This window comes from Oncorhynchus mykiss, chromosome 16, assembly GCF_057628025.1.
Source record: "Oncorhynchus mykiss isolate SJ-2025 chromosome 16, ASM5762802v1, whole genome shotgun sequence".
Lineage (NCBI taxonomy): Eukaryota > Metazoa > Chordata > Actinopteri > Salmoniformes > Salmonidae > Oncorhynchus > Oncorhynchus mykiss.
In genome coordinates, this window is record NC_143037.1 from 10,201,283 (window position 1) to 10,273,371 (window position 72,089).

Genomic DNA, 72,089 nt, shown 5'->3' on the forward strand with positions numbered 1-72,089 from the left:
AAATCTGACTTTAGTGAGTTCAAGACAACTGGGAACTGACATCATCATGATTCAACCTTGTTTTTTTTCTCGAGGTCCCACTTGAAGCACAATAAATCCAGAGAATGCCAGACTTTGATGATAAAGTATGTTGACAAAATTTTCCCATGAAGGACCGCCGTGCCACCTTCCTGTTCAGGTGAGTACAGCACCACAAGGTGAGTCCAAAAATGTATTGTATGCTGCTGCATACATTATGTAATATGCCAGGGAGATATGTCTACTGTAGTTAAGAAAGTAATACTAACTGTTGTGTAGTAAGCTATTAGTAGCCCATGTGCCTCACCCTAATAATTTGGTCTATTTTCACCTTTTAATTTCACCTACCTGTTTTTGAGAAAAGTAATCATTGAATATTGTAAGAGCTTTTATTGTCTGCTTATATGCAGACCCCTTTATTTATCTTATGGTTCTGACTTGGTGTACAGGGGGAATAATGTAAGAACGGCCCATGTTCTGAATTCTGGAGCTGTACATTTCAAAAGTGCTGAACAAATAGTTATATTGGCTATGTCTGTCCTAGATCGCTCATTAATGTCTTAATCTAAATTACAGATTGCCTCTTATCCACTTGTCTTCCCTTTATGCCATAGTTTGTACATCTCAATTGACAGTAGAAACCACATTCTTTTAAACAAGTCAGCCATTTCATCTATGCTTTTTTAAAGGCAGTAAATGAGGCCGAATTAACTGTTTCGCTGCCAGACAAGGCTCCGCTGATAGCCAGGTGTAGCAGTGGAAAGGTGTTAGGGCTGTTTTTGGGACTCTGCTGTTGGGACAGCTTTATGTAGGCCCTAACAGTTTGTGGGCACCGTTTGTCAATGTTATAGTGCAATTAGTGTATTGTTTAGTGTTGTGTTGTGGCTTTGCTGGCATGCATCCCACTTTTTATTTTCATTTTGCCCCACCAAGATTTACATGCTAAAATCGCCACTGAAACCTCATGATTTAGCCATCACTGCCCAATCATCCTACAGTCCGGTCAAAAATTGTCACCCTTGAGCAAAAAATACTGTAAAATAAATAACACAAGTATTGAGCTATATTGTATGCCATTTTTTTTAAACAGATTTTATACTACTACAATTGCTCAGAGAAAGAGATTTTGTTTGTGCACTTTACCCAGCATCAGGACATTTTTTGCCTCAGTTACCTCTGCCAGGAAGCTGAAACTTGCCTGTAAGTGGATCTTCCAGCAAGACAATAACCCCAAACACACATAAAAATCAACAAAGAAATGGTTAATTAATTGGCCACAAAACCAAAAGTCTCCAGACTTGAAACCCTTTGAAAACCTGTGGTTTGAGTTGAAGAGCAGATGAAGAATATCAAGGATCTGGAAAGATTCTGTATGGATGAATGGTCTCAGATCCCTCCCAATGTGTTCTCCAACTCATAAAACATTTAAGAAAAAGGCTCAGTTGCATTATTCTCGAAAGGTGAGGTATTGAAAACGGGTGCAAATAATTTTGACACTTTTCTATTACAGAATAAATATTACTTGTTAAACAAAATCTATCTGAGCAATTGCATTAGTATAACAAAATATAATTCCCACTTTTTTTTTGCATACAATATAGCTCAGTATTTGTTATTTAATACAGTGTTTTTTGCTCATCTTTATCGAGGGTGGCAATAATTTTGGACCTGACTGTACACGTGCAACAGCGTGCGCTGTATGTACAATATATTTATTTCGTTGTTTTTTCTGTTTTTCCTTCTTGAGGACAATTTGAACATTTGATTGGTGATTGGTTATTTTAGGCCACAGCTCTTCCCCCAAAGCATGACCAACCGAGCACCTCGGCTGTGATTGGCTGAAATCACCAGTATTCGGGATTCTTAACCAACCAGTCAAATAGCATTGAGTTTGCCTTGATATAACATTACTTACGTCCGTCCATGCGTCGAGTTGGAACGGGGAAGATTTTTTTGAAGAGCGGTCAAAGGACGAGAGAAGGTGTTTTTGTAAGTGTCAACGATAACTAACACTAGTTTTGATTGCTTTTAATGTATTTGACATTGATGATCATGTTTGACATATCGAATGCTGCTAGACAATGTCACTGCGACTCCGTTTGCACCAAATTACTTGAGACCTCATTCTGAGTGAGTTAGCTAGTATCGGTACACTGCCCGATGTCCATCAGATGCATATGCGGTTTGCCGGGTGTTTAGTCCGCATTTGCCGTACATGTATTTCGCTTTTCAACTAGAAATCTTTTATCTAGTTGGAGTCTGTACCTCCGTTTACCACCGCACCATAAAGCAACGCACGAGTTGAAAATATTGAACGCATGTGGTACACAGAACGCATCGCAGCCTAGTGCGGCACTCCAAACGTAGCGTTACGGGCTTCTCCATTGCAATGAATGACTAACGCCTGAAAGGAAATAATTATTTGCATCCGCATGTAACTTGAGCATATGTCTCAATGGAAATGTAAAGAATGTTTGCTTATTTTGAACGTCCTCGTTGAAAACCAGGTTCTCTACGCTAGCATCTCAGTTTGTGGTCTCCGGAGCTAAATGTTTTACACGACGCAGTACATTTTGAGTACTACGTATTAATTGCTGCAGCGGTACCTAGTCCCGATTGTGGCGATGCTTTCAATTGCCTGTACAGCATAGTCACGCACATTTTTACTTAGACAATGTGTGTTTAGTTTTAAGTCTGAATACAATTTATATTTGAACATACTCTGCCGATTGTCGGTGAGGTTGGACCCACTTCAATATGCGGGTCTCTGTGTGGTAATCAGGTCATGAGCAAACATTTTAAAGCACGTGCACAATTTGGACAGGTGAGGTGAGGCATGTAGCATGCATACTGAACTATGTCTTGCAGGTGTTTTGCATGGTATTGCCCATGTCAGGTGAAAGACATTTCAACATCAGTACTGGCGCTCTAAAATGCTGGGTAGATAATGCTTTCCTGTGGCTATTGTCTCAGATTTCGACCAGCTGAAGGACCAACCCGCAGAGAGCCAGTAGAGTAAGTACAAATGTAATTGTATTCAACATTCTGTCTTGTAAGTGCTTTGTTTGACTATATACCAATTACCACCAGTCTTATTTTTATTAGGCAAGCTAGCTTCCTGCATGCAGCAGGGTCACTGACATTCAGCCAAATTCCAAACAATAGTCCAGCTCAGCATGAGTGTATGATCAAACTTAGTCCTTTCCACAGTTGCAAGCAGGTATCTACAGTCTCTAGATGGTGCCAAATACTTCATTTTTGCTGTAAAATGAGCCACTTGCTGATAACCTCTCTTACCTGTCTGTCAATTCTCCTGGTTGGTGAACTCAAAAGAGACATTGTTTGGGTTGCCAAGATGGACGTGGGGAACCTGGGGATCTCTCAGTCCCAGGTGTTTCTCAACTACAGCCCGCGGGCCATCCTGTCACAGTGAGACGACACACACGCCTCAGTCTGCATGGTGTGACCGCTGCCTCAGGCCTGAGTGGGCCGTATACACCACACTGTTGGGTTACGTATGCCCCAAAACCGAGTTGACTCCAAATCCTTTCAGTTCTACTCTATAGTCTCCTCTCCAGTCCTGTCCTATTCCAGCATAAGCAGCAAACGCATTAACATAAATGTACTTGGACCAGTTACGAAGTTTAGAAAGATGCACGTATTTATCTGTATAGTGTTTCGGGTCTCATGTGGTCTACTTCTAATGGCAGGAATTGAGCTGGGCCCAACTGTGGTGTTTGTTGCACAGCTATCAGCACGTCTAGGTTCTGTCTGCAGCCGCCACTCTGGGCTGAGGCAAAAGGCAGTATGTTCTCTGCCCTATGGCTGAACAGTGCTTTGTGTGTGTGTTTGTGCTCAGTGGCTAATCACATAGGTTACTATTGTGTGTGTTGGTTTGATCTGAAGGAATGCAGTAGCCTACATCAGACATCAGATTAGTGGGGCGATTGCTTCATGTTCCTATCTCCACGGTATATATGTTGAGGGAAATGGTGTTGTTCCCTCTTGCTTTGGAATAACTATTTTTATTTGGCCAATTTCAATGGTAAGTATAATTTAGCCAACTGGTTTGTACACTCACATTTTCACTGCATGGCTTCTATGGAGCTTTCAGGATGTGCAGTTTCCAACAGCAAGTGTGTCGTGTGGGAATGGGTGCCACTGTCAGGAGGCCATTAAACACGTGCTTTTCAGGTGGAATCCGATGTCTGTCTAGGTCATCTGAATTATGACGTGTTCTACTTGTCTAAGTGGTGTCTGACGTAACATGCTTTGTGTAGGTGGAGTCTCTCCCTGGGCACGCGGCGTGTGATGGAGGCAGTGCGGGAGGGCCCTAAGAGCACCCTGAGCTCTGGTAAAGTTGTGGCTCTGGCAGCGGGGCTGTCTGTAGGAGCGACGGTGGGATACATCGTCTACCGGCAAATCAAAAGCCCCAGCCGTGAGTCTCGCATCTCGTTGGTACTCGATAACCATCTTTTACACTATTGGTTATGGAGTGGTGTCTTCGTTTTATTTTATAGCTCCGCTGGCTAACACCGAGGAGTCCAGGATGTCAGTACCTCTGGAGGTTTACAGGACTATTACCAAGTACCAAGCCTCCTTCCTGGACCTGGTCAGTGACCTACCAGCCCGCCTGGCCCGATTGTCTTACTATTTCATCATGTTGTCAGGCTCTGTGTGGAGGGTCTCTTCTCACCTGTCCCTCTTTCTCCCTCCATCCAGGTGATGCAGAAGTCCGGTGCCCACGTGAGGGTGCTCTCTGAGTCTTCGCAGGCAGGCGAGGGGGAGCAAAGTTCCCAGAATTCCGTGTGTTTCCTGCTGCAGGGCTCACCTCAGCAGGTGCTGCTCGCCAGGTGTTCCCTGGAGAACCTGGCCGCAGACTGTGAGACCACCACTGATGTCATGGAGGTACCCCAGACTGCCTTCGGACGCATCATAGGTAAAGAGGGTGTTCTACATGTCTGTAAAGAAACTGCCGTGTCTAGGTTAACCTTTCTGATCTCCCCATCCCGGATCTGGGATCGTGTATACAGACTCAAGCTCATTACCATAACGCAACTAACGTTAACTATTCATGAAAATCGCAAATGAAATAAATATGCTAGCTCTCAAGCTTAGCCTTTTGTTAACAACACTGTCATCTCAGATTTTCAAAATATGCTTCTCAACCATTGCAAAACAAGCATTTGTGTAACAGTATTGATGGCTAACGTAGCATTTAGCGTATCATTTAGCATTCAGCTGGCAACATTTACACAAAAACAGAAAAGCATTCAAATAAAATCATTTACCTTTGAAGAACTTCAGATGTTTTCAATGAGGAGACTCTCAGATAGCAAATGTTCAGTTTTTCCTGAAAGATTATTTGTTTAGGACAAATCGCTTAGTTTTCTGCGTCACGTTTAGCTATGAAAAAACCCCTGTATCCAGGATTGTGTAAATCTATCAGCAAGCTCATTACCATAACGCAATGTTAACTATTCATGAAAATCGCAAATGAAATGAATTAAATATGCCATCTCTCAAGCTTAGCCTTTTGTAAACAACACTGTCATCTCAGATTTTCAAAATATGCTTCTCAACCATAGGAAAACAATAATTTGTGTAAAAGTAGCTAGCTAGCGTAGCATTTAGCGTTAGCATCCAGCACGCAACATTTCAACAAAAACATAAAAGCCTTCAAATAAAATCATTTACCTTTGAAGAACTTCAGATGTTTTCAATGAGGAGACTCTCAGTTAGATAGCAGATGCTCAGTTTTTCCAAAAATATTCTTTGTGTATTAGAAATAGCTCCGTTTTGTACATCACATTTGGCTACCAAAAAAAACGGAAAATTCAGTCCTCAAAACGCGAACTTTTTTCCAAATTAACTCGATAATATCGACTGAAAACAACAAACGTTGTTTAGAATCAATCCTCAAGGTGTTTTTCACATATCTCTTCGATGATATATCGTTCGTGGAAGCATGGTTTCCCCTCTCAATCAAATGGAAAAATACTTGCACATGGCTTTGCGCACCAGTTTCGACGCAGGACACCAGGCGGACACTTGGAAAATGTAGTCTCTTATGGTCAATCTTCCAATGATATGCCTACAAATACGTCACAATGCTGCCGACATCTTGGGGAAACGGCAGAAGGTCTAAGCTTATTCCTGTCGCATTCACAGCCATATAAGGAGACATTAGAAAACAGAGCTTCAGAAATTCTGCTCATTTCCTGTTTGATGTATCATCTTGGTTTCGCCTGTAGAATGAGTTCTGGGGCACTTACAGACAATCTTTGCAGATTCTGAAACTTCAGAGTGTTTTCTTTCCAAAACTGTGAATATGAATATGCATAGTCGAGCATCTTTTCGTGACAAAATATCGTGCTTAAAACGGGAACGTTTTTTATCCAAAAATGAAATAGCGCCCCTAGAGATGCAACTGGTTAAGGGGCTAGGGTGCAGTATTTTCACTTTTGGATGAAAGACGTGCCCAGAGTAAACGTCCTACTCTTTCCCATTTGGGAATATATGCATAGTATTATTACTGTATAGGAAACACTCTGAATTTTCTAAAACTGTTTGAATTATGTCTGTGAGTATAACAGAACTCATGGCAGACAAAAACCTGAAGAAATCCAAACAGGAAGTGAGAACTCAATAGAAAACAGTGCCATAGGATGTCCATGTTAGATATGGATGAGCATGCACTTTCCTAGGGCTTCCACAAGATGTCACCGTCTTTAGATTCTGGTTGTATGATTCTACTATGAAGGAGGGGCTCATAATAGCTCTTTTGGTGGGTGGTCTGGTAGAAAGCCTCAGTCTCGTTGTGCGCGGTCACGAGAGTGTACTTGCGTTTCTTCAGTGATTTAATGTTTAAAACATCCTAAATATGGATTGCATACATCATTTGACTTGTTTCTACGACCTGTAACGGAACTTTTTGAGTTTGTCTGGAGGAATTGCTTGTGCTTTGAGGATTGAATGCTGGGCTGAACAAGCTAACAACAAGTGGCTAAATTAAGGGCTTTATGGAACAAATCAGTAATTTGTTGTCGAACTGGGATTCCTGGAACTGCCTTCTGATGAAGATATTCAAAGGTAAGTGAATATTCATAGTTTTTTTTTCTTTTTTTTTTTTTTCTTGCAACTTCTGTTGATGCCAAAATGGCGCCTATTTCTTTAGGTTCTGAGCGCCGTTCTCAGATTATTCTTTTTCTGGAAAGTTTAAAAAAAAATCTGACACAGCGGTTGCATAGAGGATACATTTATCTTTAATTCTGTGAATAACACTTGCATCTTTTATCAATGTTTATTGTGAGTATTTCTGCAAAATCACCGGATGTTTTGGAATCAAAACATTTCTGCACGTAACGCGCCATTGTAAACTGAGATTTTTATATATATATATATATATATATATATATATGCACATTATCGAACAAAACACACAATACATGTATAACATGATGTCCTATGAGTGTCATCTGATGGAGATAATCAAAGGTTAGTGATTCATTTTATCTATATTTATGCTTTTGTGACTGAAATATCGCTCAGTGTTTTTGAATTTGGAGGGCATCTAACATAAATATATGTTGAGTTTTCGCTGTAAAACATTTTAAAAAATCAGATACGATGGGTGGATTAACAAGATGTTTATCTTACATTAACAAGTCCAATACAGCAAATGAATGTAAGTTAAATATTTCAAAATAATATTTTTATCAGCTGAATGGGAGGGTGTGTTCCCTTCAGGGAACTCCTTGTGCCCCCCCCCCTAGCCCCAACAGGTTATTAATAGACTTGTTCCAGTTCTCACCGTTTCATAGATAGAAATCGTATGAATGATTGAATTATATTGCTGTGTGCTTCAGGTCGTGGAGGGGAGTCTCTGAAGCTCATCACCAGGACAACAGGAGCAAGAGTCCTATGTCCCAGGGAGAGGGGGCGGGGCCTAGAGAAGGGCATGGTGTCTGTCACAGGGACGAGACTGGAGGTCAGACGGGCCAAGGTAAGGGCAAGAATGTTTACGTTCTGCAGTGTTATAACCAGCTATGTACCTAACACTTAAACAATGTCATGTCAATTATTCTTATAGGAGCTCATCCTAGAGAAGGTATTTGAGGATGAGGCTGTGAGGAGGAGGATTACCCAGTCCTCGGCCCTGCGCCAGAAACGAAGACCCTTCGAGCCCCAGGGTCAAAGGTCTGAGGTAAACAAAGGTCCAACGCGTCACTTTTCTGGAGTGCAGAAGTCCTGCTATAGTAGTCATGTAGTGACCCATACGCCCTGATGCTCTAACACCTTCCTTTAATGGTTAACCTATATAGGGGTGTATTGGAGCATCTGGCTGTATGCACTCTACTCTGTTGCTACAAAGTTCAGAGGTCACTGAGATCAAACCCACACAGGAACTGAAGCTGGAGGAGGCTCCACAATCTCTCTGGATGGAGGAAGGGGGGCTGGTCCATGCTAACGGTGTCCAGGCCGCAGTGGGAGCTCTTGCCCAGGCTAGAGGAGAGACCGTACAGCTGGCTACAGAGGCACGAGAGGAGGACGATCTTCTGACGCCTGACTCCCTATCAGATGTTTCTAAATTTGAAAGTAAGTTTTGATGTTCTGATTTTTGGGATAGTTGTAGCCGTTTTGAAATTGGCTGTAGAATACTGAGATGGGTACAGGTGCTCTCCCATTGACTCTGCTAATTTCCTTAATCATTGACTACGGAATGAGATTTCCTATTCTCTGCAGCACAGACTATGTAATGGTGTGCATGTTCATATTTTCTCTCATCCAGTTCCCAGCCCAGACCTGAGCTTCCAGCCAGATGAGCACCTGGAGGTGTATGTATCGGCGTCAGAGAACCCCCACCACTTCTGGATCCAGATCCTGGGGGTCCGCTCCCTCCAGCTGGACAAACTTACTGGCGAGATGAGCCGCTTCTACAGCAACGGCACCCTGCAGGTCAGTCATTGCTTGTGTTCTTTAGACACCAAACAACAGGTGAAAACGGACTGAAACAGGAAGGGACTGTTTTGTCTTGTCCATTAAGACATGCACATTTGTTTCCCATTGCCTGTCTTTATGAACACAACTGTCTAGATTCCACCTACAAAAAAACATTGAAATAGTCTGTTCTAAACAGCATTCTACATTGCAGAGATGTTTTTTTTACACTTTCTATAGGATCGTCTGTTGTGTTGAGACTTGTGTTACTCTTCCAGGAGCAGCGAGTGGAGACCATCGTGGTGGGGGACATCGTGGCAGCGCCGTACCGGGACTACGGCACCTGGAACAGGGCGAGGGTCCTGGGGGTGATGGGCTCTGGCCTGGTGGACCTCTACTATGTTGACTTCGGCGACAATGGAGAACTACCCAGGGATAGTCTCCGAAGTATGAGGTGAGGGGTCAGAAAGAGCTGGACGATAGTCTAGCATTCCTCATTGTATTAATAAATAATAGATGAAAGCTTTCTCTAGTGGCTCTTTGGCTAATGTTCTGTTTTGTCTTCTCTCATGCCCCTTCTAGAAGTGACTTTCTCAGCCTACCATTCCAGGCCATCGAGTGCAGCCTAGCTGGAGTCAACCCTGCAGGTGAGGTGTGGAGCGACCAAGCCCTGGATGACTTTGAGCGCCTGACGTATGTTGCAGAGTGGAGACCCCTGCTGGCCAAACTGTGCAGCTACACCCACTCTGAGGTCTCCTCTTGGCCAAGTGTACAGCTCTACGACAACAGCGAGGGCAAGGTCCGTAATGGACTAAGATGGAAAATGGCTGTCAACTATCACTCATTCACTCACACTTTCTCTCCCCATCAGGCTCTTATAGCCCTGTCATACTTTTTTCTTCCCCCTACGATTGTCAACATTTGAACTTCCTGGTCTGGTGGTCTCTCTGTCAGGCTGTAGATCTAGGAGAGGAGATGGTGAGTCTGGGCCATGCTGTACCTAGCCAGGATAATGGGAACGGGGGTGGCGACAGGGACGACCCTGGAACACTACAGAGGATGCTGGTAAGAACACCAGGCAGAGGAGAGGGACCATCAATTAGAGATGAAGATTTCAAGTACAGAACTATATGACTTAACTGTGTTCCTTTTAGGATGATGTGACTGGAGCCACGTCAGAGCTAAGCCTGTCCTGCATCAGCTTATCAGGTGGGTATACACTGAGGGTTCCATTCAGTAGGTCAATCAACAAAAACATTTAAATGGATTATGTTCTACCTGAGCGAGTGAAATAACTCATGTTCCTTTTCAATGCATTCATTTGCTTTGTTGAACATGACAGGGGCTGTTGCGGGGACTGTATTTGGCGGTCGCGAGTCATGAAGGCAGTCAAATTCCACATGTTATTATTCTCTAAGCTCTGCTGCTGGTCATTAGCAAGTTTGGTAGGCTACTAAGTGCATGGTACTCAGCGCGCCATTGTCCCTCTAATCACTGACATCAATGCAAATGTATTTGCAAATCTAATCAAACACTTGTTGCTCAACAGTTCTATAGGCTATGCAATTGAGGGAGAAACGGTGATGGCCGCTAATAGAAAGAGGAGGATCCCATCAGCTTTCTACAGACTAGACTTACTATTTATTTCTCAAATTTCCTAATGTTAAGCACATTGCTTCTCTTTACAACTGGAGCATAGCCTACCTGGCAGGCATGAAAATGATCCACGGGGAAAGTGTCCTCCATTTGCTTTTTAAGTGCGTAGATATAGTTGAAGTCGAAGTTTACGTACTCTAAGGTTGGAGTCATTAACTCGTTTTTCAACCACTCCACAAATTTCCTGTTAACTGTAGTTTTGACAAGTCGGTTAGGACATCTACTTTGTGCATGACACAAGTCATTTTCACATGACGGAGCGCCGCAGAGGGGGATTCCGCCAGGAAATTCGAGGCATTTGCAAGTGCTTGTCAAATTGTGAATGAGAGACTATTGGAGTGTGTGCGGCCTGCGCAAAAAAAACAAAGCGGAGCTCATGCCTTTTCAATTGACTTTTTTCAAATCATTAGTCTCATCGTAAGGCTGCATGAATTAAAACAGCCCAACGTTTGTATGAAGTTACATTAATAACTCTAAATTAAGCGTATAGGAGTACCTATTTCTTTGTTAGCCGCATGTGCAAACCCTCAATTTGCAGCCAATATTTATATTTTATTCAGCTTTGTTTAATTGTATTCTTCATACTATAAAATAATGCCACGGAATTCTAAGCAAATCTTGTCTGGTAAATGAACTAGTGTAGGCCACAGCCATTTGGCATGGCCACATCAGGACCTAACATAAGGACAACTCGGAGTATGTTAATCTGTTCTTCTGAAATAGACTACATTTTCTTCATTATGTTTCTTTAGACCTGTCTAAAATCAATAATGGATGTATAGGCTATATTACATGGATTTATTAGTTTTTAAAGTGGGTTGTAGGTTGTGTGGAAGCCAGGAGATGCTAAATGTTTGTTAATTACCTTGAGGCCGGTAGTTATTTGCTTGACAATCACCGGCTGATGCAATTTCGTGACAGCCACAGCCCTAAACACGGCCCTAGAAAATCAAATCGTTGTCCCCAGGTGTTTTCTCTTTTCGCAGTGTGATTTGGCGGCACATGTCTTAAGTTACAGGTCATCAGAATGACGAGTGGGTGTTAAAGCTGGCCACACTGTCATTCTCAGGCTCTCTGAGCCCTCTGGAGCTGCAGCGGGCTGATGTTGATGACAGCCCCTCTGGGTTTGGCTTTGGGCTGACCCACTCCACCCCGGCCCAGCAAGCCCTGGTGGACCTGGTTTCCCACATCCTGGAGTCCCCCAGCCCCTCTGAACACCCCCTCTCCCCAGACCACCAGGTCCCGGACGAGCGCTGTCACACACTCAACCGAACCACCAACCTCTACAGCTTCTCAGTGCCCCAGCTGCAACTCACACACACACTTCCTATGTCCTCCTGTACCTCTTCGTCTACTTCCTCGTCGCCTCTGGAGGTCGTGACCTCTGTGTTGGGTTCGGTCATGCTGAGTGACAACGTCTTCCTGGAGGGCTCCAGTTATGACGGGGATGAGGAATGTGGCGTAACTTCGTCTTCCGGAGAAGTGGAGACAACTGGGGGAAACTCAACTTGGTGGTCGACTAGAGGTGACAGTCTGGAGGAGGAAGTGGATGAGGAGCAGAACAGTGAGGGGGCCATCGACATCGGTTCCACTCCTACCTTCCCCACACAGAGGCACTCGTGGCTGGAAGAGGGCAGGCATGGGGGTGGTGAAGATAGCACTGAAAGTCCTAGTGTGGTTGTAGTTGGCAGCAGCAGTAGTAGTTTCAGTAGCAGTGGGAGTGATATTATCTATATGGGGTCAGTGGCGCCTGCTAGGGAGACGGGTCAGGCTGTGTCCTGCCCTAATGTTGATGGTGGCAACCCACAGAGGAAGAGGAAAGCAACAAGATTACCGTTCCACCTCTCTGAGGAGGCAATGGACATGAATGCCCTGGAAAGCCAAGCTGGAATTGATGAGAAGACTGAGGAACAGAGAAACCGACTGGACGAACACGAGATGGAGGAAGTGAAGAGTCCACTTGGGAAGGAGGCAGGATCTGAACACAGGAACGAACCTTCAGCGGGATTCCATTCACCAGAGGAGGTTGGGACGGAGAGTGGAAGATTGGGTATTGCAGAGTGGCCACCGCATCAGAGGAGTGGTCTGCGAACCGCCGAGCAATTCAACAAGGAGCCCAACTGCACTGAAGCAAATGACAGGAGAGCGAGCCCTCAGGAATTATGACCTATGAAGGAGTCTATCCCAAACAGAGGTAAAGCTGAATTTCAGAGGGACTCCACTTTTCACAACTAGGGTTGATTTGTCACATGGCTATTGTGTGTCTTTGGGCCTGCGTCACTCCTCTGAATCACCAAGGCACTTCCTGTCGTTCATCAGGGGTCGCGTGGAACACTGTCTGGACAATTCACTGAGATGTGGTGGTGAATTAAATGTGAAACCAGAATGACGATGCTTATTTATTACTTTACCTAATGTGTTTTTTATATTCTTGTTTCAGAAGTGGCCTCAATCTCAGGAAGCGTTGATGATGTTCTAGAGGACGAGTTCGTCTGAGACCAAAGACAGACATGTCAAGTTCCGTATACCCTTCCCTGGTTTTTGTAATGTTTTTGTTAAATATGCACTGATGTAATGTATCTAATTTAATGATGAATGGATACAAATTCAAAGGATTGACTTTGTGTTAACATGTATTTTTATTGGACGTGTGTAGTGGGATGTGTTGTACTAAAATTGGCCTGTTAATTTTTTCCTCTCACCTTTCTTTCAGCACTGACCATCCACTCTCTGCATCAACTCCATGTTATGAAGTGGACACCTTCCCTCACCCCCACGCCACCAACCCCCTCGCCATCTTCACGAAGCCTTACTTGACTCATGCTGAATCCCAAATGAACCATTAGCCCCATACTCCTTGGCATTTTCTGTTTTATCTGAAACAATTGGATAATTTTTTTCGAAACCTCAGCGGGCAAATTTAGCCACTTACCATGTGGCCTGAACCGATCTGATCACTACTGATCTGCAGGAATGGTTAGCATCTGCAGACTGTGCAGCAGTTCTCCCAGCCAATTTCATTGAACTGTGGTCTTTCCTCGATACGGGTTGATTTGGGTTATTCCTTTATGCCTTTCATGCAGTTGTGCTTTGTGCTGCTATGTGTTTATTGTTTAAGTTGCTGAGAGGAGATGGAGGAAAAAGAAGTTGAATGCCAGTATTGTTTAAGATAAAGCACTGTGATAGGAGTCATTCGAGCCCTATATTAGGTGATTGTGGCTGTTAGAACAAAATCAATCTGTAAATTAAAATGTAAGCCTCTGTACTATTGTGCGTTAGTTTTATGTTGTGAAAATAAAGATTACACTTAAATATGTTAAATGTCAGAATGCTTTTCTGATTTGATTTCAAAGTATAGCTGTGCCTCGTCTGTTCCACTCTACAAATGCCTTTTACAGTATATTGACTACGAACCTTTTGGCAGGTCACTTGCTCTTTTACAATCGAAAATTGTGATATTAGGAAATTACATTTAATGAAAGTAGGGTGGACTATTTACACAATTGTTTTGTTTCTGTGTGTTGTCGTTCAGCACTGACCAATCACAGCAAAGTGGGTTCTGAACGCGCATGCTCATTTGATACGTTGTATTTTTGTTGATACTATCCTGCTTGAGTTCCTTTCGGGGTTCTGAGTTTAGCTTTTTCAAGCTATTAAACCCCCTACTTTGGGGGGTTTACTATTCTAATTGAGCCAATAAAATACTGTAACTATATGAAGGGCTGATGGAGAATACAAGGGATTTGGTGAGTTCATTTTCCCGATGTGGTCCGTCCGTATCCGATTTGTTGTGTAGCAAGCTTGCTAACTTTAGCCTTAGCTAGCGCCTCCCTTTCGTTATCGGATTGTAGTAACAGCTGATTGAATTCCCTAAACTACAAAATAGCAATATCAAACAGCCCTTATTTTATTGGAAAGTGAATATGTGAACACTTTATTCTGTTTTTACATGCTAAATGGCTACTAATTTAATTTATTGCAAGCGGTGTCTTGTAACTGACGCTAGGTCAGCTAGCCAAGTAACGCTAGAACTGGAATAACAGGTTTGCTAGCTAAGGCCCAGCCCATGTCTCTCACATTCATTCCGCAAAGTCCGTTTTAACAATATTAGCTAGCTACGTGTTAACGATAACATAAATAGCTAGCTAGCCAGTAACGTTAGTGTGATTAAGACGAGGGAGAAAGGATCGTTTAGGAGGTGTTTCTTCAGACAGCTAAGTTAGCAAGCTAGCGTTAGCTACCAGCTACTATTATATGCAGAGGTGGTAAATAAATGAACACTCTTAGGCGGCTTTGTGATTATATAGCAAGGAAACTGGTATTGTATTCTATATATACGTAAGACTCAGTTATTGCTCAGTTACATTTTGTTATCCGATGCTAGTAACTGTATTGGTATGGATGTTTCTCATCTCATCTGTAGCCATGTACATATGCGTAGCCATGGTAGTTATGTCTGCTACATATCAGCGTGGCTGTTGTATCACATTGTTTACCGTACACCGTTTCCAAGTATACCAATCTTCTTTTAGGACTAATATGCCATAATAAAACATGTTATTTGTGAGTATTCACTTGTTGAAAGAAAAACAAGTGTCAATAAATGATATATCCCCCTCACTGTACAATCGGTGTCAGTAGGGCGTCATGCGTTCCCTCTCTCTGCTCCTTCCAGGCTGAACGCACCCCGCGTTCGGAGCGTAAGCGCCAGGACTCGTTTGGGATGTTTGACCGGTACGACAGCTGCAGTGAGGAGAGCACCAGTAGCTCCAGCTCAGATGACAGTGAGGACGAGGTGCCCTCCATCCCCGCCAGCCTGCCAATCATCAAAAACAATGGACAGGTCTACACCTATCCCGACGGCAAGACCGGCATGGGTCAGTACAGGGAAATATTGATATAGAATCCATAAATATAAATCAGTTAAGAATCCTATGGGTCAGTCAGTGTCTCTGGGGTGATTGCACAAAACCGGTTGAGCGAGTGAATTAAGTGGCTGCCTGTGAATGACATAGATCCCGGCCTGCTACTGTCATAGTTATCCTGTCATTTCATACAATATAGTTGAGAAAAATAACTGATGAAAGAAGACTACATTGCTTTGAATTAATTGGAATTTTCTGCTTTATTCTGAGTTTCCAGGAAATGTTTATGTGTTGCCTTGTTTTCCAGCCACGTGTGAGATGTGTGGGATGGTCGGAGTGCGAGACGCCTTCTACTCCAAGACTAAACGCTTCTGCAGCGTCTCCTGCTCTAGAAGTTACTCCTCCAACTCTAAAAAAGCCAGCATCTTGGCTCGACTCCAGGTAACCTTATAATCCCATACTATGTTCTGTATGTTATTTGTTGTAGCCAGATAGTAGTATTAGAACAACATCTTCTATTTCCTTTGGAAATGCAAGAGAACATAACCAGTAGAAAGTGTGGGCATATTTTGTTTCTTCAATCTAATCTCACTGTTAAATGTTTTGTGCTTTTTACTAAAGGGTAAACCACCTACGAAAAAGGCCAAGGTGTTACAGAAACAGCCTCTCATGGCGAAGTTGGCAGCTTACGCCCAGTACCAAGCAAGTCAACAACAACAGAACCAGGCTAAATCAAAAGCAGGCGAGTCCACCTGTAGTTCAGTTGGTAGAGCATGGCGCTTCAAAGCCAGGATACTGGGACCGTCTATATGTAAAATGTATGCATGCATGACTAAGTCGCTTTGGTTAAAAGCTTCTGCTAAATGGCATATATTATAGTCAGAACACACAATCTCTCATATTGTTGTTATGCAAAAGAATGGCCTTGAATGGAAGATGGTTTTAGTCACAAGAACACACATTCTCTGTCCTGACCCAGTATAGTGAAGTTAATGTTGACCTTGTTCCTCCTCCCCTACAGTGGTTCCTGTTGAAGGCTTTGACTGGGGACGGTACATCTGTAGCAATAACTTGGTTGGAGCACCAGTCAGCTGCTTCAAGCACGTACGTTTAAACAACAGCTAGGCGTTCAAATGGTCCTGTATTGAAGTCTATTGCAGATGCTAAGGTTCTATGTCTGTAAATCTACCTGGTTTTGATCAACACAAGTGTACCTTGTGGGATATATTATGAACTTATGTAACATTTCGTTATTTCTCGGTGTCTCAGGTCCCTATGGGTACGTGCTGGGGAGACCTAGCTGAAGGAGTGATGGTCGAGGTGCTCAACTCCGATACTAACCTCTCTACTAAAGTCTACTGGATAGCAGGGATCGTCAAACTGTCAGGTAAGAACACATCTAACCACTTGAAGGATTTTTATCCGTGTAACAAAACAATTCTTAACATTTTCAAAGTATTGTTGTTGTTTTTTTTGTTGCCATAATGAGCAGACTGTTGTTAATATTTCTTTGAATAAGGCACAGTAATGGGGTTGTAAAGAAAGGCTCTTACTGTTTCTGTTCTCTTTCCCAGGGTTCAAGGCTCTGCTGCGGTACGAGGGTTTTGACAACGACACCAGCAGGGACTTCTGGTGTAACCTCTGTGTTCCAGAGATTCACCACGTCGGGTGGTGTGCATCCAGCGGGAAACCGCTCGTACCTCCCAAATGTAAACATCATTCCATAATCATGGTCATAGTAATACGCTTTCTTTTTTAACAGGCCTTTTTAACATATCTTTTTAACATGCTTTTAACAGGCCTTTTTAACATATCTTTTTAACATGCTTTTAACAGGCCTTTTTAACAGGCCTTTTTACAGGCCTTTTAAACAGGCCTTGATCTTAACAGAAGATGGAAAACAGATTGATAGACTGATGATGGATTATGTTTCTGGTTTCTCTCTCAGCGATACAGCTAAAGTACTCTAACTGGAAAGCTTTCCTTGTGAAGCGTCTCACTGGAGCCAAAACGCTACCACCAGACTTTGCCACCAAGGTAAGATTTCATCATATTGAGCTGCAAGATGTAAACACTGGTAAGGACGATGGCTTAAACTCTCCCTAGTTCTCTAAAAGCACCCACTCTTAGCGCTTCCTTTCATTCCCCCCTCTCTACCCAGGTCCACGAGAACATGCAGTTCCCCTTTAAGAAGCTGATGCGTGTGGAGGTGGTGGATAAGACTCACCTGTGCCGGACACGGGTGGCCCTGGTGGAGCAGGTGATTGGGGGACGGCTGAGGCTCATCTACGAGGAGGGCTCTGACGACTTCTGGTGTCACATGTACTCCCCGCTCATACACGCCATCGGATGGTCCCGGAGCATCGGGCACCGCTTCAAACGATCCGGTCAGTCAAGTTAGTTGGTTTTGGTTAAGTTGGTTGGTTTTGGTCAAGTTAGTTGGTTTTGGTTAAGTTAGTTGGTAGTTAATTTGTTAGTGAGTTAGGCCTAGGTAGGTAGTTAGTCCAATGTGTTTGTTTTCGGACTCTGCTGACAATGTTTGTTTCCCAGATGTGTCAAAGAAAATCGATGGTCAAATGGATGCCCCCGCCCAGCTGTTTGCCAAGGTAATGTAAATACACCACATGTTTACAATGCCCCAAGGCTTTGTGCCTCTGTGGTTTGTATTGATTATTTTCCAATGTACGGATCCAGAATGATGAATGAATCTGTGATATCTCCTCAGGTGAAAGACGTGGACCAGAATGGTGAATGGTTCAGGGACAGGATGAAACTAGAGGCCATCGACCCTCTAAACCTCTCAGCTATAAGTGTAGCCACTGTAAGAAAGGTAACTGTCTCACTTCTCCGCTTTCTGTGTAGCCACTGTAATAAAGGCATGGCAACAGTTTGGGTCGTTTCCATGGTAGAATTCAAGGGTCATGCTACTCTGCTGTTGGCTCCCCTGGATTGGGGTTTCCCTCTACTTACTTTCAGTCCCCGGTCACCTGTTAAGGTTTTGAGTTGTATACATCTTAGATTGATGTTTGCTGTCTGTTTCAGGTGTTGGCAGACGGGTACCTCATGATCGGCGTTGACGGGTCGGAGGTGACGGACGGCTCAGACTGGTTCTGCTACCACTCCACCTCTCCCTCCATCTTCCCTGCCGGCTTCTGTGAAATCAACAACATCGAACTCACACACCCTAGAGGTACACTTCTTACCCCAACTTTCTTTTCCTTCTTTTACAGACTGCAACATTCCCTCACTCAGGTATTATTATTTTTTTAACCGTTGTTTATTTAATTAAGGATAGTCTCATTGAGATAGTCTCTTTGTCCCAGTTGTTGAAGGTAGCTCTTGTTCCTCTTCCTTTTTGGCCTCTCTGGTCAAGGGTTATGTGTTAACCCAGCCTTACCACTGACTCTGCCCCACAGGGTACACTAAACTGCCATTTAAATGGTTTGACTACCTCAGAGAAACAAGTTCAATAGCCGCTCCTGTGAAGCTCTTTAACAAGGTAGGACTGATTCCTGACATCGTGGCTGTGTTGTTTTGTTGGTTAGCGCAGTCCTGTGGTTCTGTCTTTTTATGATCACATGAAAATAATACTTGAAATAAAAACGACTACAAGCAGGCATTACCAACAAGGCAAATAATTTATCTATTTTTCGCTTACCTACGTGTTTGATGTAATACATTTTTCAAAAATTGTTATGGAAAAAACACTGTATTGACCACAAACATAAAAATGTCTCTCGTCTTTGCCTCCGTCATCTTGTTGCCCCTGCCCAGGATGTTCCAAACCACGGCTTCCGTCAGGGTATGAAGCTGGAGGCCGTGGACCTGATGGAGCCCAGGTTGGTGTGTGTTGCCACTGTGACTCGGATCGTCCACCGCCTGTTGCGCATCCACTTTGACGGCTGGGAGGACGAGTACGACCAATGGGTGGACTGTCAGTCGTCTGACCTCTACCCCGTGGGCTGGTGTCAGCTGACCGGCTACCAGCTACAGCCCCCCGCCGCACAGAGTGAGATCAAATACCACAGTTCTACCCAAATATAACACACCAACATGTAACACACCAACATGCAACACTTAACACACCAACGTGTAACACACCAACATGTAACACACCAACATGTAACACACCAACATGTAACACTTAACACACCAACATGTAACACTTAACACACCAACATGTAACACACCAACATGTAACACACCAACATGTAACACACCAACATGTAACACACTAACATGTAACACACCAACATGTAACACACCAACATGTAACACTTAACACACCAACCTGTAACACACCAACATGTAACACTTAACACACCAACCTGTAACACACTAACATGTAACACACCAACATGTAACACTTAACACACCAACATGTAACACACTAACATGTAACACACTAACACACCAACACTTAACACACCAACCTGTAACACACCAACATGTAACACACTAACAAGTAACACACCACCATGTAACACACTAACACACCGACATGTAACACACCACCATGTAACACATTAACACACCAACATGTAACACACTAACACACCGACATGTAACACACCAACATGTAACATACTAACACACCAACATGTAACACACTAACACACCAACATGTAACACACTAACACACCAACATGTAACACACTAACATGTAACACACCAACATGTAACACACTAACATGTAACACACTAACACAAACGTGTAACACACTAACACACCAACATGTAACACACTAACACACCAACATGTAACACACTAACACACCAACATGTAACACACTAACACACCAACATGTAACAAACCAACATGTAACACACCAACATGTAACACACTAACATGTAACACACCAACATGTAACACACTAACATGTAACACACTAACATGTAACACACTAACACACCAACACTTAACACACCAACACTTAACACACCAACATGTAACACACTAACAAGTAACACACCACCATGTAACACACTAACACACCAACATGTAACACACCACCATGTAACACATTAACACACCAACATGTAACACACTAACACACCGACATGTAACACACCAACATGTAACATACTAACACACCAACATGTAACACACTAACACACCAACATGTAACACACTAACACACCAACATGTAACACACTAACATGTAACACACCAACATGTAACACACTAACATGTAACACACTAACACGAACGTGTAACACACTAACACACCAACATGTAACACACTAACACACCAACATGTAACACACTAACACACCAACATGTAACACACTAACACACCAACATGTAACACACCAACATGTAACACACTAACATGTAACACACTAACACAAACGTGTAACACACTAACACACCAACATGTAACACAATAACACACCAACATGTAACACACTAACACACCAACATGTAACACACTAACACACCAACATGTAACAAACCAACATGTAACACACCAACATGTAACACACCAACATGTAACACACCAACATGTAACACACTAACATGTAACACACCAACATGTAACACACTAACATGTAACACACCAACATGTAACACACTAACACACCAACATGTAACACACTAACACACTAACATGTAACACACTAACACACCAACATGTAACACACTAACACACCAACATGTAACACACTAACACACTAACATGTAACACACTAACATGTGACACACCAACATGTAACACACTAACACACCAACATGTAACACACTAACACACTAACATGTAACACACTAACACACCAACATGTAACACACTAACACACTAACATGTAACACACTAACACACCAACATGTAACACACTAACACACCAACATGTAACACACTAACACACTAACATGTAACACACTAACATGTAACACACTTAACACACCACCATGTAACACACTAACACACTAACATGTAACACACTAACACACCAACATGTAACGCACTAACACACCAACATGTAACACACTCACCATCCAACATGTAACACACTAACACACCAACATGTAACACACTAACACACTAACATGTAACACACTAACACACCACCATGTAACACACTAACACACTAACATGTAACACACTAACACACCAACATGTAACGCACTAACACACCAACATGTAACACACTAACACATCAACATGTAACACACCAACATGTAACACACTAACATGTAACACACTAACATGTAACACACTGACATGTAACACATTAACATGTAACACACCAACATGTAACACACTAACACACCAACATGTAACACACTAACACAGCAACATGTAACACACCGACATGTAACACACCAACATGTAACACACTAACATGTAACACACTAACACATCAAACATGTAACACACTAACACACCAACTTGTAACACACCAACTTGTAACACACCAACATGTAACACACCAACATGTAACACACCAACATGTAACACACTAACATGTAACACACTAACACATCAAACATGTAACACACTAACACACCAACTTGTAACACACCAACATGTAACACACCAACATGTAACACACCAACATGTAACACACTAACATGGAACACACTAACTAACATGTAACCCACTAACACACCGACATGTAACACACTACCATGTAACACACTACCATGTAACACACTAACATGTAACACACTAACACACCAACATGTAACACACTAACACACCAACTTGTAACACACTACCATGTAACACACTAACATACCAACATGTAACACACCAACATGTAACACACCAACATGTAACACACTAACACATCATGTAACACACTAACACTTAATGTAACACACTAACACACCAACATGTAACACACTAACACGTAACACACCACTATGTAACACATTAACACACCAACATGTAACACACTAACACACCAACATGTAACACACTAACACACCAACATGTAACACACTAACACACCAACATGTAACACACTAACACACCAACATGTAACACACCAACATGTAACACACTAACACACCAACATGTAACACACTAACACACCAACATGTAACACACCAACATGTAACACACTAACACACCAACATGTAACACACCAACATGTAACACACTAACACACCAACTTGTAACACACTACCATGTAACACACTAACACACCAACATGTAACACACCAACATGTAACACACCAACATGTAACACACCAACATGTAACACACTAACACACCGACATGTAACACACTACCATGTAACACACTACCATGTAACACACTAACACACCAACATGTAACACACCTACATGTAACACACTAACATGTAACACACTAACACACCGACATGTAACACACCAACATGTAACACACCAACATGTAACACACTAACACACCAACATGTAACACACCAACATGTAACACACTAACACATCATGTAACACACTAACACACCAACATGTAACACACCAACATGTAACACACTAACACACCAACATGTAACACACCAACATGTAACACACCAACATGTAACACACTAACACACCAACATGTAACACACCAACATGTAACACACTAACACATCATGTAACACACTAACACACCAACATGTAACACACCAACATGTAACACACTAACACATCAACATGTAACACACCAACATGTAACACACTAACATGTAACACACTAACATGTAACACACTGACATGTAACACATTAACATGTAACACACCAACATGTAACACACTAACACACCAACATGTAACACACTAACACAGCAACATGTAACACACCGACATGTAACACACCAACATGTAACACACTAACATGTAACACACTAACACATCAAACATGTAACACACTAACACACCAACTTGTAACACACCAACTTGTAACACACCAACATGTAACACACCAACATGTAACACACCAACATGTAACACACTAACATGTAACACACTAACACATCAAACATGTAACACACTAACACACCAACTTGTAACACACCAACTTGTAACACACCAACATGTAACACACCAACATGTAACAAACCAACATGTAACACACTAACATGGAACACACTAACTAACATGTAACCCACTAACACACCGACATGTAACACACTACCATGTAACACACTACCATGTAACACACTAACATGTAACACACTAACACACCAACATGTAACACACTAACACACCAACTTGTAACACACTACCATGTAACACACTAACATACCAACATGTAACACACCAACATGTAACACACCAACATGTAACACACTAACACATCATGTAACACACTAACACTTAATGTAACACACTAACACACCAACATGTAACACACTAACACGTAACACACCACTATGTAACACATTAACACACCAACATGTAACACACTAACACACCAACATGTAACACACTAACACACCAACATGTAACACACTAACACACCAACATGTAACACACTAACACACCAACATGTAACACACCAACATGTAACACACTAACACACCAACATGTAACACACTAACACACCAACATGTAACACACTAACACACCAACATGTAACACACCAACATGTAACACACTAACACACCAACATGTAACACACCAACATGTAACACACTAACACACCAACTTGTAACACACTACCATGTAACACACTAACACACCAACATGTAACACACCAACATGTAACACACCAACATGTAACACACCAACATGTAACACACTAACACACCGACATGTAACACACTACCATGTAACACACTACCATGTAACACACTAACACACCAACATGTAACACACCTACATGTAACACACTAACATGTAACACACTAACACACCGACATGTAACACACCAACATGTAACACACCAACATGTAACACACTAACACACCAACATGTAACACACCAACATGTAACACACTAACACATCATGTAACACACTAACACACCAACATGTAACACACCAACATGTAACACACTAACACACCAACATGTAACACACCAACATGTAACACAGGAACATGTAACACACCATGTAACACATAAACCAAACAACTACCACTTAGGCTCTCATTGATGGATTGGATTAAGTTCCAGCTAATACGTGACCAATTACCTGATGACATGCGATTGGAGTCCCAAACTAACAGGCAGAAACATTAGTGTAAAACAATAGGCCAGTGTTTATTTGCTCCTCCATTTTCTGTCATTTCAGTGGCCAGAGAAATCCCAGCAGCTGTACCTAAGCACAAGAAGAAAGCCCAACAATACAAAGGACAAAAGAAAAGTGAGTTCTCTTCTCTTTCATCATCACTCGCTTCCCTCTTCCCCTGGTCCACACCAGTGGAGGCTGGTGGGAGGATCTATAGAAGGATGGGCTCATTGTAATAATGGCTGGAATGGATTCAGTGGAATGGAGTCAAACATGGTTTCCGTGTGTTTGATACTGTTCCACTGATTCCATTCCAGCCATTGCAATGACTCTGTCCTCCCAAAGTGCCTCCCACCAGCCTCCACTGTTCCACACTCTGGTGGCGGGAAATCTATCTAGCTTAGAATTTCTGTTAATGTTTAGTTTTTTCTTTCTTGTCTGTTCTTTGGGATCTGATTGGCTGATTGGTTGGCAGTCCCATGACAGGAAGCTGCGGTACTCTGGGCGAGTGCCAAAAAGGTGGCGAGGGTGTTGTAACACTGGGTGTGATGGTCCAAACCACAGAGATAAAAAATAAGACTTATCTTTCTGTCTGTGCCATTATGGTGTCCGTGCCAACATAGGCAGTGCCATTGGGGCTCTCTCCATTTTAAAGTAGTGAATGTTATTCTGTTGTGTTTGAAAAAGCATAAAGATAATATTGTTGATTTATCGTCCCCTGCTGTGTTGGAGTCTTCTTGTGTGTTATTCATTTGTGGCCAATAAATGGCAGTGATATAGCTTAAAGCCATTTTCAAACCAATTTGAGGCAATTCTCTGACCTTTGGCTGATCACTCCCAACCCATAGGAATCCCCACCCAGTTGGCCACTGGTGGAAGGCCTCGATGGCAATGTCCATGCTGAAACTGGTTCTATCCATCTAGAGCCATCTGTCTACCTCTATGTTCCAAGCACAGCTTGTTCCACGTCTTAGGAAGTGGTTTAGCAGGGCTATGTGTAGACATGTGGTCACACACCACGCTAGCTGGTTTACTTGAGTCTGGCTTACCTTGGGTGTATTCAGAACATGTTTTAGAACATTTCACAGCAGCATACCACCCTGCATACCACTGCTGGCTTGCTTCTGAAGCTAAGCAGGATTGGTCCTGGTCAGTCCCTGGATGGGAGACCAGGTGCTGCTGGAAGTGGTGTTGGAGGGCCAGTAGGAGGCACTCTTTCCTCTGGTCTAAAAAATATCCCAATACCCCAGAGCAGTGATTGGGGACACTGCCCTGTGTAGGGTGCTGTCTTTCAGATGGGACGTTAAACGAGTGTCCTGACTCTCTGAGGTCATTAAAGATCCCATGGCACTTGTCGTAAGAGTAGGGGTGTTAACCCCGGTGTCTTGGCTAAATTCCCAATCTGGCCCTCAAACCATCACGGTCACCTAATAATCCCCAGTTTACAATTGGCTTATTCATCCCCATCCTCTCCCCTGTAACTATTCCCCAGGTCGTTGCTGCAAATGAGAACGTGTTCTCAGTCAACTTACCTGGCAAAATAACGGATAAATAAATCAGAACCGTCTTCTGAACCGTTTGAAACATGATTGGTGTATTTGAAATACTGTATTTAAACAGAATAAAATAACTTGAACATGTACAGTTGAAGGCAGAAGTTTACATACACTTAGGTTGGAGTCATTAAAACTTGTTTTTCAACCACTCCACAAATGTATTGTTAACAAACTATAGTTTTGGCAAGTCAGTTAGGACATCTACTGTGTACATGACTCAAGTCATTTTCCCAACAATTGTTTACAGATAGATTATTTCACTTATAATTCACTGTATCACAATTCCAGTGTTTCAGAAGTTTGCAAACACTAAGTTGACTGTGCCTTTAAACAGCTTGGAACATTCCAGAAAATAATGGCATGGCTTTAGAAGCTTCTGATAGGCTATTTGACATCATTTGAATCAATTGGAGGTGTACCTGTGGATGTATTTCAAGGCCTACCTTCAAACTCAGTGCCTCTTTGCTTGACATCATGGGAAAATCAAAAGAAATCAGCCAAGACCTCAGAAAATAAATTGTACAAGTCTGGTTCATCCTTGGGAGCAATTTCCAAACGCCTGAAGATGCCACGTTCATCTGTATAAAAATTAGTACGCAAGTATAAACACCATGGTACCACGCAGCCGTCATACCGCTCAGGAAGGAGATGCAATCTGTTTCCTAGAGATGAACGTCCTTTGGTGTGAAAAGTGCAAGTCAATCCCAGAACAACAACAAAGGACCATGTGAAGATGCTGGAGGAAACAGGTACAAAAGTATCTATATCCACAGTAAAACGAGTCCTATATCGACATAACCTGAAAGGCCGCTCAGCAAGGAAGAAGCCACTGCTCCAACACCGCCATGAAAATAAACGAAGTTTGTACTTTTTGGAGAAATGTTCTCTGATCTGAAGAAACAAAAATAGAACTTTTGGCCATAATGACCATCGTTATGTTTGGAGGAAAAACGGGGAGGCTTACAAGCCGAAGACCACCATCCCAATTGTGAAGCACGGGGGTGGCAGCATCATGTTGTGGGGGTGCTTTGCTGCAGGAGGGACTGGTGCACTTCAACAAAATAGATGACATCATGAGGATGGAAAATTATGTGGATATATTGAAGCAACATCTCAAGACACCAGTCAGGAAGTTAAAGCTTGGTCGCAAATGGGTCTTCCAAATGGACAATGACCCCAAGCATACTTCCAAAGTTGTACTTCCAAAACTGAAAAAGCGTGTGCGAGCAAGAAGGCCTACAAACCTGACTCAGTTACACCAGCTCTGTCAGAAAAAATGGGCCAAAATTCACCCAACTTATTGTGTGAAGCTTGTGGACGGCTATCCGAAGCGTTTGACCCAAGTTAAACAATGTAAAGGCAATGCTACCAAATACTAATTGAGTGTATGTAAACTTCTGTCCCACTGGGAATGTGATGAAACAAATAAAAGCTGAAATAAATAATTCTCTACTATTATTCTGACATTTCACATTCTTAAAATAAAGTGGTGATCCTACCTGACCTAAGACAGGGAATTTTTACTAGGATTAAATGTCAGGAATTGTGAAAAACTGATTTTAAATGTATTTGGCTAAGGTGTATGTAAACTTCTGACTTCAACTGTACATGCTATATAATTTATTACATCATGTGATTATCTAGGCCATTTACCTTTCTTTATATACACACACACACAATAGGATCTGTAATTAATTAGTTAATAAGTTAGCATTTATTTTATTATTCAAAATACATATAAAGTAACCCTATGCCACTGAACATTCAAATCTACACTGTTGGGAGCGGTAGCAACCTGAAAGCACCCTTAGTAGCTTACCTGAGTCTAACTTGGTGTCTAGAGCGGAAGGTTCCGGTTGGTCGTCGGCTCTTCAGTCAGGCAGGCAGGAGGAGGAGCCTATCAGGGGAGGACGAAGAGCAGAGTCCGCCCCCTTACTCCAACCAGGGCCCCACTCTGGCCCCCCGGTCCCGCACCCACCACCACTACCACCACCACCATCACACCCACAAACCAGGTAACACTGCCAAGAAATAACCACTGAGACCTCCACACAGACAGAGGGTGCTAACAGGGGTCAGTCCTCAGCCACTGTAGGTGCTGACCCTGCAGGGCGATCGCTGTGTGTTGGATACACCTGCATGAAAGCAAGTTCTATTCACTTGTTTCTGTGTCATGTTATTGAAGTGAAAGTACTAATGTGAGAAATGGCAATTTCTCCTCTCACCTCGTGATGCAATTCCTCCTTTGGTCGTCTTTCCTTCCCGTTCTCTGCTGCCAATGACTGGAACGAACTGCAAAAATCACTGAAGCTGGAGACTGCCTCTTCTCCCTCACTAGCTTTGTGCACCAGCTGTCAGAGCAGCTCACAGATCACTGCACCTGTACATAGCTCATCTGTAAACAGCCCATCTATCTACATACCTCATCACCATACTGTATTTATCTTGCTCCTTTGCACCCCAGTATCTCTACTTGCACATTCATCTTCTGCACATCTACCATTCCAGTGTTTAATTGCTATATTGTAATTACTTCACCACCATGGCCTATTTATTTCCTTATCTTACCTCATTTGCACTCACTGTCTATAGACTTTTTGTTTTCTTTTGTTCTACTGTATTATTGACTGTTGTTTGTATTGCACTGCTTTGCTTTATCTTGGCCAGGTCGCAGTTGCAAATTATAACTGGTTCTCAACTGGCCTACCTGGTTAAATAAAGGTGAAAAATAAATAAATAAACTAGGTGAGCAGGACGTCTGCAGGATGGAGGAAAAGTGGTGATATAATATACTTTAGAAGTCTGGTTTCATTACAGGAACTACAGGCTCAGATGGAGGGCTAGGTATTAACAAGGATAGCTGTTCCTGTGCTGAAAAGTGTTTTGTGACTAAAAATGGTTGTTTACCCCCTAAGATATGTGTGTATATATATATATATATATATATTTAAATGGTTGTTTAGCTATTTTCTTCTGTCTTGGTATGCTGTACAGGTTTTCGACTATTTTTTTTTAAATTATTTTTTTAAAATGATGTAACCCTCTATTTTGCTAACTCTCTCTCCCTCTCTCTCTCTCTCCCTCACTCTAGAGTCTCTGTTATGTCTTAAGGAGGAACAGGCTGAGGTGGATGAGTTCACCTTCTCCCATGGCGTCTCAGACCAGGAGAGCATCGGCTCTGGCAGCTACTACATCAAACAGGAGCCCTGTTGACAGGGGGGACAGGGGACCGGGGCTAAGCCTGGGAGGGTAGGGCGATCTGGACAATAGAAACCCCTGAAATCCAACATCCAGAGAGACACTGCCTACAACCCCCCAACTTAAGACAAGACACATCCCTAAACCAAGACAAGAGCAACAGGGCAGGGAGAGCTCTAAAAAACCTTGTCCAGAAAAGATGGCCCTCTAACACTGCAATCAGGGGAGAATACTGCTGGGGGACTTGGTAACCAAAAACACTAAATGACTACATGCCCTGAAACCCAAACCCTTACCCCACAAAATCAAGACAGGGAGCTACTTAGGTCTCCCCAAAACCATCCAGGGGAGAAGAACACTTCTGAGCAGCTACAACATCAAACCCTGGAGCCCTGATGGACAGTCACTCATTCAGTGAGACTGACATACCATATAAACAACGGGTAACTGGACACTTCCTAAAGCCACTGGCCGGGAAGAGGGCTAAGATACCTGGACAACCTGATCAGAATCCCACATCCCTGAATGATTGGATATGACCGTGGCTTTCTGTCTTCCTCCATAAATGCATCTAGGCAGGGGGCCTTGGAGCTCTGGATGCCCACTACAGAAGTCTGTTCTCTGGGTACTCTGTCTCTCCCACCACCCTGCCGTTGGCCGGGCAGGACCTCTGACACAACTCGGGGACACACACACAGACACCTGCACTAACTGTGACAGATATATAGGTCTTTGGTTTATTTCTTTCAGGTAAGAGAGCTAAGGAAGGAGGGATTTTATTTCACGCGTCTTGAAAGCGAGGAAAGGAGGGGGAGGGAAAAAGCTGTATAAAACAGGAATCTTTTTTCCAACAATTTTGCCAGGTGGACTTGCTTTGATTTGCTAATAGTACTTGAAGTTTTGTTAAAGTTTCTGTTTTTGTTAGTTTTTGTACTTTTTAAATTGGAGGGTTGTTATTTTGTCTTAAATGCTGATTTGTTATCAACAGCTCTTTGGGGGAGTGGCGTGGATATTATAGTAAGGATACATATTCATAGACGAGACCTATTCAATATAGAACTATATAGATATTAAGGAAAGTGATTTGGCCTGAGTGGGTTTTGAAACCTTGTGATAGGACTAGATGGGGGTTGTGCCCCAATAGGTTAACTGACATACTACTTAGTATTGTCTATGCATACTATGTAGTATGCTAGTGTGTGTAATGGGATACACTAGATAAACACAGTCACAGATTGCACTACAGGAGCAAACAGCCAGTCTCTTTGGCTTGTTGGAACCATCCTTACCTCTAGCATGGCAGCAGCTTTAGAATAGAAAGACCAGACTTCTCTAGTGTTTGCGTCTGTTTTTTTTTAAACTAGGAAAACAACTCCAGAAACAAAGCTAAACCACATTAGATACTCGTTATTACACTCAACCATTATGTCTTATTCCTTGTCATAACCTATTTTCTTCTAAGAAAACAAGTGTAAACTCTTCATAAATCTGTCCCTTAAAAGAGAGAGAATTTCTATCAACCGAGGAAAGTATAATCCTAAAATGATGTCAATCAGAAATAAAACATTGTAGGCTACATGTCAAGAACGACATCGAGGTATGCAAAACCGCTTGATTCGGGATTCCCCCCTCTTGTTTATGGCTAATTCTTTATTTCAGAGCCAAATGGATGTGTACTGGTTAAGTATTCAACCGAGTCACTGGATAACAACGTTGTCGGTGTTAATGTCTCCGTTTATTAAACATGGCTTTGTTGATAGCCTTTTGTAAGTGTACGTTCACAAAACCAATGGGATCTGATTGGAGTAGGCTATAGCAGGAGAAAACCTTTCCCATTGGCTTCTTTATTCACCAATTAGACCGCATATATTTTTTGCTAGATTCCTGATTGGTTGGAGATCCTCCCGACTTCCTGAATCTGCTTGTGCATTGTAGCTGGTAGTTAGTGGTGACAATTGTATCTTGACTTCCTCTCTTCCCTCGCAGTGATATGTTATATTGTTGTACTACCTCCTGATGAGCTTGGCAGTCAAATAGAGACATCATAACGTGTCTCTAATCTGAGATGCAGGTTTGGGCAACTTGATATACCATATGCAAATGAAAAATAATGATATCCTCATATGTCTGACCAGACACCGAACACAGATATTTGTAACAGCACATTTTGAGGTAGTCCTCGAAATGGAATAATATGCAATAATGTTTTCTGTATTTTGCTATGTCAGATCGCTGAATTACAACACCCTGAAGTGATATTAAGGTACATGCAATATATTATACTTGCTTCAATTGACCTACATTCTATTGCATAACTATGTGAACTATGGTCTATAAACAGAATATAATAGATGTTATTTGAACCCACTATGTATACATAGAATAGTACAGAAAAGTTGTTTGAGCTCAGTTATTGTTGCAGTGGATGGGAAATGACCTACAATCTCTCTTTCTATACCAGTAAGGTTGACAATTAACTTCTCAGGAAATGTTTGCATTTTTCTCTAAGGTGTTTTCTTGGCTGCAAGGGTCAAGCAAAGTGCATTACAGTCAAAATTAAACAGAATGACATTTTGCATAAAGTTATTCAAAGGAAAGTCTTAATGGAATAACTTGCTTTACAAATGAATGTCTCTTCTTGCCCATGTCAATGTTGATTTCTCCCCTGTTTTTTGATATGGTTTCTTGTATTATGATTGTTCTGTTGATTTGGTGAGGTATTTTACATAAACCCTTCATGTCCTAATGATTTACAATACATTGAGAACCCCTTGATCAGTGTTCAGTTTGACGACATGCTTTGTGTAGCTAGGTTTTTACCCTCAATTATTGTTTCCATGTGTAGTTCCTTTTCCAACGGATGTACGATCAATATTTTCTACCGTTTCCTGTCTCTGGGTTTTTAGATTGTATATAACCTTAATTAATATTAACAACTCAATGTCCAGCAGAGTAATTAAATGTAGTGTGTCACTATCCTCTTATGTGAACAAGGTTTGGAGTTCAGGATTTGTTTTTTTTTGTTAACTTCAAGTAATCAGATCTGTCACAGACTATGACGAACTAGATGAGAATGAAGAAAGCGTGAAACGATTGTGGTAATCTTAACCAATTAACTGATCAAATTAAGTATCTTAGAAAAACAAAAAGACACAACTGTTTATAGACTAACTTTGCTGCTACCTTCCAAATAACCCAAATAATTCCTAATGCACAATCACATTTTGGAGAGAGAGGTTTCTTTTTCAGTGATACAATGACTCTTTATTCTTAGAAATGGATGTAGGAATGTCACCGAGATGCCCAATCCAAAATCAACACCTCTGAATCCCTCCTAAGAGACCTGAAATAACAGGATGCCATTTATAGGCTCACACCTACTTGTTCAGGTGTACAAGGGGAGATTCAGGAAGTGTGTGGAGCGAGGGGCTGATTTGGGACCGGATCAATTGAGTTAGTGCATGCAAAATTGTACGGTCTTTCTGTGGACCAACACTGAGCTTGGTTTGCTGTTATGGTCTTTAGTCGTGCTACCTACCGCTCACTCTAAAATCGACCCCTAGCCACTAATCCTATGTATCCTATAGATCCGAAAGGATTGGATAGGTATGAGAAAGATGGTACAAGCTCCATTTTGCCCTTTTGATAGGCTTAGTGGCATTTTGAGGCATATTGCTTACACCTACCTATCCAAACCTTTCGGATCTTAAATGTGTAGTGGAAGTAGGGGGCGGGGAGTCAATCTAGAATGAGGTGTCTGTTTGTTCTTTGAATACTAACACGGGTCTCTTTTTGTATGTGACAACCCCACTATATTCAACCCTTATATATCATGGTGCTATATATATATTTGATAAAGTGATTTAGTTATTTTATTGGGGAAATAATTCTCATTAACTGTAATTATGAATGGAGGGGGCTTAAGTTATGTTTTGGTGTTTTATTTTGGATACAAATAACTAAATGATTTGTTAAAAAAAATAATTATAGTATTGAAATTATAAACACTGACCCTTGTGGTAGAAATTTGGTTGCAATGTGGTTTGTACATCTCTATCTAGATACATGAGGTTCTTTATTCTGGTCATTTTGTGCTGTGATCGAGGTTTGATAGACAATACCTTGAATTTGTAAATAAACCAAATGTTTGGGGACATAATATTGGTTGTATTATTTTTGTGTCTTTTGTTTCCGCATGGCTGTGAAAAGGTGTCTGTTAACCATTTTTGTAAGAAACATTTTTTTACGCTGATTAAAATGATACTTATAAATTACCATATTTGTCAATGCCTAAAAAAAATTTTCTTCTCTCTTTGTAGTTCTATAGGTTACTTCACCTCAATGCTGTTTCAACCAGAGGAGGCTGGTGGGAGGAACTATAGTAATGGAATAAACGGAACGGTATCAAACACATGAAAACCACGTTTGACTCTGTTCCATGCATTCCATTTCAGCCATTATTACGATGAGCCTGTCCTCCTATAGCTCCTCACACCAGCCTCCTTTGGTTTAAAACACCACAGGAAATGAAAGATGTGGTCAAAAAGTCGTATGGAGGTAATATGGTGTTCCATTATGAGTGGTGGATAAAGTTCTTAATTCTCGTTCTTAAGTAAAAGCAAAGATACCTTAATAGAAAATGACTCAAGGATAAGTGAAAGTTACCCAGTAAAATACTAGAGTAAAAGTCAAAGTATTTGGGTTTTAAATATACTTAAGTATCAAAAGTATGAATAACTTAAAATTCCTTATATTAAGCAAACCAGTTTATTTATGGAGATCCAGGGACACACTCCAACACTCAGACATAATTTAAAAACAAAGCATACAGTGCCTTGCGAAAGTATTCGGCCCCCTTGAACTTTGCGACCTTTTGCCACATTTCAGGCTTCAAACATAAAGATATAAAACTGTATTTTTTTGTGAAGAATCAACAACAAGTGGGACACAATCATGAAGTGGAACGACATTTATTGGATATTTCAAACTTTTTTAACAAATCAAAAACTGAAAAATTGGGCGTGCAAAATGATTCAGCCCCCTTAAGTTAATACTTTGTAGCGCCACCTTTTGCTGCGATTACAGCTGTAAGTCGCTTGGGGTATGTCTCTATCAGTTTTGCACATCGAGAGACTGACATTTTTTCCCATTCCTCCTTGCAAAACAGCTCGAGCTCAGTGAGGTTGGATGGAGAGCATTTGTGAACAGCAGTTTTCAGTTCTTTCCACAGATTCTCGATTGGATTCAGGTCTGGACTTTGACTTGGCCATTCTAACACCTGGATATGTTTATTTTTGAACCATTCCATTGTAGATTTTGCTTTATGTTTTGGATCATTGTCTTGTAGGAAGACAAATCTCCGTCCCAGTCTCAGGTCTTTTGCAGACTCCATCAGGTTTTCTTCCAGAATGGTCCTGTATTTGGCTCCATCCATCTTCCCATCAATTTTAACCATCTTCCCTGTCCCTGCTGAAGAAAAGCAGGCCCAAACCACGATGCTGCCACCACCATGTTTGACAGTGGGGATGGTGTGTTCAGCTGTGTTGCTTTTACGCCAAACATAACATTTTGCATTGTTGCCAAAAAGTTCAATTTTGGTTTCATCTGACCACAGCACCTTCTTCCACATGTTTGGTGTGTCTCCCAGGTGGCTTGTGGCAAACTTTAAACAACACTTTGTATGGATATCTTTAAGAAATGTCTTTCTTCTTGCCACTCTTCCATAAAGGCCAGATTTGTGCAATATACGACTGATTGATGTCCTATGGACAGAGTCTCCCACCTCAGCTGTAGATCTCTGCAGTTCATCCAGAGTGATCATGGGCCTCTTGGCTGCATCTCTGATCAGTCTTCTCCTTGTATGAGCTGAAAGTTTAGAGGGACGGCCAGGTCTTGGTAGATTTGCAGTGGCCTGATACTCCTTCCATTTCAATATTATCGCTTGCACAGTGCTCCTTGGGATGTTTAAAGCTTGGGAAATCTTTTTGTATCCAAATCCGGCTTTAAACTTCTTCACAACAGTATCTCGGACCTGTCTGGTGTGTTCCTTGTTCTTCATGATGCTCTTTGCGCTTTTAACGGACCTCTGAGACTATCACAGTGCAGGTGCATTTATACGGAGACTTGATTACACACAGGTGGATTGTATTTATCATCATTAGTCATTTAGGTCAACATTGGATCATTCAGAGATCCTCACTGAACTTCTGGAGAGAGTTTGCTGCACTGAAAGTAAAGGGGCTGAATAATTTTGCACGCCCAATTTTTCAGTTTTTGATTTGTTAAAAAAGTTTGAAATATCCAATAAATGTCGTTCCACTTCATGATTGTGTCCCACTTGTTGTTGATTCTTCACAAAAAAATACAGTTTTATATCTTTATGTTTGAAGCCTGAAATGTGGCAAAAGGTCGCAAAGTTCAAGGGGGCCGAATACTTTCGCAAGGCACTGTATGTGTTTAGTGAGTGTGCCAGATCAGAGACAGTAGGGATGACCAGAGATGTTCTCATTTCCTGTCCTGCTAAGCATTCAAAATGTACCGTGTAAGGAAAATGTAGTAAAAAGTACATAATTCTTTAGGAATGTAGTGAAATAAAAGTTGTCTAAAATATAAACACTAAAGTACAGATACCAAAAAAAACATCTTAAGTAGTACTTTAAAGTATTTTTACTTAAGTACTTTACACCACTGTCCATTATGAAGCACACACTTTTTAAACCACAGCTTCGCCTCAAATCATTATAAATCCATCAGAAATGGACACATGCATCAACTTGTTTGAGTCGGTTCAACAGAACGCCGAGAAGGCCATTGATGAGTCCCCTGCCGATAAGATAAGACAAAATGGTGTTTTGGACTTGTGGGCAACGTCCTGGAGATGAGAGCCAGACCTGAGGATTGGAGCTCCGAGGTCACTGTAGCCTGTAGTGGACACCCAGTGAGTCTCTGGAGACCCCTGCAATGAGACGGACTACAGAGATCTGCCAGATGATAAGACCCTGCTGGGCTCAGGTGTTTTCACGATAGGCATCTCAGGTCACACCTTCCCAATGACACCAGCACTATTCTTAGCATATTCTGTTCTCTGTGTGAGTGCACGTGCGTGATGCTGCCAACCTTAGTGTCATCCCAGGTCCCAACCGCTCCTCTACCATTAGGTTGACCGTTAGCTCAACTGAGCAAAGCAGCAGATCTACAGTTAATCCCAATCTGAGATTATGGAGCCGGCTAATCCCTCTTAATGTTGGCAGTGACGAGGCCTGCCTGTTAATGTTTGAAATGTCAATCTGGTCACAGCACCGAGGCACACAAGACAGGGGTGCACTATTAAACTGTCTATGTTCAAAGAAAGGTTTATGCTCATGATGTAACGTACAATAACATCTATAGAAAATGATGTGTTATAATCAACAACAAGGAAAAATAAGGGGTTGTGATTTTTTTTATTGGAAAGCTGAACAAATGACAATAAAAAACATTTCCACTATGACAACTGTACGTCCGGAGGAATGAATGGAATCAGCGATGGACCAATTACAGATGGGTACAGAAGATGAACACGAAGTGGTGTGGTCCTCAGTGGCCAGGAAGAGATTTATATTCCCACTTTCTAATGCTGATGGTTATGGTTTATGGATGGTAAACTGATCCTAGACCTGTGCCTGTGGGCAACTTGTAGCCTTCAGCTCCTCAGTAGAGCCAGCTGCTGGAGCAGCTAGTGTAACTGCACAGCTCCTCAGGTTTGAACCACAGGTTGATCTCTTTGTTAGCACTCTCTACGGAGTCACTGCCATGGATGATGTTCCTGAAACAATAAGGAAAGAACGATTATTATAATTTAATGACATAAGGAAATATATTTATATTTAGGGACTATGGATAGAGTTTGAAAGTACTGTAGTTGTCAAAGCGATGTAAATAGTGCCTGATGGCTGATAATGCAGGAGAGCTTGTTCTGAAGGCAGCGCTGCAGTGGTCACTAGCTGGCACTAGCTGGCACAGCCACAAAGTCATACAAATCTGGTTTTTAAACCTAACCATAACCCCAGGCACAGGTCTAGGATCAGTGCCCTAAAAGTTCAAGGACCCTTGGACTAAAAACCTCCCTCTGCAACTGGATCCTGGACTTCCTATCGGGATGCCCCAAGGTGGTAAGGGTAGGTAACAACATCAGCCACACTAATCCTCAAAACTGGAGCCCCTCAGGGGTCCGTGCTCATTCCCCTCCAGCGCTCCCTGTTCACCCATGACTGCATCCCCAAGCACGATTCCAACACCATTATCAAGTTTGCCGACAACACAGCCTGATCACCGACAATGATGAGACAGCCTATAGGGAGGTCGTCAGATACCTGGCAGTGTGGTGCCAAGATAACATCCTCTCCCTCAACATGATCAAGACAAAGGAGAAGATTGTGGACTACAGGAAAAGGAGGACCATTCTCATCAATGGGGCTGTAGTGGAGCAGGTTGAGAGCTTCAAGTTCCTTGGTGTCCACATCAACAAACTATCATGGTCCAAACACACCAAGACAGTAGTGAAGAGGGCACAACAACACCTTTACCCCCTCAGGAGACTGAAGAGATTTGGCATGGGTCCTCAGATCCTCAAAAGGTTCTAAAGCTGCAACATCGAGAGCATTCTGAACGGTTGCATCACCGCCTGGTATGGAAACTGCTCGGCCTCCGACCGCAAGGTACTACAGAGGGTAGTGCGTATGGCCCAGTACATCACTGGGCCAAGCTTCCTGTCATCCAGGACCTCTATATCAGGCGGTGTTAGAGGAAGGCCCTAAAAATTGTCAAAGACTCCAGCCACCCTAGTCATAGACTGTTCTCTCTGCTACCGCACTGCAAATGGTACCGGAGCGCCAAGTCTAAGTCCAAAAGACTCCTTAACAGCTTCTACCCCAAAGCTATAAGACTCATGAACAGTTCATCAAATGGCCACCCAGACTAGTTGCTTTGTCCACACCCCCCATTTTTACACTGCTGCTACACTGTTTATTATCCATGCATAGTCACTTTCTCTACCTACATGTACATACTACCTTAATTACCTCGAATAAACAAAGCCCCCGCACATGGACTCTGTACCGGTACCCCCTGTATATAGCCTCCACATGGACTCTGTACCGGTAACCCCTGTATATAGCCTCCACATGGACTCTGTACCGGTAACCCCTGTATATAGCCTCCACATTGACTCTGTACCGGTACCCCCTGTATATAGCCTCCACATGGACTCTGTACCGGTACCCCCTGTATATAGCCTCCACATTGACTCTGTACCGGTACCCCCTGTATATAGCCTCCACATGGACTCTGTACCGGTACCCCCTGTATATAGCCTCCACATGGACTCTGTACCGGTACCCCCTGTATATAGCCTCCACATGGACTCTGTACCGGTACCCCCTGTATATAGCCTCCACATTGACTCTGTACCGGTACCCCCTGTATATAGCCTCCACATTGACTCTGTACCAGTACCCCCTGTATATAGCCTCCACATTGTACCGGTACCCCCTGTATATAGCCTCCACATGGACTCTGTACCGGTACCCCCTGTATATAGCCTCCACATTGACTCTGTACCAGTACCCCCTGTATATAGCCTCCACATTGTACCAGTACCCCCTGTATATAGCCTCCACATTGACTCTGTACCAGTACCCCCTGTATATAGCCTCCACATTGTACCAGTACCCCCTGTATATAGCCTCCACATTGACTCTGTACCGGTACCCCCTGTATATAGCCTCCACATTGACTCTGTACCAGTACCCCTGTATATAGCCTCCACATTGACTCTGTACCAGTACCCCCTGTATATAGCCTCCACATTGTACCAGTACCCCCTGTATATAGCCTCCACATTGACTCTGTACCGGTACCCCCTGTATATAGCCTCCACATTGACTCTGTACCGGTACCCCCTGTATATAGCCTCCACATTGACTCTGTACCAGTACCCCCTGTATATAGCCTCCACATTGACTCTGTACCGGTAACCCCTGTATATAGCCTCCACATTGACTCTGTACTGGTACCCCCTGTATATAGTCTCCACATTGACTCTGTACCGGTACCCCCTGTATATAGCCTCCACATTGACTCTGTACCGGTAACCCCTGTATATAGCCTCCACATTGACTCTGTACCGGTAACCCCTGTATATAGCCTCCACATTGACTCTGTACCGGTACCCCCTGTATATAGCCTCCACATTGACTCTGTACCGGTAACCCCTGTATATAGCCTCCACATTGACTCTGTACCGGTACCCCCTGTATATAGCCTCCACATTGACTATGTACCAGTACCCCCTGTATATAGCCTCCACATTGACTCTGTACCGGTAACCCCTGTATATAGCCTCCACATTGACTCTGTACCGGTAACCCCTGTATATAGCCTCACTACTGTTATTTTATTGTTCCTCCTTAAATTCATTTTTTTATTATTCAGTTTATTTTAGTAAATACTTTTTTTCTTAACTGCATTGTTGGTTAAGGGCTTGTAAGTAAGCATTTCACTGTAAGGTCTAACCTGTTGTATCAGCGTATGTGACAAATACAATTTGATTTGAACCCTAACCTTAACTACACTGCTAACCGTAATGCCTAACCTGACATTAAGACCAAAAAGCACATTTTTCTTTTCATAAAGGGTTTACAATATAAACAATTTTGACCTTGCAGCCAGCCTATTTAAGGAGAAATGGCTCAATTCTGCCTCCAGGAGAAGACGCATGACAATAAGCGTCAACCTGCACAGATAACGCCACCGCCCTGCAGCACAAATACTACACCGCCCTGCAGCACAAATACTACACCGCCCTGCAGCACAAATACTACACCGCCCTGCAGCACAAATACTACACCGCCCTGCAGCACAAATACTACACCGCCCTGCAGCACAAATACTACACCCTCAGAATGGGTACGAATCCTGTCCCAGACACCGCTCTGCATCTCCCTCGCTCTCTCTGTCTCCCCTCTCACTTCAAATCCCTGTCTAAATAAAAAGTGAAAATACCCCATAAAGTGTGTGTGTGATTTATATATATATATAACGAGTATCGCGATACTGGTATGGTCCTGGCCCTGATGATAAACCTATTATCCATCATAAAGGTTGAGGCTTCATAGAATCTTTACATTATAGGATCACTGTGTTATGTCTCGTACTGCGATTGATTCTCACCTGCCCACTTGGATGCAGTAGTCTCCTCGGATGGTGCCGGGTTTGGAGTCGGCAGGGTTGGTCTCTCCCAGCATCACTCTGCCGGTCTTCACCACATTCAACCCTTCCCACACCTGGCACCCCACACACAGAGGGATAACGCTTTATTAACACAGTATTCTTTCTGATCTTCCATTTCTATGCACAGCGGTCAAATACATTTCAAGATAGAAGTACTAGTCTTAACCCTCCTGCTGCGTTCCAGACGAATTGGACCGATTTACAAGTTCTCTCTGTGAAAAATGCTGTTCATTTAATCTGATTGTCATAAGGTTCCATGACTTTGTCCACACAGTGCATCTGAACACACAAAATACATGTTGATGATTTTCATGACATTTTGGGTGTTTTATTTAACTTTTGTAAACCTGTGGTGTTCCCGACCGGTCATTAGAAATGAATGGGTGAGACTAGAATTAGTGTATAAAACTGAGTTCAGCCACATGAACATTCATCAGATGGACACACTTCCTCTCCCAGACGCCTCACATGCATGTGTGTTTGAGCACACAAACACACGCTCACACCTTCTTGGCTTCCATGGCAACCCCCACGGGGAACCACACCTGCTGGCATTCTCACAAACAATCGCAACATTGTTTCAATAATATATATAACTTTTCTCACAGCCCTGGTATATAAAGCTTTTTTGAGGCCTTGTTCACAATTAATTCTGTGGCAGCACAATGACCAAACGATAAACTGTATGTGAGGCTCTTGGTCATATCTTTGATCATGACGCTGGTGAGGAGGAGAGTCCTTGTTAAACTTTGACACAAAGTAGTCTGTGATAAACAGCACAATATGTTTCATCTGAGTATTTGTTATAGTCAAAATAATCCATACATTATGCTTTTTTTACTCAAAAATGAGTTGTATGAGCTCAGGTCAATAAGGCCTACAGGCCATGAATAGGAAATAGAAGTTCAAAACCTGTAATGTTCACAAGAACTTAAGTTGATAAAAAGAACTAACACAACATTAGGTGATAATGTATGTATTATGGATTTATAATCAGCTGTAATGGGGAGGTCATTTTGGACTGGAAACACAATTAACATGAAGCGAACACAACAGGAGGGTTAATATGTTGACGCCTGGAGGATCAAAGTTATGATCTGACATTGGTACAGATAGCGAATGTGTTTATGGTGCAGTTCCCCGTTACAGGAGCTATTAGGAACCACAGTTCCCCGTTACAGGAGCTATTAGGAACCACAGTTCCCTGTTACAGGAGCTATTAGGAACCACAGTTCCCCGTTACAGGAGCTATTAGGAACCACAGTTCCCCATTACAGGAGCTATCAGGAACCACAGTTCCCCATTACAGGAGCTATCAGGAACCACAGTTCCCCGTTACAGGTGCTATCAGGAACCACAGTTCCCCGTTACAGGTGCTATCAGGAACCACAGTTCCCCATTACAGGAGCTATTAGGAACCACAGTTCCCCGTTACAGGAGCTATTAGGAACCACAGTTCCCCGTTACAGGAGCTATTAGGAACCACAGTTCCCCGTTACAGGAGCTATTAGGAACCACAGTTCCCCGTTACAGGAGCTATCAGGAACCACAGTTCCCCATTACAGGAGCTATCAGGAACCACAGTTCCCCGTTACAGGAGCTATTAGGAACCACAGTTCCCCGTTACAGGAGCTATCAGGAACCACAGTTCCCCATTACAGGAGCTATCAGGAACCACAGTTCCCCGTTACAGGTGCTATCAGGAACCACAGTTCCCCGTTACAGGTGCTATCAGGAACCACAGTTCCCCGTTACAGGTGCTATCAGGAACCACAGTTCCCCGTTACAGGTGCTATTAGAAACCACAGTTCCCCGTTACAGGTGCTATCAGGAACCACAGCATTAGAATGTGTAGTCTTTTCTGTCTTCTTGTAGGAGAAACTAGATGCTTACATCATGTCAATGAACACAACAAGGAACGTTTGTCTTACCATAGCCACCACTGGGCCGGAGGCCATGTAGCTGACGAGACCAGGGAAGAAGGGTCTGTCCTTCAGGTCGGCATAGTGCTTCTTCAGCAGAGACTCTGGGGCCTGGGTTAGTCAGACACAACAGCCACAACCGTCAATAACCCATCATATCCATAGGGACACACACAAGGCATATCACGGCAAAATACACTGGGCTATGTTGAACAATCACGTCGACAACATGCATTTCATTTTTTTTTGGGGGGGGGGGGGATTTAGCAGACGCTCTCCATACAACAAGGGTTTGGTAAAGCTACAGCCAATATCTGGAGAGCTCCAGTGTACAAAACATTAGGAACACCTTCGTAATATTGATTTGCACCCCTTTTAGCTCTCAGAAGTGCCTCAATTCATCGGGGCATGGACTCTACAAAGGGTTGAAAGCGTTCCACAGGGATGCTGCCCCAATGCTTCCCACAGTTGGGTCAAGTTGGCTGGATGTCCTTTGGGTAGTGGACCATTCTTAATACACACAGGACACTGTTAAGCATGAATCATTCAGCAGCAATGCAGTTCTTGACACACTTAAACTGATGCGTCTGGCACTTACTACCAAACCCTGTTCAAAAAGGCACTGACATATTTTGTCTTGCCCATTCACCCTCTGAACGGCACACATACACAATATATATCTCAGTTGTCTCAAGGCTTAAAACATCCATATTTAAGCCGTCTCCTCCCATTCATCTACACTGATTGAAGTGGATTTAACAAGCGACATCAATAAGGGATAAAAGCTTTCACCTGGATTCACATGGTCAGTCTATGTCATGGAAAGAGTTCTTTATGTTTTGTACATTCACAGGAAGTCACCAGAGCTTGTAACCAGGAACCAGTTGACTGCATGCGCTTAACCCTGAAATAGCCCACCGTAAACAGAGTGACTATTATCAGTGGGCCCTCCTGATCCCTGGGTTCGGGGGTCACAGGCAGCCTTCCTGGCCACAGACCAACACACAGAGAATCAGGAGACACCACTCAATGCTAATCACACCTGTGGATAAGAACAGTCAGCAAGATCCTCTGCACTGTCCTCTACCCTACTGTACAGCACCCTACTGTACAGCATCCTAATTTAGTCTACTGTACAGAACCCTAATGTAGCCTACTGTACCCATACTGCACTGTACCCTACCGCACTCAGTGGTGGTTGGTGTCTTTTAAGATGAGGCAGGACGATCATTTTTTTTATGAGCATGGCTTTAATTCTAAATACACCATATTCAATGTAAAAATGATAGGTTTAGGCTACTACATGTTACTCTAATTTTCCCTATACCCACCACGAGGTTGCTACAACCTAGCCTATGAATGAAAGTTTACAACGTAGGCGCACTCAGGTAGAGAAATTTGAGTATTCAAGGTGACAGACAGTGACACATTCAATACCGCCTTGCACACTCTTGCCTGCATCTAGATAATCTAGGGTGTAATCATTAGTCCAACAGTTTAAAATAAGAGAGTTTATAATGGACAAATTCAGGTATGTTTATCCAAGTGGAGGCTACTGAGTGGAGGACGGCTCATAATGTCTAGAATGGAGTGAATGGAATAAAATATATGAAAACCATGTTTTTGATACCATTCCATTTACTCCATTCCAGCCATTATTATGAGCCGTCCTCCCCTCACCAGCCTCCACTGGTTGATCCACGTTCCGTTATGTTTGCTTCTGCTTTTGAGAAAGTTTTTCAACAGAATCAGTGGAATGAATACAGTCAGTTACACCAGAGGCCCCGGTGGCAATAAATTAATTAAACCAAAAGCTTACCTTGGAAGAGTTCCAGTGTTGGATAGCCATAGCCAGCTAGCTAACATAGCATCCCTCTCTGTTGGATAGCCATAGCCAGCTAGCTAACATAGCATCCCTCTGTTTGATAGCCATAGCCAGCTAGCTAACATAGCATCCCTCTGTTTGATAGCCATAGCCAGCTAGCTAACATAGCATCCCTCTCTGTTGGATAGCCATAGCCAGCTAGCTAACATAGCATCCCTCTCTGTTGGATAGCCATAGCCAGCTAGCTAACATAGCATCCCTCTGTTTGATAGCCATAGCCAGCTAGCTAACATAGCATCCCTCTCTGTTGGATAGCCATAGCCAGCTAGCTAACATAGCATCCCTCTCTGTTGGATAGCCATAGCCAGCTAGCTAACATAGCATCCCTCTCTGTTGGATAGCCATAGCCAGCTAGCTAACATAGCATCCCTCTCTGTTGGATAGCCATAGCCAGCTAGCTAACATAGCATCCCTCTCTGTTGGATAGCCATAGCCAGCTAGCTAACATAGCATCCCTCTCTGTTGGATAGCCATAGCCAGCTAGCTAACATAGCATCCCTCTCTGTTGGATAGCCATAGCCAGCTAGCTAACATAGCATCCCTCTCTGTTGGATAGCCATATCCAGCTAGCTAACATAGCATCCCTCTCTGTTGGATAGCCATAGCCAGATAGCTAACATAGCATCCCTCTCTGTTGGATAGCCATAGCCAGCTAGCTAACATAGCATCCCTCTCTGTTTTAGCCAGGTGTTTGAGTAGGCTAAACTAGCTAGCTGCATTCGCTAGTTAAGTGAAAGAAAAATACAACAAAATATCTCTCGTTCTCCTTCATTTTTGTTCAAAACTGTTCAACTATTTTCTCCCTCCCTCTTTGGGTCAGCTTACTTAACACATTTAATGTACTGCAGTGCTAGCTAGGTGTAGCTTATACTTTCAGTACTAGATTGATTCTCTGATCCTTTGATTGGGTGAACAACATGTCAGTTCATGCTTCAAGAGCTCGGATAGGTTGGAGGACGTCCTCCGGAAGTTGTCATAATTACTGTGGAAGTATATGGAAGGGGGTGAGAACCATGAGCCTCCTAGGTTTTGTATTGAAGTCAATGTACCCAGAGGAGGACGGAACCTAGCTGCCCTCCAGCTACACCATGGTTCTACCCTACAGAGTGCTGTTGAAGCTACTGTAAACCTTTATTGCAAAACAATGTATTTTAATCAATTATCTGGTGACGTGAATATATTTTCTATAGTTACTCTAATGTACAAATGTACCCGACTTTACCCTAATGTACTATACTGTAGCCTACTGTACTCTACTGTATTGTATGTCCAATCATTGTGTATTGGCACAAGTTCTTGCTTAGATGGTATTTTATTAGGATCCCCATTAGCTGTTGCAAAAGCAGCAGCTACTCTTCCTGGGGTCCAACACAAAACATGAAACATGACATAATACAGAACATCAATAGAAAAGAACAGCACTACAAATATATTTTTAAAGGCACACGTAGACTACGTATCAATGCATACACACAAACTATAGTTGACTTTTGTCAAGGTTCAAGATACATGTTTTTTTTTTAAGAATATCTGTCAGATAGCTGATTTACATAATGGATAGGCCTGCCATTCAGTCCTAATTACTGGTTAATAATGTCCTGAATGTGAAAAGGATTATATAGATAACATTTGAAATAAAATAAAAGAGATTACAGTTAGTAGAATAACGTACCTGGATGAATTTCATCCCCACCAGTTTGAAGCCCTTTAGCTCAAATCTCTTGATGATATCTCCGACAAGCCTCCTCTGAACTCCATCTGGCTTAATGGCAATGAACGTCCGCTCCTCGTTTGACATGGCGCTATAAGGACAGAAGAACATGACAGTAGAAAGAGAGAGAGGTACACAGTGACGAGCAGAGAGAGGAGGGGTGGGGGGTTAAGAGAGAAAGAGGGGGTAGAGGAGAGAGAAAGAGGGGGTAGAGGAGAGAGAGAGAGGGGGTAGAGGAGAGAGAGAGAGGGGGTAGAGGAGAGAGAGAGAGGGGGTAGAGGAGAGAGAGAGAGGGGGTAGAGGAGAGAGAGAGGGGGTAGAGGAGAGAGAGAGAGGGTAGAGGAGAGAGAGAGAGGGTAGAGGAGAGAGAGAGAGGGTAGAGGAGAGAGAGAGAGGGTAGAGGAGAGAGAGAGAGGGTAGAGGAGAGAGAGAGAGGGTAGAGGAGAGAGAGAGAGGGTAGAGGAGAGAGAGAGAGGGTAGAGGAGAGAGAGAGGGTAGAGGAGAGAGAGAGGGGTAGAGGAGAGAGGGGGTAGAGGAGAGAGGGGGTAGAGGAGAGTAAATAAGCAAATTCCACTGAATATCAGTGTAGACAACGTTACCTACGTGCATTTGGCACATTGGGTTTTGAGTCGCGGTGCCGAGGCCCTCGACCCCATCACGGGACAATCTCATGAATAGAGACGCAGACACTGTGCACACCGGACTCCCATTGCAAGGTAACACCTCTAACGTTGCATCTGACAACTGTCATGCTCTGTAAGGTCTTTGACTCGCTCGCTGCCAGAAGATAATCTTCCATAATCACCTGCATCAAAATCACGTTTGCGCATGACCAGAAGTGTGCCGCTCAGTATGCACGCAATCCTCTGTACGTTTAAATAGCTACCTACACCAAGAAGTAGCCACTGTAACGGGGAAAAAAACAAACAGTTGATGTGGCCTTCAGAAAGGCACTTAACCCTAATTTGCTCCAGTGGTGCTGTAGTACTATGGCTGGCCTTGTAAAACACCACATTTCACTGCACCTATACGGTGTACGACAAAAAAACAATTACAGTCATTTTGGGGTTTTATCAACATAAAAACACTGAAACATTTTACTGCATCATACTGTAAATTATGGTGCATTTTGGGAAAATGTTGTGGGTGGGGAAAGAATTGCTGAATTTCAAATGGTACTGTAATTCCACCCCACAGAATACAGTAGTGTACCGTATTTTTGGACAGACAAAAACCTTTTGACCACTAGTGGGTGCAATGTATCGTTTTGAGGTGTGCCTTGTAAGAGGCTACATTTGTGCCAGCAGTTAGTGAGAATGAGCTACCAATTTACCCCCTGTTGTTATAGTGCCTCATCAATTTAAGGGACAGATTGGAGTGTCAGTCTTAAACTTTACTGGTTGAGCATTTTGCCCTGTCCTTTTGGTCTGTTTTGCCCTGTAGTTGCTACCAGTTTGGAAGCCTTGGTTAAGTGATATAAAGTGATATAAAACACCAAATAGTCATTGACATTGTAATGAAACAGCAGGGATGTATGATATGATGTAATGTGTAAACACATTACTTAGGATTGGTGCAAGCAGGTTGGATGCTAAGTAATTAAAGTAAAACACAGTCAAACATAAACCCTTCCCCTCAATGAATTTCCTCCCTTTATCCATTCATTAATTACAACTAGCATTATTTTATTGTTTTAAACAATAGATAAAAGGTTATTTCTTGGGTATTGTACAGTGTGCCTTTACATAGTATTTGCTGTGTCACTGTTTTTATATTAGAGTAGATGTAATGCAATATGAAGTACAGTAATTTACTGAGCTGAGCTGCCTGTAAATTACTGTCAAATTCACTCCCTCGCCTTTACAGCGCAAGCCTATACAAGTGAGAGAACTGGAGTGCCAGAATGTGCCATCTTCGCCAACGCCCAGCGTGGTGCCACGAACCAGGAAGAGCAAGAGGGCTACTTTCTGCGCACTCGCTTTATGACCTCAATATACACTACTGTAATCGGTGTTAGAGCACAATTAATGTTGAACACTTGTATAACACAACACAATGTAACATGTTTGCAAAATCCTACAAAATGGAAGTTGCAACTCATTCAAATGAGCGCAAGAGTATTTTGACTAATGTATTTGTAGTCAATGTGTCGGATCCCAGTCAAACTAAGGCGTCGGCTAATGAGATCCTAATAAATCAAAGCATCAATACACCCTGATTCGTTCCAACACACCGTTTTACAACACTGAACAAATACAATGTCATAAAAACACCAATGTATTCATATATTCTGTAGGATAATATCCCGAATGGCACCCATGTGCGTCTCCAGGTAAAACTATGTGGAAAATCACTCAGCAAATTCATTCCCGCCAGATGACATATCGCCATTCGAGAGGGTAAAGGTTGTCTGTCTAGAAGAGCTACAACTAGCCTACGACATGTTTACCGCGATATTAAACGATTATATACACGGAATATAGAAACGAATTAGGTCTGAAATATACCAGTTGAAGACATGCAATGTATTTTTGACGTTACATTGGTCGCAAGAGGTATCATATAAACTATGAAGTAGTTTTACTGTACCTTGGTGACTGAGCGTGTTCGCGACGGACAGTGAGCTAGGCGGGTTACTTCCGCTAATGCTGTGCTCCCAGTAATCCAGGCCAGATTGTACTCTTTGTTTCTTGCTTTTATACACGGAGGCGGGGACTGCCATACCGGTTTCAACGAAATACATGAGTTGGAACGAATAAATGTTGGTTTATCCGCGTTGTACCACCTCCCTCTTTATGTGGGTCGCAACAACCTAATGGGTATGGGGAGTATTGAGATTATATGAACATTATTGAAACAAGTAGCCTTCTTTTAGGTGCGCAGTCTTTAAAAATGGTGACAACTGTGGCATGCTACACGCTAAAAACAAATGTTTCTCTACTATAGTGGCTCGTAACCATAGCAGAATCCTTTGTGGTGCTATATGGAACATTTTTTTTTTTCAAGGTTCTATGAATAACCATGCTCAAATGGAATCTGTACGGTGCTATAAAGAACCCTTTCCTAAAATTCTATAAATACCCATTAAAAAAGCTTCTTTAGCACCAAAAAAGGGTTCCACTATTGTTAAAACCCTTTTTTAAAAGCTATATAGAACCCTTTAAAAGTTTTTTTTATAGAACCTTTATGGAGAATGGTTCTATAAAGAACCTTTCTAAATCTCAAAGGTTCTTTGTAGAAACATACATGGTTTTTTATTCTGGTTTAGTAGCCATATGTTGTTAAAATTCCATAGGTTTTATTGTGTTATATTAACAAGTTAAATCAGGTGTGCAAGCTCTGAAACAGCTGGGTCCCCAAGGAGACAGTTGAGAACTGCTGACTTATTCAGCAGTTCTCAATTAGCAGAAGGTCATACATGACTCTTTCACAAGACACTACTGGCTGTAGTCATACATAATAATTAATAGCATAACACAACAGATTAGATCAACTGGAAGGACACTCTCACTCACGGTTGCACAAAAAGAGCTGTGAACAAACTATGACCCAAAATATTCTAATGAGTCGCCGCCCCTACATTTTAAGTCTAAATGGGATCCTTGGGACCTTATCCCATTGAAGTTGAAATTTAATATGGTTAAGGTAAGGGTTAATGTTAGGATTAGGTAAGGGTTATAGTTAAGGTTAGGGGAAGGATAGGGTTTAGGGTAGGGACATCCCAATGATCCCGGATTGCACTAACCTTTAAATTATCACTAAAATAAGAAATAACCATTGAAGGGCTCAATGGGTTCATTGAGTCAGTATGGTTCCACATAGAACCATCACCCTTTCCAATAACCTTTGAGGAACCCTAATTGTTTGTGTGTCTCGTGCGAGCCATGGTGCATTTTGGCAACACTACCAGTAAAGGCCCCCTGATGTTGATATCCAATGAATTACTTAATTTAACAGGCTAAATGTTTGACTCAATCTTTATAATGTTTTTTTACAATAGATTACACAGGTGAACAAACGGACTTGAGTCAAACATAATTGGGTGAAAATGTTGCATTAAATTAAAATGAAGGTAAAAATGAACTCTCAGGCAAGTAAAATAGGTAGGCTACAGACAGTAGGACTACTAGGCAGACTTGTATTGACCCGTAGGAGAACTCTCTGAAGAAACCCTTTTTGGTTCCGGGTAGAACCCTTTTGAGTTCCGTTTAGAACCCTTTACACAGAAGATTCTATGTCGAACCAAAATCAGTTCTACCTGGAACCAAAAAGGGTTCTACCCAGAACAAAAAGGGCTATCCTATGGAGACAGCCATAAAAACCTTTTGGAATCCTTTTTTTGTAGTGTGTAGGATCAGTTTAGCTATTTATATCATAATGAATAAGACTATATGGACAGATGGGAACCTGATCCTAGATCAGCATACCTCCTCTGAGATGCTTTGTAGATACTGGCCTAGGTCACCAACCGGGCTGTCTCAGTCTGGCAGGATGCTAATGTCTGCATCTCAATAGTCGAATGTGGCATCCTCTCCTCATCTCCTCTCCTAAGTAAAAGTACATTACAATGGTGTGAAAGAGCTGGACAGGTGAAACCAGGGAGGCCATTGTAGACTATTGAAATGGATCCCTACTAGACATCCCATGCTGTCCTGTAAGATAATGACCTCTCTGACTTCAGTCAGGTGATGGTGTGAATTTAATTACATTTATTTGGTTAAAAACATATACAGGACGACGTACATTGTATTCCCGGGGGACAGCATTTAGCAGTATTAATTAAAACACTTGTTTCCAAAGATGGTCCTCTATGATAAAAAGTAGCCTACAACACTGTTTTGACTAAAACAGACTCACCACCTGAGAATGTATACCTTTAAACATATTACATGATGTTCATCACATGTTTATTACATTTTATAACATGTTTTTAATACAGTTTAGTTTCCTATAAGGCTGTAATGCTGCATGAAATGGGTACCGCTTTTAATCTTATGGAAGTTAATCTTGTGGCATCTGACATTTCTCGCTACAGTGCAGAGACATTTAATCTATGAAGAGTTATGATGTCATTACATTTCTCATTGAATAACATTTCACTGATGGAAATCCTCATAAGCTGCCTCTTATGAAACAGTCTAATCACAGATTTGATGAGATCTACATCGAGATATAGGATCTACATTAATCTACAAACATCTCCTCTCCTTGTAACTTAAATTTAATTCTGTGGAAATGGACTGAGAATTGTCGAGAAGCTCCCCTGAGGTTTTTCAGAATAAATATATTAGATATCTCAATACTGACTCAAATCTCCCCCTTAGATGGAATCTACTTTTATTAAACATTAAGTTTTCATCCCAGCTCTTGGCTTGTATCCAAGTCAGTGATCTAATGTCTGCTAAGACCAGTCTCTCTCCCTCTCTGCAGGCTGGCTGACTGTTAAACAAGGAAGGCAGCTTCTGCAGACTGGAGTATTTATAGAGGACCTCCCTGGTGATTAGTGTGATCATTAGGCAGGTAGATAAGCTCCCTGGTGGTTAGTGTGATTATTGGACAGGCAGAGGAGCACCCTGGTGGTTAGTGGGATCATTAGACAGGTAGAGGAGCACCCTGGTGGTTAGTGTGATCATTAGGCAGGTATAGGAGCTCCCTGGTGGTTAGTGTGATCATTAGGCAGGTATAGGAGCTCCCTGGTGGTTAGTGTTATCATTAGGCAGGTATAGGAGTTCCCTGGTGGTTAGTGTTATCATTAGACAGGTAGAAGAGCTCCCTGGTGGTTAGTGTGATCATTAGGCAGGTATAGGAGCTCCCTGGTGGTTAGTGTTATCATTAGGCAGGTATAGGAGCTCCCTGGTGGTTAGTGTTATTATTAGACAGGTAGATAAGATCCCTGGTGGTTAGTGTGATCATTAGACAGGTAGAGGAGCTCCCTGGTGGTTAGTGTGATCATTAGGCAGGTAGAGGAGCTCCCTTAGGGTTATCATTAGCTAGATAGAGTAGCTCCCTTAGGGTTATCATTAGCTAGATAGAGGAGATCCCTTATTGTGATCCTTAGATAGGTAGAGGAGCTCCCTTGGTGTCATCATTAGACAGGTATAGGAGCTCTTAGTGTGATAACTAGACAGGTAGAGGAGCTCCGTTAATGTTATCATTAGACAGGTAGAGGAGCTCCCTTACTGTTATCATTAGACAGGTAGAGGAGCTCCCTTACTGTTATCATTGGACAGGTAGAGGAGCTCCCTTACTGTTATCATTAGACAGGTAGAGGAGCTCCCTTACTGTTATCATTGGACAGGTAGAGGAGCTCCCTTACTGTTATCATTAGACAGGTAGAGGATGGAGGAAGTGCAGTTATACAAAAACATGGGATGTTGCTACACAGGTTCTACACACACAAACACGCACACATGCACACTCCCCTGGAGTGACATAAAATACATCCATTCTCTACACAACTATGTGTGGAAATCTCACTAGTCACCCTCTTGTCCTCCCTCCTACTCCCTTGTCTCTCTGCATCCATAAACCATGATTCACCATCACCCTTTCAGCTTCTCTTCTCCTCCTCTTGTGCTCCCTCTCTCTCTCAGCTCATTATGTCTAATGGAATAACAAGCATTAGCTTTCCAGGCAGGCGAGGCGAGCTGAACAGAGCACCAGCAGCCAGAACCTCTCCAAGCCTTTTCTCTTACCTCTCCTTCCCAATCCACAGCGCTCACCGAGCGGCTGCACTTAGAGAACAATTGGATAGCTAATCCCTTCCCCTAATCTCCTGACTCTCTGCTTTCTGGATGACTGCTATTCCCAGTCCTATTTTTAGCAGCGTTTAAGGCCAGGATTAGGAGCCTCTTACAGCCAAGTCGTACTGTTTAATACCCATGTTTAAGTGAGGTTCTATTCCAGAGCGCCTGTTTATCGTAATCATTATTCATTCATCTCCTTAAATCTAGTTACGCTTCTCTGTGTGTGTGTGTGTGGGTGTGGGTGTGGGTGCGCGTGTGCGAACGCAGATAGTTGTTGTGTTTTATGTGGCTAGGACTACTATAAATCTCCCCTGGGGAGGTGGAGTAGGCAGACTAAGTGGTACACAGCAAATTCTCCAGTGTTAAAAAAATAAGATAAATCAACACTGAAAGTGTTCAGTCTGTGGACCCATATAGACACCGGAGCAGTGATAAAATTAACGCACTGCTTAGTGTAAAGTCTTATTCAAATATTTCCCAGAGTGCCTTGTCTTTGGAGAGAATTGTAATTAGCACAAATGGCTGTATTTGTTAGTGACAAAGACATTCATCAATTTCCAGTCCTATGGAATTTACCAAGTGAGATCCTAAGCAAATATGATTTATTTAATATAATACCATACATATTTCATAAGGCCTTATTTTGAGGGCCTAAGTGTACCCTAATAGAGGGGCCTGCAACTCATACACATCACTTTGAACCAAAACCACGTCCATCATGTGTTTGTTTCAATGTCATGTTTGTGCATATACATTGATTGATTGATTGGGGTACACAAAGATAAACAACATATCATATTTTCTAAACTAATCCAACCAGATATTTAGATTTTTTTCCACCCGTTACTGAAATTGTATGGTATCTGGTATGGCAACTCTTTTGACTCTGTCACGCCCTGACCATAGTTTACTTTGTATTTTCTATGTTTTGATTGGTCAGGGTGTGATCTGAGTGGGCATTCTATGTTACATGTCTAGTTTGTCTAGTTCTATGTTCGGCCTGATATGGTTCTCAATCAGAGGCAGGTGTTCGTCATTGTCTCTGATTGGGAACCATATTTAGGTAGCCTGGGTTTCACTGTGTGGGTGATTGTTCCTGTCTATGTGTTTTCACCAGATAGGCTGTTTAGGTTTTCGTTACGTTCATCACGTTCTTTATTTTTGTAGTGTTTGTATTGATTCGTGTTTTACGTTTGTTCATTAAAACATGGATCGCAATCTACAAGCTGCATTTTGGTCCGACTCTCCTTCTCATCAAGAAAACCGTTACAGACTCATCACATACACTGCTGCTACTGGTCATTATCTATCCTGTTTAGTTCCTTTACCCCTATCTATACGGTGCATTTGGGAAGTATTCAGACCCTTCGACTTTTTCCACTTTTTGTTACATTACAGCCTTATTCTAAAATGGACTAAAAATATATTTTTGTTCCTCATCAATCTACACACAATAACCCATAATGACAAAGCAAAAATAGGTTTTTAGAATTTGTGCAAATGTTTAAAAAAATATATAAATCTTATTTCCATAATTATTCAGACCCTTTGCTATGAGACTCAAAATTGATCTCAGGTGCATCCTGTTTCCCATAGATCATCCTTGAGATGTTTCTACAACTTGATTGGAGTCCACCTGTGGTAAATTCCATTGATTGGACATGATTTGGAAAGGCACACTGTCTATATAACTGTCTATATAACGAGACATTATTGTGTCGAGGCGCAGATATGGGGGAGGGTACAGCAAAATGTCTTTAGCATTGAATGGTCCCCGAAAACAGTGGCTTCCATCATTCTTAAATGGAATAAGTTTGGAACCACCAAGACTCTTCCTAGACCTGGCCGCCCGGCCAAACTGAGTAATCGGGGGAGAAGGGCCTTGGTCGGGGAGGTGACCACGAACCCGACGGTCACTCTGACAAAGCTCCAGAGTTCCTCTGTGGAGATGGGAGAACCTTCCAGAAGGACAACCATCTCTTCAGCACTCCACCAATCAGGCCTTTATGGTAGAGTGGCTAGTTGGAAGCCACTCCTCAGTAAAAGGCACAAGGCAGCCTGCTTGGAGTTTGCCTAAAGGCACCTAAAGGACTCTCAGACCATAATGAAACCAAGATTGAACTCTTTGACCTGAATGCCAAGCATCACATCAGGAGGAAACCTGGCACGATCCCTACAGGGAAGCATGGTGGTGGCAGCGTCATGCTGTAGGGATGTTTTTCAACAGCAGGGACTGGGAAACTAGTCAGAATTGAGGAATAGATGAACGGAGCAAAGAACAGAGAGATCCTTGAAGAAAATCTGTTCCAGAGGTCTCAGGACCTCAGACTGGGGCAAAGTTCACCTTCCAACAGGACTTGGCACACAGCCAAGACAACGCAGGAGTGGCTTAGGGACAAGTCTCTGAATGTCCTTTCGTGGCCCAGCCAGAGCTCGTACTTGAACCCGATCGAACATCTCTGGAGAGACCTGGAAATAGCTGTGCAGCGACACTCCTAATCCAACCTGATAGAGCTTGAGAGGATCTGCAGAGAAGAATGGGAGAAACTACCCAAATACAGGTGTGCCAAGCTTGTAGTGTCATGCCCAAGAAGACTCGAGGCTGTAGTCGCTGACAAAGGGTACTTAGTACTTAGTACTTCAACAAAGTACTTAGTAAAGGGTCTGAATAGTGATGCGTATGGAAGATGATTGAGGCAGTCTCCACACCTCTCTGATTCAAAGAGGTGGGGTTAAATGCGGAAGACATATTTTGGTTGAATGCATTCAGTTGTGCAACTGACGAGATATCCCCTTAACCTGTATTAGAGTAAAAATTGGACCTCAAAATAAGGCCTTATGAAATACGTATGGTATTGTGTTAAATATATATTTTTCTAATGATAAAATATTATTTTCGGATCTCACTTGGTGAAGTCCATAGGACTAGGATGATTTATTTGCAACAACCATTCTCTGTTGATTTAACACTCTGTTATTTATATATATATATATATATATATATATATATATATATATATATATTGATTTATTTTTTAAACTGGAGAAGTTGCTGTGTAGAGGAATTGGATGTAAATGTGTTTCACCCTGGGATTTGTATGGCTCTGTCTCTGTACGTGGAGCTCATCTTTCATTGAGCATGTGGTGCACTGTGGGAAAGCAGGAAGTTGTTTATGTTTTAATACTGTAGCCTGTAATGGTGTGGGATCATTGTATACCACAGCAGAGGCATCACTATTCATAACAGGAAGGGTGATAACAGCACACATTCACCCATAGAGAAATTGAGAGATATGGAGTTGTCGGGTGGAAAAGGTTGGCCTAATGGTTGTTGCAGATCATCTGGCAGGTCTATATGAAAAATTACAGGCAACATTTTTAAAGTGCCTGGGAAGAAGCTCTAGCTCCTCTATGTTATCTTAACAGATAGGGGGCCAGGCTCAGCCTGTGGAAGCAACCAGCGTATCCAGTTGGTCACATACATTATTCCCTGATTGAGTTGCTCAGTTTTACCACAACACTTTATGAAATCTGCATATGCAAACAACTCTGTCTATCCAAGGTGGATTATTACAAGGCCAGGAATCACTACTGTTATAGAAAGGTGACCGGCAGCCCAGGGATCATTACTGTTATAGAAAGGTGACCGGCAGCCCAGGGATCACTACTGTAAAATAGAGGTGATAGGCAGGCCAGGGATCACTACTGTAAAAGAGAGGTGATAGGCAGGCCAGGGATCACTACTGTAAAAGAGAGGTGATAGGCAAGCCAGGGATCACTACTGTAAAAGAGAGGTGACCGGCAGCCCAGGGATCACTACTGTAAAATAGAGGTGATAGGCAGGCCAGGGATCACTACTGTAAAAGAGAGGTGATAGGCAAGCCAGGGATCACTACTGTAAAAGAGAGGTGACCGGCAGCCCAGGGATCACTACTGTAAAATAGAGGTGATAGGCAGGCCAGGGATCACTACTGTAAAAGAGAGGTGATAGGCAGGCCAGGGATCACTACTGTAAAAGAGAGGTGACCAGCAGCCCAGGGATCACTACTGTAAAATAGAGGTGATAGGCAGGCCAGGGATCACTACTGTAAAAGAGAGGTGATAGGCAGGCCAGGGATCACTACTGTAAAAGAGAGGTGATAGGCAGCCCAGGGATCACTACTGTAAAATAGAGGTGATAGGCAGGCCAGGGATCACTACTGTAAAAGAGAGGTGATAGGCAGGCCAGGGATCACTACTGTAAAAGAGAGGTGATAGGCAGACCAGGGATCACTACTGTAAAAGAGAGGTGATAGGCAGGCCAGGGATCACTACTGTAAAATAGAGGAGATTGCAGTGTGATCAAAATTGTGATTTGCCCCTTGTAAGCAAACTCTGTACTGTACTCTCAAATGTGCAGAACCCCCCTGTCCCCAGAAAATGCAGTGTTTTATGAATCCATCATTTAACAGATTGCTGAACAAGCTTTGTCGAGAGAGATCTGTTTTCTTGTCAGTTCAAATTAGTTTGAGTTTTTAGTGTTTTGTGCAGGGAATATTTCTCAAGCTGACTGAAGTGACCTTGCAAGCACACACGCTCAAACTCACACACGCTGACACGCACACACGCTCAAACTCACACACACTGACACTCACACACGCTCAAACTCACACACGCTGACACTCACACACGCTCAAACTCACACACGCTCAAACTCACACACGCTGACACTCACACACGCTCAAACTCACACACGCTCAAACTCACACACGCTGACACTCACACACGCTCAAACTCACACACGCTGACACTCACACACGCTGACACTCACACACGCTCACACACGCTGACACGCACACACGCTCAAACTCACACAGGCTGACACTCACACACGCACACACACACACACATACACCTACTTCGATCTGTGACTCCGACAATATCACCATAAACTGAGGGTCATAGTTTATTTTAGTTGATTAGGATAGTTAATGCACATGCAGCAGCTACTCTTCCTGGGGTTCACATAAAACGTACAAATACATTACAAAGTACAGAACAGTTATAGACAAGAACAACATAAGATATTACATGAAAAAAAGGAAAAAATTCTAAGAGTTATATATTGGAAAGACACCAAGGGACAACTACTACACAGTATCCATACATATTCATCAGTGGTGAAAAGTACTTAAGTAAAAATACTTTAAAGTACTACTTTCGGCGTATCTGTACTTGACTATTTATATTTTTTACAACTTTTACTTTTACTTTACTGTATTCCTAAATAAAATATACTCCATACATTTTTCCTGACACCCAAAAGTATTTGTTCCATTTTGACAGATACATGCTCCAATTCACACACTTATCAAGAGAACATCCCTGGTCATCCCTACTGCCTCTGATCTGGCAGACTCACTAAACACAAATATTTCATTTGTAAATTATGTCTGAATGTTGGAGAGTGCTCTTGGCTATCCGTCAATTTAAAAAAACAAGACAATTGTGCCGTCTGGTTTGATTAATATAAGGAATTTGAAATGGTTTATACGTTTACTTTTGATGCTTACAGTTGAAGTCGGAAGTTTACATACACCTTAGCCAAGTACCTTTAAACTCAGTTTTCACAATTCCTTACATTTAATCCTAGTAAAAAATCCCTGTCTTACGTCAGTTAGCATCACCACTTTATTTTAAGAATGTGAAATATTAGAGAGAATGACTTATTTCCACTTTTATTTCTTTCATCACATTCCCAGTGGGTCAGAAGTTTACATACACTCAATTAGTATTTGGTAGCATTGCCTTTAAACTGTTTAACTTCGGGTCAAATGTTTCAGGTAGCCTTCCACAAGCTTCCCACAATAAGTTGGGTGAATTTTGGCCCATTCCTCCTGACAAAGCTGGTGTAACTGAGTCAGGTTTGTAGGCCTCCTTGCTCGCACACGCTTTTTCAGTTCTGCCCACAAATGTTCTATAGGATAGAGGTCAGGGCTTTGTGATGGCTGCTCCAATACCTTGACTTTGTTGTCTTTAAGCCATTTTGCCACAACTTTGGAAGTATGCTTGGGGTCAATGTCCATTTGGAAGACCCATTTGCGACCAAGCTTCAACTTCTTGACTGATGTCTTGCGATGTTGCTTCAATATATCCAGATCATTTTCCTCCCTCATTTCCTCCCTAGTTTGTGAAGTGAACCAGTCCCTCCTGCAGCAAAGCACCCCCAAAACATGATGCTGCCACCTCCGTGCTTCACGGTTTCGGATGGTGTTCTTCGGCTTGCAAGTGCCCCCCCTTTTCCTCTAAACACAACGACGGTCATTATGGCCAAAAAGTTATATTTTTGATTCATCAGACCAGAGAACATTTCTCCTAAAAGTACAATCTTTGTAGATGACCTGGAGCCAGTGGGTTTGGTGACGAGTATGAAGCGAGGGCCAGCCAACGAGAGCATACAGGTCACAATGGTGGGTAGTATATGGGGCTTTGGTGACAAAACGGTTGGCACTGTGATAGACTGCATCCAATTTGTTGAGTAGAGTGTTGGGGGCTATTTTGTAAATGACATCGCTGAAGTCGAGGATTGGTAGGATGGTCAGTTTTCTGTTTGGCAGCATGAGTGAAGGAGGATTTGTTGTGAAATAGGAAGCCGATTCTAGATGTATTTTGGATTGGAGTTTAATGTGAGTCTAGAAGTAGAGTTTACAGTCTAACCAGACACCTAGGTATTTGTAGTTGTCCACATATTCTAAGTCAGAACCGTCCAGAGTAGTGATACTAGACGGGCGGGCAGGTGTGGGCAGCGATCGGTTGAAGAGCATGCATTTAGTTTTACTTGCATTTAAGAGCAGTTGGAAGGAGAGTTGTATGGCATTGAAAGGTGTCATCTGCATAGAGGTGGATCAAAGAATCACGAGCAGTGAGAGCGACATCATTGACGTGTACAGAGGAGAGAGTTGGCCTGAGAATTGAAACCTGTGGCACCCCCATAGAGACTGCCAGAGGTCCGGACAACAGGCCCTCCGATTTGACACACTGAACTCTATCGTAGAAGTAGTTGGTTAACCAAGCGAGGCAATCATTTGAGAAACCAAGGCTGTTGAGTCTGCCAATAAGAATGTTGTGATTGACAGAGTCGAAAGCCATGGCCAGGTCAATGAAGACGGCTGCACAGTAATGTCTCTTATCGATGGTGGTTATGATGTCGTTTAGGACCTTGAGCGTGGCTGAGGTGTACCCATGACCAGCTCTGAAACCAGATTGCATAGCGGAGAAGGTACGGTGAGAATCGAAATGGTCGGTAATCTGTTTGTTAACTTGGCTTTCAAAGACAGGGAAGAATAGATATAGGTCTGTAGCAGTTTAGGTCTAGAGTGTCTCCCCCTTTGAAGAGGGGGATGACCGCGGCAGCTTTCCAATCTTTGGGAATCTCAGATGATACGAAAGAGAGGTTGAACAGGCTAGTAATAGGGGTTGCAACAATTTCAACAGATAATTTTAGAAAGAGAGGGTCCAGATTGTCTAGCCTGGCTGATTTGTAGGGGTCCAGATTTTGCAGCTCTTTCAGAACATAAACTATCTGGATTTGGGTGAAGGAGGGGAGGTTTAGGCGAGTTGCTGTGGGGAGCGCAGGGCTGTTGATCGGGGTAGGGGTAGCCAGGTGGAAAGCATGGCCAGGCGTAGAAGAATGCTTATTTAAATTCTCAATTATTGTGGATTTATCTGTAGTGATAGTGTTTCCTAGCCTCAGTGCAGTGGGCAGCAGGGAGGAGGTGCCCTTATTCTCCATGGACTTTACAGTGTCCCAGAACTTTTTTGAGTTTGTACTACAGGATGCAAATTTCTGTTTGAAAAAGCTAGCCTAAGCTTTCCTAACTGCCTGTGTATATTGGTTCCTAACTTCCCGGAAAAGTTGCATATCACGGGGGCTATTCGATGCTAATGCAGAACACCACAGGATGTTTTTGTGCTGGTCAAGGGCAGACAGGTCTGGAGTGAACCAAGGGCTATATCTATTCCTGGTTCTATTTTTTTTTAATGGAGCATGCTTATTTAAGATTGTGACTTTTAAAGAATAACTAGGCATCCTCTACTGACGGGATGAGTTCAATGTCATTCCAGGATACCCCGGCCAGGTTGATTAGAAAGGCCTGTTCGCTGAAGTGTTTTAGGGAGCGTTTGACAGTGATGAGGGGTGGTCGTTTGACTGCAGACCCATTACGGATGCAGGCAATGAGGCAATGATTGCTGAGATCTTGGTTGAAAACAGCAGAGGTGTATTTGGAGGGCGAGTTAGTTAGGATGATATCTATGAGGGTGCCCGTGTTTACGGATTCGGGGTTGTTCCTGGTAGGTTCATTGATAATTTGTGTGAGATTGAGGGCATCAAGCTTAGATTGTTGGATGGCCGGGGTGTTAAGCATGTCCCAGTTTAGGTCACCTAGCAGCACGAGCTCAGAAGATAGATGGGGGCAATCAATTCACATATGGTGTCCAGGGCATAGCTGGGGACAGAGGGTGATCTATAGCAAGCAGCAACGGTGAGAGACTTGTTTCTGGAACGGTGAATTTTTAGAAGTAGAAGTTCGAATTGTTTTGGTACAGACCTGGAGAGTAAGATAGCCTGCAGAGTTCTATCTCTACAGTAGATTGCAACACCGCCCCCTTTGGCAGTTCTATCTTGGCGGAAAATGTTTATAGTTAGGGATAGAAATGTCAGGGTTTTTGGTGGTGATGAAGCTGGTTGAGAGAATGCCAAGAGTGGCTACTTTGAAGAATCTAAAATCTAAAATCTATATTTGGATTTGTAAAACACTTTTTTGGTTACTACATGATTCCATATGTGTTATTTCATAGTTTTGATGTCTTCACTGTTATTCTGCAATGTAGAAAACAATGTAGAAAGTCAAATTGTAGAAAGTCAAAATAAAGAAAAACCCTTGAATGAGTAGGTGTGTCCAAACTTTTGACTTGTACTGTATGTCTGAAGTGTATTCAAATAGATTAGTGGTATTTTCAACATACAAATGTTTCTTTAAAAAAGTACATTTCTCCTCAGCTCTCAACCATGAAAGACTATTGTGATGTCAGTTCTGTACGTGCAGTTTAAGGGAAAGGCGTGCTGCTCTGTTTTTAGTCCGGTGCAGCTTTGCTTGGTCTTTCTGTGCTGCACCTGACTATATTACCGGACAGTAATCAAGATGGGACAAGACCAGAGCCTGAACAAATAGTACAGTTGATTTCAGTGTCAAAAACACAGGACATATTTTTTATAACAGACATACCCCTCTCCATCTTCACAACAAGTTTGTCAATATGACTTGACCATGATAACTGACCATCCAATGTTACTCCTGGGAGTTCAACTTCTTCAACTTGTTCAATGGTCACACCCTTTATGTACAACTCCAGTTGAGGTTTATGTCTTAGAGAATGTTTTGAACCAAATACTACTATTTTAGTTTAAGACCAGTTTACTGTTAATTACCCCATTCTGACACTGTAGCTCCTTGCTAAGAGCTCACTGGCTGTAGGTGCTAATGTGTAGGGTGTGCAATCACCAGCATATGCAGTCATTTTAGCTTCCTGTAGGACAAGTGGCAAATATTTTGTAAAACTAGAGAAGAGTAACGGCCCAAGGCAATTTCCCAGAGGGACACCGCACTGTGCATTTCTGATGTTAGAGAAGCTTCCACTTGAGAACACTCTCTGAGTTCTATTGGATAAGTAACTCTCCAACCATGTGGGGGCAGGTGATGTAAAGCCATAGCAAGGGAGTTTTTTCAATGAAAAATTATGATCAATAACATCAATGACTGCTCTGAAATCATGGAGTCAAGGTCAAATCTAATGCTTAATAACTAACAGATGTAGACTGGGGTGGCAGGTAGCCTAGTGGTTAGAGCTTTGGGCCACTAACTGAAAAGTTGGTGGATTGAATCCCTGCCTTGTTCTGCCCCTGAACAAGGCATTTAACCCACTGTTCCTAGGCTGTCATTGTAAATAAGCATTTGTTCTTAACTGACCTGCCTAGTTAAATAAAGGTTCAATCTAAAAAAAATTAAAAAAGACGAACAGTGAAATCTCTCCAAACAAATAATAATAGAAAAATAATAACACATGGAATAAATCTACAATGAGTAACGATAGCATTGCTATATCCACGGTGTACCAGTACCAAGTTGATGGGTACGAGGTCATTGAGGTAGATAAATACATATAGGTAGGGATAAAGTGACTAGGCAGCAGGATATAGAATAAACAGTAACAGCAGTGTATGTGATGAGTCAAATGAGCTAGTGCAAAAAGGGTCAATAGAGATTGTCCAATAGATACCCAGACAAACTATTAGCAGTCGTGTGGCTTAGGGGTCGAAGCTGTTCAGGGTCCTGTTGGTTCCAGACTTGGTGCATCGGTACCGCTCGCCATGCAGTAGTAGAGAGAACAGTCTTGGGTGAATGGAGTCTATTTTAGGGCCATACTCTGACACCGCCTGGTAAGGATCATTCTCTAGCGTACTTAAGAATTCCATTACATTTCTACACCTCTGTGTTCATGATTTAACATTTTACCACTCCTAACCTCCTAAGACAACAGTACTGTACTAAAGAAATAGAATGGCAAGAACATAGAATGTCACATGAACTCACTTTCAAACATCTAAATAATTCAAATCTATCTGTACCCAACACTCTATTGGGATGACTCATAAAAAAAAAAAACTGAAGATTGTTGGCGCCATCTCACATATTTAGCAGATGCTCTTATCCAGAGCAACTAGGGTTAAGTGCCTTGCTCAAGGGCACATTGACAGATTACACATAGTCAGCTTGGGGATATAAACCAGCAAACTTTTGGTTACCAGCCAAACCTCTTAACAGCTAGGCTACCAGCCAGCCCACAACAGTCTAAAGTGATTTCCACTTCTTGTCTCCTCTCCTTCATTTACAGCCATTCTAAGCAACAGGAAAGGAAACCACTCTAGACAATTATTAAGATGCACCCCAAGGAGATAACGAAGCAGATTTGGAGCTCAGCCCGTAATCAACAATACCCTGCATGCCATTATATCTACCTCCACAAGATGGCAGTGTGGCTGTTTGAATGAGTTAGAGAGGTTAGCGGAGAAAAATCTGCTATCAACATGGTGGATGTGTTCTAGTAATGTTACACCTGTGTCTTCACCCTGACATGAATGTTAATGTTGTTCCTTGGTGAGCATGTCCCTGTTGACATTCACTGAACACATCTTCAGCTGCAGAACAAAATAACATTTCACTCTCGTCTCAAACGCAGTGTCGTGGTAGATAACTGGTCTGTGAAGCACATTTTACAACTCTAGAATCTTTCATGCACTCATTCCCCCCAATTGACAGCGATTTTGCAGATTTGCGTCAGATATTTAAGTTAAATTCATCACATTATAGTACATCACCAATCAATACAAAAATGGATACAGTAAGTACACCAAACAGGTGAGATCCTAGCCAATATGGGGAGGCAGGGTAGCCTAGTGGTTAGAGCGTTGGAAGGTTGCGAGTTCAAACCCCCGAGCTGACAAGGTACAAATCTGTCGTTCTGCCCCTGAACAGGCAGTTAACCCACTGTTCCCAGGCCGTCATTGCAAATAAGAATTTGTTCTTAACTGACTTACCTGGTTAAAGGTAAAATAAAAAATATCTGCCACTACAAGAGTACCACAGTAGGAATCAAAATACCCATAAAACCTAGCGGTCAAACACGGAAATGGTTCCAATCCTGTTTCCACTATTCATTTTTCCCATAGGGGATTTTGAAACACTTCAAATAGGGGCTGTATTTTGTGTAGCCTCCCCCCTGGCATAACCTTGTAAATCTCTCTCAGACAAGATGGCTTTTATCAATATATTCACCTGCATTTACCCCCCCCCAAAAATGAAATGCTTATTAACTGCAGAACTACAAATGCCTGTCTCAAGCTTCACATCACCAAATATTATGGATATACTGACAAGATGTATCTCTCTCCGCTCTAACAATGGGAGTCGTTGTCCACAAAGCGGCACGGCTGCCTTTCTCGGTCCCACCTATCATTTCTTTGGATTGGTGGATACATCTCATTATTGTAATCCTTTTTTTAAATATTAGATGAGGGTTGTGAGGTCAACCGCCTGTATTCAATGGAGTGAAATGCTAGGCTACTAGCATCATTTCATGAATATGTGTAGCATTTTCAGTCCGATATAAAGAATACCTGCGGGATCGTCGGAGGGGTGGGACAATGTTTTGAAAATATTTCTCAACATATACTGAACAAAAATATAAGCGCAACATGCAACAATTTCAATGATTTCACTGATTTTCAGTTCATATAAGGAAAACAGTAAATTTAAATGAATTCATTAGGCCCTAATCTATGGATCCCGCAGGTGAAGAAGCCGGATGCCAGGCCCATCCACTGGGTTGTCAGGCCCAGCCAATCAGAATTCGTTTTTCCTCACAAAAGAGCTTTATTACAGACAGAAATAATCCTCAGTTTCATCATCTGTCCGGGTGGCTGATCTCAGATGATCCCGCAGGTGAAGAAGCCGGATGTGGAGGTCCTGGGCTGGCGTGGTTACATGTGGTCTGTGGTTGTAAGGCCGGTTGGACGTACTGCCAAATTCTCTAAAACTACGTTGGAGGCAGCTTATGGTAGAGAAATTAACATTACATTAAATTAACAATCTCTCAGAACTTGAGACATCAGTGACATTGTGTTGTCTTCATATTTTAGAGTGGCCTTTTATTGTCCCCAGCACACGGTGCACCAGTGTAATGATCATGCCGTTCAATCACCGCAGGTAGCGGCAGGTGCCCTAGTGGTTATAGTGTTGGATTAATAACCGAAAGGTTACAAGATCAAATCCCCGAGCTGACAAGGTAAAAATCTATTGTTCTATCCCTGAACAAGCCAGTTAATCCACTGTTCCTAGGCTGTCATTGAAAATAGGAATTTCTTCTTAACTGACTTGCCTAGTTAAATAATGTATCTGCTTATTGATATGCCACACCTGTCAGGTGGATGTGTTATCTTGACAAAGGAGAAATGCTCTTTTGTATATATGTACAGAGTGCTTTAGAGAAATACACTTTTTGTGCATATGGGACATTTCTGGGATCTTTAATTTCAGCTCATGAAACATTACATTTTTGTTCAGTATATTTAAAATTTAGGCTGCAGTAAACACAACAAAATGTGGAAAAAGTCAAGGGGTGTGAACGCTTTCTGAAGGCACTGTAGGTTGCCTTGACGATAACTCATCAGACATGATCTGTGTGGTGTGGCTCGTCAAGTAGCTCTGGTAGCAGGGCTTGATGAGCCACGTCAGTTTGCAGTGTTGCAGGCCATCCTCCTCACCTTTTATCAGGTCCACACAAACTCCTCTCCAGATGCCTCTCTCATCCTCTGCAGGCACTCTCGACTGTGCATCTACGACCCATAGAACATAGTACCATTTGCATCTGTCTCAAGTCATCAATTTTTGTATAATTAATATAAAAAGGGGAACGTTATCCAACACACAGATTGAGATATAGTAAAGGGAAATTCTCCCATTTGACCTTCATCACTTAGCTTGAATTTGCCCCAAACACGTTTTTATATGTTGTGAAATTACTGTTTATTGGCAATATGGGACTACTGTGAAAACAATAGTTGAATTCCATCCACCTGGTTGGAAGAGGCTCCACAAGCCTTTGGCTACATACACTCAATGTATCTCCCAAAAACACCTACCCAAAGGTCATTATAATCAAACCAGCTACCAGTTTTTAATTTGATACTGTCAGTGCACAGAGCTACAGGCATGTGGACTAGAGTATTAAACAGAATTTGTGCCAAAACGTGTACCAAGCTCATGATTAATGTTATTTTCAGTGAAACAGTCCATGCAGTTACAGAAGCAATTAGTGTTTCCAACAAAGTACAGCAATCAGTGATTAATTGAACTACGGAGGTTAGCAGCCACTCAGGTGGGTGGAATTCAGGTGGGTGGAATTCAACGTCTTGTTTTCGTTCTACTCCTCTAGATTCCAATATACAGTAGAAGATCCACTTTCACCCAGGAACTCTGCTTTTCATGCAGTGTTTGTGAATGGAGTGGAAGAAGGAAAACAATCACTTTCCACCGGGATCTGGGTCAAGTGGGCGGGGCACCATAAGGTGAATACCATAAACCAACGTTCCCCAACTGGTGGCCCGGGGGCTGAATTTTAGCTTGCGGGTGATTGTATCCCCCCCCCCCCCCAAGTTTTATGAGCAAAATAACAGTTTATTTCATTTTTGTTTTTATTGTTGGGCATAAGAGACTGTAAAAACACCAACAAATCAGCTCCAAGTGATTTTTATTTTTGGAAATCGGTTCCAAAGTATTCCCACGCTTAATAGAGCGAGATATGTGATCCCATGCAAATGTTAGCAAGGTTTGAAATTAATATGTTTTAGTGAAATGTTATGTCTGCATGAGTTTCGTGAGGTCAATTTGCAGTCTACAAATGATTTGTAATTATGTTCAGGCCCCCTGACTATCCACACAAGAAAAATCAGCCTGCGGCTAAGTCTAGCTGATGATCCCTGGCGTAAACAATTGACCCTTCGCTAAGCCCCACCCCCCTTGGTTACTGATGCAACCTCAAAACAACTTTTTGCCCAATTCCCCATTGAACCACTGGCGAAATCCCCTCACAATGATTTCAAACTGTGTTTCTAATACACAATGGCTTGCTAATCAGGAAACTTTTGGGTATTTTGTGTGTTGTGGTGGACTGTCATTACAATTCCTTCATGGGATCCTGGTCAAATGATGTTTGTACTGTAGCTAGCTAGCCAATGAATGATGCTGAATTCACTGTCAGCATGCAGTCAAAGCTATACACACTTTTGGAGGTAACTAGTGCTCTCGAATCGTATCCTGATGTTGACAGCAGATTGGAGTTGTATTAGTAACATGGATAACTTAGGTAGCTAAAATACATTTTGAGAAAACAAGTGACATTAAGTGGCTAGCTAGCTAGCATTGGCAACGTTTGGTGGTCAATGTAAAACAATGTAACAAAAGTATAATTTGGGGTTAGAAAAATAATCCAACAGGCTCTGCATTTCAGGAATCACTGTAGCAAGTACTTCTGGTGCACTGTTCAATTATTTAGCCATTTAAACATGAATTTTTTGAAGAAAAGTCAGTTTTTGCCATAGCCCTCATTGGATTGCAAGAGAATTTGAGTATTTTTCTAATTCCAAATTATACTTTCATTACGGGTGTTGAGTTAGAGTTCCTTGGTTCTCACCTGGCTCGTTCACATGGCACCCACAGTCCTCAGTGACAGAGAGGCCTGGGTTATTGGCTGTGACGGCCACTTCTAGGAGGAAGACAAGGGGAATGATGATGGCCTGACACACACACACACACACACACACACACACACACACACACACACACACACACACACACACACACACACACACACACACACACACACACACACACACACACACACACACACACACACACACAGGGTGAGTGATGCTGTGCTGTCAGACTGTGAGGGCTGGTGGTGTCTCAGGTACATCTTTACAACGTTGTGACAGCGTTTCCTCTGTCAGCCTCTTGGCAGATGCCAATGAAGCTAATGTTCTGTTTTCCTTTACAACTATCACTCTACCTGTACCTCTGCTCTGGGCCAAGGATAGGCTGGGAGTGGAGGTGTGTGTTTTCGTGGGGTGTGTGTGTGTGTGTGTGTGTGTGTGTGTGTGTGTGTGTGTGTGTTTATCCGTGTGCATCCTGGAGCTGTGTGTGTGTGTGTATGTGTGTGTATGTGTGTGTGTGTGTGTGTGTATCCGTGTGCATCCTGGAGCTGTGTGTGTGTGTGTGTGTGTGTGTGTGTGTGTGTGTGTGTGTGTGTGTGTGTGTGTGTGTGTGTGTGTGTGTGTGTGTGTGTGTGTGTGTGTGCGTCTGAGTGAGAATGTGTCTTTCTGTGTGAAATATAGTATGACTACAAAATCAATTTTCCTCTATCAGTTGCAATACCTTTCCAATGCTCTCTATCTATACCATTACATTCTATCCACTGGAGAGCACAGGGACATTACTACCCACTTAGCAGAATAATACCTGAAACATTAACTTCTCAAATAGCTTTAAATCAATTAATCTCCAAGTGCATTAAACTGGTGTTGGGTAATGCATGTCGCATACAACTACTTACCCCAGGATCCACTGTCTTCAATTTATAGCTCTGCTCACCCGCTCAGAGCTCTTTAGAGCCATTTCACGGCAGACGGGAATTTACAACTCAATTCACAGGACCAGAGGGTGACTGTACCACTACAGGGAGGGAGGGAGAGATGGATAATGGGGGGGGGGGGGGGGACTCAGTACTTCCCTTGATGCCATTGTATGTAAATAATGGACTTCTCCTTTATTGTGATACAAGAACTGAACACAACGCCAACATCCACATTCAATAACGTCATGCTGGACCACCCAGAGTGCTGAACACATATTAACATGCATTTCGATTCTGTCAGAGGATTGTTGTTTTGTGTCTGTGGTAGTAAAGTGATCGCGATACTCTCAGGGTCCTCAACTCAGCTGTTAACACTTTATTTTTTATCCTGAGGTGAAACTCAAGTTGTGTACCGAATAGCTGCCTATTCCCTATGTAGTGCACTATTTTTGACCAGATGGCCATTAGTGTAGCAGAGCATTAAAAGCATCCGATGTTGTTGGCACACTACATTCCCCTGATACAAGGCAATGGGGGTACGCTGTGCCATTTTGACATTCATTTGCCATTATGGAACCGTTACCAGTACTATTAAATGTGATGTGGAGAGACAGACAGACAGACAGACAGACAGACAGACAGACAGACAGACAGACAGACAGACAGACAGACAGACAGACAGACAGACAGACAGACAGACAGACAGACAGACAGACAGACAGACAGACAGACAGACAGACAGACAGACAGACAGACAGACAGACAGACAGTCAGACAGACAGACAGACAGACAGACATAAATTATGTTACGCAAATGAGAGGATGCGTACAGCCACAAATGCCGCTTGTCACTGCTCTTACTAAACTCGTACATGGTGGCGAGTGCTTAGTTTGGGGCTTGTTGCGGGTCTACTGTGTAGGTGGGTGTGTGTGTGCTCTCTCATTGTGTGTGTGATTAGTGTGTGTACACTACTGTGTGTGTGTGTGTTTGTGCGCCAACCAAAACCTCATGATTTGCCAAGGACAGTAGAGGTCCCCATTAATACCATATTAGCCCCACCCCCAACCCACTCCTCCTCCCCCTAACCCAGTCCCAGCCCTAGGCTTTGTCTTCGTTAGGCCACCCTGACAAGCTCCCTACGCTTCTCAGAGAGACCCATTACTGTCCACTAACACCACAGACCCTGTGCTAACTACAAATCGCTATCTGCTGTCTCCCCTCTGCTATCAGTCTGTTCCACAGGACAGAGGCAAGGTATAAAGTGGGGGATTGATGGTTAAAATGTCTCATTAATGTTCTTTATCTCTCTTCCTACTTCTATCGTAGCCACTTAGGAGTCATTTGGCCACTTATAGTGCCGAAAGGTGTGTTCCTCTCTCTCCACAGGTTGTCCAATCAAAATGTATATTTTGACTAATTGTGGAAATAATAATTGTGCAGATACTCCTGTAATAAAACCAATAGTCCGAACCTCATGTTTCTATCATGACCCTTTCAAAATTTATTGGAGTTTTTACCCTTGTAGGATGGCCAAGATTAGGGTGACTAAATCAATGGAGGCCAGAGAAGAAAGGTGGTCAAGAATCAGGAAAATAAGATAACACCAGTAAGTCTATCTGACAGGCTCATTATTGAACTTATAATCTCCCTTCTCGATTCCATTATAGAGGTAAGATAGATATTGATTTTTAGACATGTAGTATTCATCTATTTTAGTGTACGCCACTCATATTAATGCAAAATTCATGTTATTTTTCGAAGACTTATCACAAAATCAAGCGTATCTCTGTGAAATGTCAAGGAAGCACTGAGCGCACCCAATCTTTTTTCATTTTGAAAGCCTTTTACATTTAATTCAGCTCGTGTCGTGCTAATTTTGCGACCAGCGGCAACAACTTGGAAGACGATGACCACAAAATGTGAACTCTTCAAAACTTTCAGCGATAAAGCCACGCCGCTCTGTCAACAGAAGTGTGTATTACCCAACGAAATCTGACTTTTTGGATACAATGTTAATGACATTTCTTTTAAACCATTTCTTTTTAACTTGGCAGGTCAGTTAAGAACAAATTCTTATTTTCAATGACGGCCTAGGAACCTTGGGTTAAATGCCTTGTTCAGGGGCAGAGCGACAGTTTTTTACCTTGTCAGGTCGTGGATTCCATCTTGCAATCTTTCGGTTATTAGTCCAACACTCTAACCACAAGGCTGCCTGCCGCCCACTAAGAAAAAGAACATGCTAGAGAAAGATCTCGCTGAACGACTCAGAACACGAAGAATCTATATTTGTTTTGGTAACATGTATTTTGTAACATAAAGAAGGGAGAAGTCATCACCAAAGAGCGTTTTCACCCACTCTGAGCCCATCCTCCTATATCTCCTCCCACCAGCCTCCTCTGATACACTACCTACCTGAGTTTAGTAAATAAGATATTGGTGGGAGAAGATAAATCAACCGAATACAGGCATGGGGAAAGGTGAGCAGTAGCCATAGGATACCACACGTAAGGACAGGTCCTACAGTGTGACTCTAATATACTGTACTATCTGAGTGGGATTCACACAGTAGGAGGGCAATACAGACGAGCTGAATCACAAGGAGTTTTGTCGAGGGGTGAATGATGATGACAGTAACAGGACAAGAATAAAAGCCAGAACAGGAGTACAGTAGTTAGTATTCACGGCCGCTCATGTCCTTGTAACCGCATCAAGTAATTCTGCGAGAGGGAGAGAGGGAAGGAGGGAGGAGGAGAGAAGAGAGAGCGAGAGACAGAGAGAGAGAGAGCGAGAGGGGGAAAGAGGGAGGATCCAGGAAAGCAGCAGTGAGGTGAAAAAGTGGATGCTCATTTGTTAATTTATTCATGTATGAACTGGGGACTGCTGCCTGACCCACATCCACAGACCAATCACTGCTTTGACATGCATGTATGCTGCCATGCAGAAACCTTCA

The 72,089-nt window shown here is 42.5% G+C and overlaps 3 protein-coding genes across 13 annotated transcripts; 2 read left to right on the top strand and 1 right to left on the bottom strand.

The window, feature by feature from the left end:
* Window positions 1-1,867: 1,867 nt before the first annotated feature.
* tdrkh (tudor and KH domain containing) lies at window positions 1,868-13,935 on the top strand. 10 transcript variants are annotated; one of them, XR_005036435.2, is made up of 16 exons: window positions 1,893-2,007; window positions 2,992-3,033; window positions 4,299-4,456; window positions 4,539-4,630; window positions 4,741-4,957; window positions 7,887-8,023; window positions 8,111-8,224; window positions 8,343-8,616; window positions 8,810-8,976; window positions 9,237-9,412; window positions 9,541-9,757; window positions 9,913-10,023; window positions 10,113-10,167; window positions 11,627-12,808; window positions 13,055-13,131; window positions 13,328-13,935. XR_005036435.2 is itself a non-coding variant. In XM_021564708.3 (16 exons), the coding sequence occupies exons 3-15, from the start codon at window positions 3,374-3,376 to the stop codon at window positions 13,108-13,110; spliced, it is 1,848 nt and encodes a 615-aa protein (XP_021420383.3). In that variant the 5' UTR covers window positions 1,893-2,007; window positions 2,992-3,033; window positions 3,352-3,373; the 3' UTR covers window positions 13,111-13,131; window positions 13,328-13,935. The 10 variants fall into 10 exon arrangements, 6 of the variants coding, with proteins under 6 accessions (XP_090057993.1, XP_021420383.3, XP_090057990.1 ...); XR_016487120.1 differs by having other exon boundaries at window positions 8,424-8,616; XM_021564708.3 differs by lacking the exon at window positions 11,627-12,808 and adding an exon at window positions 3,352-3,447.
* A 233-nt stretch (window positions 13,936-14,168) lies between these two features.
* On the top strand, window positions 14,169-33,653 carry mbtd1 (mbt domain containing 1). Of its 2 annotated transcripts, XM_090201870.1 has the most exons (17): window positions 14,169-14,360; window positions 15,290-15,491; window positions 15,787-15,920; window positions 16,101-16,221; window positions 16,501-16,583; window positions 16,749-16,866; window positions 17,054-17,188; window positions 17,428-17,516; window positions 17,641-17,866; window positions 18,030-18,085; window positions 18,205-18,309; window positions 18,522-18,669; window positions 18,896-18,978; window positions 19,254-19,488; window positions 24,689-24,760; window positions 28,023-28,196; window positions 29,273-33,538. In XM_090201870.1, exons 1-17 carry the CDS (start codon window positions 14,340-14,342, stop codon window positions 29,392-29,394), a joined length of 2,124 nt encoding a protein of 707 aa, XP_090057996.1. In that variant the 5' UTR covers window positions 14,169-14,339; the 3' UTR covers window positions 29,395-33,538. The 2 variants fall into 2 exon arrangements, with proteins under 2 accessions (XP_090057996.1, XP_090057995.1); XM_090201869.1 differs by lacking the exons at window positions 14,169-14,360; window positions 15,290-15,491; window positions 15,787-15,920; window positions 16,101-16,221; window positions 28,023-28,196 and having other exon boundaries at window positions 16,459-16,583; window positions 29,273-33,653.
* Window positions 33,654-36,804: 3,151 nt separating this feature from the next.
* Window positions 36,805-48,818, bottom strand: LOC100135963 (nucleoside diphosphate kinase). The gene is given in 5 exon segments (NM_001124303.1): window positions 36,805-37,183; window positions 40,588-40,700; window positions 42,579-42,680; window positions 46,127-46,256; window positions 48,755-48,818. Coding segments are annotated over 4 exon segments (456 nt in total). The 5' UTR covers window positions 46,253-46,256; window positions 48,755-48,818; the 3' UTR covers window positions 36,805-37,068.
* Window positions 48,819-72,089: the final 23,271 nt, after the last annotated feature.

Excerpts from the sequence above, each read along its gene's own strand:
- tdrkh (XM_021564708.3), top strand. The coding sequence starts at position 3,374 with ATGGACGTGGGGAACCTGGGGATCTCTCAGTCCCAGGTGTTTCTCAAC. Across the intron at positions 3,448-4,298 it reads CCGCGGGCCATCCTGTCACA|GTGGAGTCTCTCCCTGGGCA; the intron begins GTGAGACGACAC and ends TGCTTTGTGTAG. Across the intron at positions 9,413-9,540 it reads GATAGTCTCCGAAGTATGAG|AAGTGACTTTCTCAGCCTAC; the intron begins GTGAGGGGTCAG and ends TGCCCCTTCTAG.
- mbtd1 (XM_090201870.1), top strand. The coding sequence starts at position 14,340 with ATGGAGAATACAAGGGATTTG. Across the intron at positions 15,492-15,786 it reads CGACGGCAAGACCGGCATGG|CCACGTGTGAGATGTGTGGG; the intron begins GTCAGTACAGGG and ends CTTGTTTTCCAG. Across the intron at positions 15,921-16,100 it reads GCATCTTGGCTCGACTCCAG|GGTAAACCACCTACGAAAAA; the intron begins GTAACCTTATAA and ends TTTTTACTAAAG.